Here is a 71,711-nt window from a genome sequence, read left to right as displayed (position 1 = left end):
AAATATGTAATTTGTGTTTTGGTATGGCTTTCTAGGAGAGGGGGAAAATGATATGATGGGAGATATTTTGGTGATATAAAAAAGAAAAAAACTAATAAAATGTTTAATTTAAAATTTTGAAATAGTATTCAAAAGTTTCAGCAAGTAGTATGTGTGTTTCACATATGGCCTATGAAAAACAGAATGTGGTCCAGAACTGAATCAAGTAAAGCCCAACCCCGTAAAGTCTGGAGAGACAGATGGTATCTTAGAGATGATTCAGGCCAGCTCCCTGATGTTGCAGATGGAGAAAAGGAAGAGTGGATGATTTCTCACACACATCATGAATGGCAAGGCCAGAATGGACCCAGCACTATGCCCAGATTCATCCCATGGCAAAATGAAGAAGTGCAGAATAAGAAGGAATAATCAATAGGTCAACCTCTGCAAACATATATTGTATCTAGGATATACTGCAACATATCCAACATATAAAGGACTGCTTGCCATCTAGGGGAGGGGGTGGAGGGAGGGAGGGGAAAAAAATCGGAAAAGAAACGAGTGCAAGGGATAATGTTGTCAATATAAAGTAATCATTAAATAAAAAATAAAAATTAAAAAAAAAAATCAATAGGTCAACCAAAGCCTCCCTTATCCCCTTTCTCCAGGTTCAGGATGACCTCAGACCTGTGAAACTAGAGATCCTTCGATTTGGTGTCACTCGGGCCAATGGCATCACACAATCATTCACAGAGGGAAGCTGCCAAAGTAGAAACTGAGAGTTAGAAGGGACTTTTTGAAATCATCTAGTGATTTATAGTCCAACTTCTAGAAAAGGAAATGGAGTTCCAAAAAGAAGAAGTATCTTACTTAAAGTCACACTTTGAGTAGCAGGATTGGGATTTGAAGCTAAATCCTGTAGACTCCACAACTGACACTTTTTCTCCTGCTTCAAGTGACTGAGTAAAAGGGCCAAGATACTGAAAAGCCTTCTGTTGGAACCAGGGCCCTCCTGAGCGAGGCTAATTTAAAAATGGGAGTAGACATACTGGTGCTTCCCGACCCCTTCCCATAATCTTCTCCTACGTGGGGCTTCTCTGGTGCCAGCAATGAGATGCTGCCCAGAGATGTGAATATCTCCCCCTCTGGGAAGAGTTGGATTCCCAAGAGCTCTTGCTAACTTTTGTCGTTCCCCTAAACACTCCAAGACTGTTCAGTATAACTGGCAAGCACAAACTGTACACCATTGTCCTCAGGCCTAGACGCCAGCTGCCAGCTAGAAACTGTCCCATGGTAGCCATTGCATGCTTGGTTCATTCCTGGTTTACCAATGGCTCTCAAGTCCCCCAGGAACCTGGTGGATCTTTTCCCATAGTCAGCTCTAACATTCCTCCGAGACTCCTTCTGTGTGTGAACAAAAGCGAGGCTGCTTCTTTGTGCCCCGTAATGACTCAGTATTCAAATAACAGCTTCCATCTGTGAAAAGCAGGCAGGCAGGCAGGCAGGCAGGCAGGCAGGCAGGCAGGCAGTTATCAATCAATAAGTACTTATTAAGCACTTACTATGTACTGTGTTATGTACTGGACACTTTGCTGAGGCAGACAGGCAGGCAGATAATCTTGACCTCTTTGGACAAGAGCTCATTTGTTAATTACTTCTTGGGCCTGAACTTGACAAGGGAAATAACTGCTGAACTAAGAAACAAGGAACTGAAACTTCATTCTAACTTTGTGGCTTGGAGCTCGAGTTGAAGCTAAACTACTCCTTGCCCTCGGTATTGCACATCAAGATTGGAGAAATCTTACTAAGCTCCTGAAAAACACCCAAGGGAGAAGAAGAGGGGAACAGGAGGCAAGGGCCAAAAGAGGAGCTGTGGATGTGAGATCCACAGGGTTTTTCCCTTCTTCATCAATCATGAAACATAATGTAAGCCTATAAGCCAAGACCCTAACCCTCGTGCTTCTGTGAAGTCAAGCCCCGTTTGAGTCCTGAGATCCAAAGCAGTTGGTAGCAGCTCTCCAAAGGCCAAGAACAATTGCCTTTCTTCAGCATGGGCAGATTGGAACGAAGTTATAGGCAGAACCAGGAAAGCAACCTACCAACAAATAGGAGCAAGGGGCAATGACAATGGCAAGAAACATATTCCCATGCCCAAATGTGGCCTGGGAGAGGAAGGGAGACAATGCTTCTGCTGCTGTGTGGGAACCTCTAGCACAATTTATTGAGTCTGGACATAACCGGTTAGCTGGTGTTCTTTCCTCCTGTTTTTATTCTTTGTCACAAAACTTTCTGGGGAGAGCGGGAGGGTTGGATGGCTATACTCAGAAATGGAAGTGACAGAAAAAAACAGAAAGATATCACGAAGACATCTTTCAGGACTTGCCTTCTTCCTAATGCCTTCACATTTTCCCAGTCACTCAGGGTCACAGCCTCATTTTGACTCTACTTTTATTCTCGACCTCTCCCATGCTGCCCCCATCCCCATGCTTACTCAGTTCCCAAGCCTTCCAAAATGTCTTCTACAGTTATTCCCTCATGTGTATAGCCACTGTTATCACCCCTCATCTACAACTGGCATATCATTTTAAAGTTTGCAAAACACCTACTAGATTCTCATGTATAGAATTTTGTTATTTTACAGATGAAGAAACTGAGACACAGGGAAGTTAAATGATGTGCTCACAGCCACATGACAAGTTAAGCCTCAGAGTTTGTGTTGAACCCATATTGTTTTCACTTCAAGCACAGTCTTCCCTCAATTTCCCCACACTGCCTTCTCAGGGCTAGTCTCTCTGGTCTCCCTGCCACTCCCTTTCCCAATTCATCCTTCACACTTCTATTAAATCAATGTTCCAAATATAAAGGTCTGTGATCATCATTCCCCCGCCCCCTCAACTGTTTTACTCCAAGGAATAAAATGTAACCTCCTTAGCATTATTTTTGTGGGTTTTCCAGTTTCCTCCTCTATAAAGCAAGGCTTTACAATTCCTTCCAGCTCCAAACTCAAAACACCTGAAGGAAAAATGACAGTCAGCTGGGTGGTCTACACAGCTGAGAGTGGAATGGACAACAAGGATCAGAGAAGTGCTTTAAAAAACCTATTCATTTAAAATGTAAATACACAAAATAGAAAAACCACATTACCATGTGGCACCATTGTGGCACGGCACAATATCAGAGTATTCAAACTATAAAACAATCAATTTCCATTTCAAGAAAGCCTATATAATGAATACTACACATTGTCTTCAGAGCTGTCCATCTTTGCTTCCTTGGAGGTTTGCTTTTGTTCTCTGTCTGCACTTTTCTTCCCCCTTCCTGATTCCCTCCCCCCAAACGAGTACTCTGAAGCACTTTCCCCCAGAACTGAAGGATGGTCTTAGCTATGCTTGGACCCAACCTCTGTCCGCACCCACAGAATAGACAGAAAGACAGACAGGGTAAGGCCCAGAAAATTTTTGAAAGGGGAGAATTTGTCCTTGGAGCCTCGGTGCAAGTCCCCTCCCTACCTTTATCAAAATATCTTGATCACCTCTTCCTGCCCCATCCCCCTAAAATGGTAAATCATGCATTTCCCCAGAGGATATGAAGATCTGGGGATTTTACATTTTATAATAGAGGCAGAGCCAAGATGGCAGAACAGCATGAAGCAGAGAAGTCCCACACCCCTCCAAACAGATCTAGAAAACGCAAAACTGAAACTTGATGGGGAAATCTAAGAATGAGTCACTGTGTGTCATTTGTCCAACCAGTGGCAACATTGGGAGATAGGTGTGGATATCTGTAAACCCTGAGAATGGAGTATGGCCAAGAAAAGTACACCAGCAGAGTGCTCCAGCGTGCATGGGAAGGTGGTGCACCAGATCTATTGCTTGGTCACTCCCAGAGCCATACCTCAAGAGGAGCAGATGTCAATTGATAGCTCTGTTGGTCACTACCCAGTTCTGTGTCACAGATTCAGGGCTGGTTGAGTATGGGGCTTGCACCCAAGGGTGGTAGGCCAGGGTAAGGTATGTAGAAGACACTAAGAGTAAGAAGAGAGTAAGAGAATAAGAAGCTGAGCAGCCAATAGCAGCAGTGTGGCTTAGATCTCAGGAGTATAACTGGGTCTCAGTTCAATTTCTAGCCCAGTCTTCAGCCTGCAGAGGCAGGAATATCAAACTAAAAGGTAGCCTATGGTTCTGACACTGAACCAGCAGAGATTCCCAGCTTCCTGACAGGAATGAAGTCCAGAATCACTTGATGGTTGCACACACTCAGGTCAGGACCTTGCAGAGTTCAGACCAGGGAGGGGGGCAAACTTTGCATTGAATCAGACCTCTTTGGAAGCACTGAAAGCTTGCAGGTCCCCAGCCCAATCTGGCCCTCAATACGCCCAAGAAAGAAAGAACAAGACCAGCCTAGACATTTCCTCCAGAAGTACTACAGAGCCTAGCTTTAATATCAAGCCCAAAGTTAGGAAGTAAGCTGGAATAATAGGCAAACAACAACAACAAAAAAATAACTTGACCATATAGAGGTGGGAATGCTCAAAACACAGACCCAAAAGAAGAGAATGAATCCAAAACATTCACAAGGAAAGAGCTGGAGAAAAACACAGTATGGAAACAAACTCAACTAGAATTCTAGAAGAGTTGACAAAAAGAGTTTAAAAACTAATCTGAATGTATTCTGATGGAAGTGGACCTCTTCGATAAAGAGAGCCTTAATTGATCAAAGATGGACAGAAGCAGCTACACCCAGAGAAAGAACACTGGAAATGAATATAAACTGCTTGCATTTCTGTTTTGCCTCCCGGGTTATTTCTACCTTCTGAATTCAATTCTCCCTGTGCAACAAGAAAACTGTTTGGTTCTGCACACATATATTGTATCTAGGATATACTGCAACCCATTCAACATGTAAAGGACTCTTGCCATCTGGGGGAAGGGGTGGAGGGAGGGAGGGGAAAAATCGGAACAGAAATGAATGCAAGGGATAATGCTGTAAAAAATTACCCTGGCATGCGTTCTATCAATAAAAAATTATTAAAAAAAACTAATCTGAAAATATTATCAGTGAGATGAGAACTCATTTCAAAATATTATCAGTGAAATGAGAACAATAGAGGGAAAAAATGAGAAAATAAATGAGAACTATGGAAGAAAGAATTGGAAAGGGAATTAATAGTTTGGCACAAGAGGTATAAAAATCCTATCCAGGAAACAAACTCCCTGAAAATTAGAATGGACTAAAAAGAAGTCAATAATTCCATGAAACAATAAGAAATATTAAAGCAAAAGCAAAAGACTGGAAGAAAAAAAACAGCAGAAAAAAGTCTATGGTATCTTATAGTAAAAAAAAATGGTAACCTTGAAGACAGATTGAAGAGAAAACATTTACAAATTTTTAAAAATTTATGTATTTTTTAAAATTTCAAAAATCGTAGAAGCCCTAACTAGAAAAAGAGCATAGACATCATATTTCAAGAAATGTTAACAGAAAAGTGGTCAGATCCATTAGAACCATAGAACAAAGTAGTAATTAAATCTACTGGTCACCTCCTGAAAGAAACCCCCAAATGAAAACTCCCTGGAACACTACAATAAAATTCCAGGGGGGGAAAGTGCTGCAAGCAGCCATAAAGAAATAATTCAAGTACAGGATCCACAGTAAAGATCACCAATGATTTGGCAGATGCCACTACAGTGGAGTGGAGAATTTGGAATATGATATTCCAGAAGGCAAAAGATATGAGCTAACAGCCTAGAATAACTTATAGAGCAAAGCTAAGTATAATCCTAGAAGGAGAGGACACTAGATCTTTAGTGAAACAGATGACTTCCAAACATTCCTGATGAAAAGTTCAGAACTGTGTAGAAACGCTGAAGTTCCAATGCGGAGTGAAGAGAAGCATGAAAAAGTCAACACGAATGAACAATGATAAAAGACCAAACAAGGATAAACTGCTTACACTCAAACATGGACAGAGGTTACAAAGGTCCTCACTGTTATTGTCAGAGGTCATAGAGGGAACTTAATTACATAAGGTCTGACATGTCTTGATGAACTTAAAAGACGAGGGGAGGCAGAATACATTGGGAGAGAGAAGGGAAAGGAAGATTAGTAAAAACTAATCCTCACAATTAAGATCCACAAATTGAAATTCATACAAATAAAGTGGAAGGGAGGTAGGGAGAAGAGGTTGACACCTGAAGTCACTCTCATCTGAACAAGTCAAAGTCTGCTTTCTCTCTGTCTCTGTCTGTCTATCTCTGTCTCTCTCTCCTCTCTCTTTCTGTCTTTCATACTCTTTCATTCTCTGTCTTTCTGTCTCTTTCTCTGTCTCTTTAGTTGTCTATCTCTCTGTCTCTGTCACACACACACACACATACACACACACAGATTTGGGTACAGAAATACATTTCATTCCATACAGAAATGGGGGAAGGAAATAAAGGGAAAAGGGGGAATTAGAGGGAGAGCTTATTTCTAATCAAAACAAGTCTGTAAACCAACCTGCATAGCAGCTTTTTGTAGAGGCAAAGAACAGGAATCTGAGGGGGTATCTAAAATGGCTGAACAAGGTATGGTAAAAGAATGTGATAAAATACTATTGTTCTGTAAGAAATGATGAAGGGAATGATTTCAGAAAAACCTGGGTTGGTCGCTTGTTGTCCTTTGCTGTCAAGAGAACCAAGATAACATCACTATGCCAGGGCCAAATTACAATGTGTCCAACTGCAGCCGATCAGACCAATAGAAGTTCAGAAGGCTCATAGGTCAAGTACACACAGTCCCTGTGAATATCTGTAGGGGAGATGGCTCCAGATTCGCCCATCTCATGTTTCTTTTGAACTCTCGCAATTATGCTTTGCTCATAGAGCATAGCGTCTTCTTTGATGTAGGTATGCCATCCTGGGCTTGGCTTTGCCAGTTTTGATTTCAAAATTCTTCAGAAAGACCCTGAGGTTGTCCTTATATTGCTTCTTCTAACCTTCATGTAAATGCTTGCCTTATATGAGCTCTCTATAAAAATAGTCTTTTTAGACAAGTGTACATTTGACATTCTAACAAAGTGGCTGGCCCATCAAAGTTACGTGCTCTGCAATAGAGTTTAAATGCTTGGGGCACTTCAGTTCAAGAAAGGACCTCGGTGTCCTGTACCTCATTTTACCAAGTGATATTCAATCTGAATGGAAATGATTTCCTGGAATGGCGCTGGTATACTGTCCAGATTTCATAGGCATACAATAATGACGGCAGCACTTTGAGTCTGGTAGGCAGTCTAATATTTCTTCTCTCAAACTCATTTCTTCAGGGCTTCCCAAACAGTGAGCCAGTTCTGACAATGTGTACATCAACCTCATCACCTATTTCAACAATCCTGGAAAGCACATTGCCAAGGTAACTGAATTTATCCACAATATTCACAATTCTCTATTTGCTGTAACTAATGAGTCTACAAATAGATGGTGTGGTGTTAGCTGGTGGAGAGCCTCTGTTTTCTTGGAGTTAATTGTCAGGCCAAAATTAGCACAAGCAGCAGAGAACCATCCATATTCTGTTGCATTTCAGCCTCAGAGACTGTACTGAATACACAATAATCTGCAAATCAAAAATCACACATGTAAAAAATTCATGCACCAACTCTCCCTCTACTTTCTCCACAGTAGTGTTGGCTTTAGCCTATTCAAGTTAAATAATTTACCATCAGTGTTGTAGTTGACCTTGGTGCTTTATTTGTCCTCATTGAAGATTCTGGGCAACATTGCTGAATACATCATGCTAAAAGACATGGGAATAAGCACACAGCCCTGGTTCACTCCATTAGTGACTGGAAAATCAAGATTGGGAAAAGTCCATTATCCAGAAACTGCGCAAGCATACCATCATAGAATTCTATGACGTACAATACTGATGAACTTCTCTGAGCAACTAAATTTTGCCATGATCTTCCACAAGCCCTCACAACTGACAGAATCTAAGGCCTTGGTCAGATTGATGTTGTGTAGAGAGACCTCTGTTCTGCTCCTGGCATTTCTCCTGGAATTGTCAGACAGCAGATCCCATAACCATTCCTTGGTCCTTTCTGAAGCCACACTGACTCTCAGGTAGATGACCATCTTCCAGGGAAAAAAAGCAACCTATTGAGGAAGACTGGCAAAAAAAAATTCTTTCCAACAATGACTAAGAGGGAAACCCCTCTGTGATTTTCACAGGACAATGATTTCCTTTTCTTTTACAGAGGGATAATCTCCTCTTGCCATGTAACCCATTTTCAGTTAGCTTTTTTATGAGTAGTAGAATCCCGGCTTTGTAAATGTCAGCTGAATAGAGTCAGCACCAAACAATTTGCCACCAGAGAGGAACCTAATGGCATTCAAAACCTTTTCTTCAGTTGGAAGTTCAGCTAGAAAGGAACTGACTTTAACCTGAGGTATATGGTCAATAGCTTCAGCATTCGTTGATGACGATCTATTGGAAACACTATGGGAGTGTTTAGCCCACCTCTCCAGGATCATGTCCTTATCACTAATCGATGTGACTCCATCAACACTGAGTAGCTGAGATACACCATAGGTCTTTGGCCCATAAATATCCTTTAAGGCATCAAAAAAGTGCTTTGGATTGTTACTATCAACATAAAATTTAATTCCATCTGCCTTCTTACTGAGCCAAGAATCCTGCATCTCTCTCTGAATTTTGCTTGCACTTTACTTTGGGAGTTAAATACTGCCTTCTTAGAGATGGATGAACTATCCTGCTGGTATACTCTGTGGAGTTCTCATTTTTCATTTAGCAGTCTCTAAATTTCCCCATAACTTTCATTAAATCAGTCTTGATGTTTGTGAGAATTCTGATCCACATAAACCAAATCTCTGAAAACTGCCCATTCCCTTTTCTTCTCCATTGTTGTGTTGGCTCAGTTTATCCTCTGAGTTAACACAAATTGTTACCTCTCAGAGGAACACTCTAATCTGTTGACATTAATTCTTATGGTAGTTTTTTTTTGCCTTTGGGCCACCATTTTTGTTGAATGTGAATATTCATCTTGGAAAGGATAAGTCTATGATTAGTCCAGCACTCTGCACCATACATTGCCTTAGTCACTCTCACATCCTGCATGTCTCTTCTTCTTACAATTCCATAGTTTATTAAACGCCAATGTTTGCTGTGAGTGTGCCTCCATGAAAATTCCACTTTAGAAAAGTGGAAGACAGTGCTGGTGATGAGGTTATGAGATGCACAAGTCTTCAATAGTAAATGACCATTGCTATTGCTGTTTCCAACTCCATTCCTCCCAAGGACTCCCTGCCTTGTCTGGTAGTCTGAGCCTACTCTAGCATTAAAGTCACCCAGAACTGTAAGCTTGTCATCTTTTCGCATATTAATGATAAGGGTCTTCAGGTCTTCATAAAATTTTGCTTTGACCTCATCAGGGTTCATCATCTGGGAACATAGGCACTGATGTGATGATAGTTTTTCTGCAAGTGGCAATCACATTGTCATGAGCCTGTCTTTCATTCCTTTTGGAAGGCATGGGAGCTTGTTTACTAGATTAGTCTTGATTGAAAAATCTATACCAGCTTCATGGTGTTTCTCCTTACTGGCCACACCAGAAAAAGGTGTATCCATCTCTGATTTCAGTAAGATGGCCTTCCCTTGCCAGCCTTGTTTCACTCAGGGTTGCTATTTGTACATGATATCTGATGAATTCTCTTGCAACAAAAACTGTTCATCTTTCAGATCTACTGGATTTTTTGTTGTCTACAAGTGTGCACGTTTTTGTGCATTTGTTTTTGTGTTTCAATCTCAAGGTAGGATCCCTGACTACCATGGTTAGCAGGCCAGGCAAGGGTTAGGTTAGGTGAAACTGACAACTTTTTAGGGCACCATTTTTCCTTTTTTTTGCTAAGTCTTAACTTCATTCAGTATTCATTATTTTAAAATGACAGAATAATTCTCATATTTGAATTGAAAGATCACTCTTTTTGATTCAGGTTTCCACCTATATGAGCTCTAACATGATGTGAACCTCTTTAACATCATTTGTTTTGACTTCTCCTTTTTTCTTTAAAATGTTTCTCAATAGTATTTTATTTTTCCAAATTCATATAACAATAGTTTTCAACATTAACTTTTGCAAATCTTTAAGTTCCAAATTTTTCTCTTTTCCTTCCCCCTCCTCAAGATAGCAAGCAATTGAATATAGGTTAAATATGTGCAAATTTTAAAAACATATTTCTATATTTGTCATGTTGTGCAAGAAAAAATAGACCAAAAGAGAAAAAAATGAGAAATAAAAAACAAGCAAACAAACAAAAAGTTGAAAATACTATGCTTTGATCCACATTCAGCCCTTATAGTTCTCACTGTGGATGTGTATGGCATTTTCCATTCAGGAACTTTTTTAGCCCCTTTCTCACAACAGGAGTGAACAGTGCTGTCCTTTAAAAAGGATGCTCAAACACTCAGGGAACTGCAGAATCCTAGTGCTCTTTTAGTCTGATGAGATCACCCTATGGTCTGGGCTATCAGCATTTAGGGTTGTGGCTATATCTCCCAGTGTATCTCTACCTAATACTTTGTCATTTTCCTGTTGCCACAGGATTTTGAAGTACATAAAATTTGTAAAATGGTATAGATGACATCTTTTTATTTGTGCACAAATTGATTTTAAGGCAGTCAGCGTTGCACAAAGTCATCAGACTAATTCTCTCTTCCAGAGTATTATAGACCGATGGCAGGACAAAGTCAAAATGACTGGTGATGTGAGAAAACTATGGAAATTGAATGTGGATCAAAGCATAGTATTTCTCCTTTGTTTTTGTTTGTTTGCTTGTTTTTTCTTTCTTATGTTTTATTCCCTTTTGATCTGATTTTTCTTGTGCAGTATTATAAATATGGAAATATGTTTAAAAGAATTGCATATTTAATTTATGTCAGATTGCTTACTGTCTAGGGAGGAGGGAAGGAGAAAAATTTGGTACACAAGGATTCACAAAGAGGAATGTGCAAAACTATCTTTGCACATATTTGGAAAAATAAAAAGCTACTAAAAATGATTGGCAATGGCCCGGGATGCAGTGGGTAACCTTGGCATATTTGGTGTCTGACCAAGCTCTAAGCACTCCCCAGAGCCTGCTTCAGCTGCCTGCATGGTCATTGCAACAAAGTGTTCACATTTGCCCATTGCACTGGGGAAGCCTTTACATGTTTGCAGTAGATACCCCCTTAACTCACTGATGATTTTGAGTTCCCCTAGATTGATTTCAACTTGGTTTACCCCATCTGCCAAAATGATTTGTTTACTGGAGTGTGTCTACTGCACATTTTATAGCTTCTTAGAGACACAGTTAGGAAGTGGATGAACACCAAAGATGTAAAGCAGCCCTCACACTGTTTTCTGTGAATATCCATATACCCCAATATTTTGAGGCACATTAAGAGAAGTCTTATTTCTTTTTAAAAATTAATTAATTTTTAAATACACATTGCTTTATGAATCATGTTGGGAGAAAAAAATCAGAACAAAAGGGAAAAATGGGAAAGAGAAAAAAAACAGAAAAAAGTAAACATAGCATGTGTTGATTTACATTCAGTCTCCATATTTCTTCGGGATGCAGATGGCATTTTCTGTCTAAAGTCTATTGGGATTGCTTGGAGCACTGAATCACTGAGAAGACTCAAGTCTTTCCTAGTTGATCATCACACATTCCTGCTGTTTTTGTATATAACGTATTCCTGGTTCCACTTGTTCCACTCAACATCAATTCATGTAAATCTTTGCAGGCTTTTATAAAATCAGCTTGTGCATCATTTTTTCTAAAACAATAACATTCCATTACCTTCAGCCATTCCCCAACTCATGGACATCCACTCATTTCCCATTTCTTTGCCACAACAAAAAGAGCTGCTACAAACATTTTTGCACACGTGGGTCCTTTTCCCTCCTTTAGAGAAGGCTTATTTCTAAGGAAAACCAACTCCAAGGATATACAAAAATATTTATAGCTATTCTATTTGCAATAGCATATAAAGGCATATATCAACTGGGGAATTATTCGGCTGATCAAATTATGGTATCTGAATGTGATGGAATACTATTATACTGTAGGAAGTCATGAAGGGGATGGTTTCAGAAAAACCTGGGAACACTTGCATGAATTGATAAGTGAGCAGAACCAGGAGAAAAAAATCATATCACTATAATAAGACAGACAACTTTGAAAGACTTGGAAACTCTAATTAGCCTAATCCCCAATCATATGTCTGGAAGATTGATGATGAAACATGCTACCCACCTCCTGCTAGAGAAATGAAGAACTGGGGGTGGAAAATGGGACTTTTTTTGCACATGGACAATGTAGAAATGTGTTTTGTTTCACTAAACACTTTTGTAATTAGAGTTTAGCTTTCATTTTCATTTGGGATGGGAAAGTTGGGGAGAAAGAAGAGGATTTTTGTTGATTAAAAACACACATACACACACACACACATACACACACACATGCACACGAGAAAAAGGAAGACAATGTGGATACATCCGAGCTGCTGATTGCTTTTAACATGCAAGGGTTTCAGACACTGGGAATTTGGCTTCATGCTGCAGAGAAAAGAGTAAATGGCAGGCATCTGGGCTTCAAAAAGGAAGTGGTCATGGAATCATTCCCAGCCTTAGAGATGAAAAAGATTCTCTAATCTAAGTACTTAGTAAACCTTAAATGCATATTTGTGTGCATGCATATGTATACAGACACACATATACATATAGAGAGATCCACTGTTTTACATACTTTTGGTCCCCACACAAGATTCTTGAGAGCAGTCATTGTCTAGCACATAGCTGTGTGATCCTGGGCAAGTCACCTCAAGCTGTTGGAATCTTTACAAAACTGCTAACTCATTAGAGTTGATAGATTATTGATCTGATCTTACAAGAAGATGTTTTGGGCCAGAACCTGAAATAAGGTACTAAGTAGAACTAATTAGTGCAATGCTTGTGTTTACACCTTTACTCATCGGAGTTCACAAGTATGGGAGTTCACAAAGTTAACTGTGTAACTTTGTGAATTCACACCTCCCTGGAAGCTCTTGGGGCCAGAGTGCACTATGGGAGAAAACCCACAATCCCTCTCTCTAGTATCCCACAATTCCTCCCTCTTGTATAAAAGAAACAGACAGAGGCTCTCGGGGAGATTTCAGCGGAATTACGCCAGAAGCCCTCTCTCCGAGGCAAGAAGGAATATTTTCCACTTGGCTGCTGGTGGCGGAAGAAGAGTTTTCAGAGGAAGAAGCTACGAGTCGAGAGTTCAGCGGACAACCAGATTCATCTTCATCTCACACCACTGTGGTTGGTGGCTGGGCTCCTGCACTCCCCCCACTGAGACCAAGCTGGTCTGAAAGACTCACCAGAAAGCTAGCCGAGCCCCAAGTGAAGGAGACAAGAGATTCATTCCATCTCTGTGCTGGCTGGAGGCTGAAGAAAGCAGAGGCAGAGGCTGAAGGACAAAATCTTTGGATTTGGAGACATTTGGAGGGCTCTAAGCTAACCAGGCTATATTAGAGACAATAAAAGATTTGAACTTTTATCACCTGGCTGTGTTTTGAGAAGAACAGGAACTCCAACATTTTGGCGCCCAACGTGGGGCTGATTCAGATCCTGATCCAGTGGAAAAGCTTCTGATCCTGATCCGGTAGAAAAGACTCCTCAACCCAGAAATTAGGGTGAGTGCAACAAAGAAATTTTGTTAAGAGTTAAAATAGAATTTCAGCTAAGATGGGACAGATGTTTAGAAAACAGCCTTCTGTTTCTGTTCAAGGAAAATGTTTAGAGAGCATTGTCAAAGTTATGGAAAGCCAAGGTTTAAATATAAGTTTACAGCAAATCACTGAACTTTTACAAACTGTAAAGGACATATGTCCTTGTTTCTCTCTGGAAAAGGAATTAGATCTAAATGAATGGAAATTGGTAGGAGAGGATCTTTGTCAATTCTATAATAAAAATGGGCCTAACTCAATTTCCAAAGACATACTTAATACATATAATTTAATACAACTAGCTTTAGGAAATTTTATAAGTATTAAAATAAGGAAAAAGAAGAAACAGCAGCAGGGAGAGGTGTCAACTATACCAGGTGAAAAGAAGCAAGAATCAGATAAGAATGGAGTTTACAATTCTGAGTATGATGCTTCACAGCAGGAGGAATTAGGTGATTCCACATCTCATGATCCTCCCCCCTCAATTAACCCTTCATGGGTGGAACAAGGGGGAGGGAGAGAGACAGAAACACTAACCGGGCTATATAGGAGGCAGTAAAACAGCTGAACTTTTATCACCTGGCTGCGTTTTGAAGTGATTATTACTTTCAACTGATACTAAAGCTGCCTCCAAGAAAACCTCCCCGAGAAACCTGCACCTCTCCCACAGAGAGAACTATTCTACTTATTTTAAAGAAGAACAAGAACTCTCACATCAAGCAATTTGCATCAGTTTCTCTCATCTGTCAAAAGGGAATCATAGCACCCAACTCCCAGAGTTGTAAAGTGCTTAGCGTAGTGTTTGGAACATAGTAGGTGCTTTATAAATGTTGAGGTGCTTCATAACTGTTAGCTACTAACTAGTATTTTCACAGTGGTTTAAGGTTTGCCGAGTGTTTGACATACTTTATTCTGGTTTAATCCTCACCTTTGCTCTGGGGGATTGGTACTATTATCCCTATTTTACAGATGAAGAAGGCAGTTAGCAGTGAAGTGACTGGCTTAGGGATACAGAACTAGCAGCTGTTGAAGGCAAGATTTCCACCTCTGTCTTCCTGATTTCAAGTCAAACACTCTACCTCCGGGGTATCTGCTGCCTCCATTCTAAACATATGGTTCAGTGACTTGTTGGGAGGCTAAGATTTGAATGGATGTTGTCTAACTCCAACTTGAGGACACTCATCCAGTCTCTGATTCCTTTTCTCAGTATCCCCTGAACTTATTCGAATCTCTGCTTTCCCTTCTCTAGTTTTTTTAGCTCAGTCAAGCCTGGGAACTTCATCTGGGTCAGTGTTGCCCACCACACCTTCCACTGCCAATGAGTTGAAATCTGACTGGCTCAGTCAGTTGGCAAGCATCAGGAGAGAAGTGAAATTTGCAAGCAGGCTGGGAAATGACCCTTCCCATCTCTGTTCCCTGCCCCACTTCTTTTCCCTATCGGCCAACGAGGAGAGCCCCCAAGGACAGACATTGCTATGTGTGTGCTATGTGTTGAAATGGTGGGGTGGAGAAGGGGACAGGGAAATTGGAGAAAGGACATAGTTTTTTCCTCTTTGGGATGGGACAATTCGGTAAATGACCTTCCTTCCTGACTGAGAAAATCCAGGGCTCTGGTGGCCTGTTTCCTGTAAGAGCTTTTGGATGATGTCAGGTTATAGGAACAGATAGGAGAGGTCCTTTTCTGGGCTTGGAGCCCAGACCTCAGAGGGAGGTTTCAGGATAGCATTTGGCCCACTTGACAGATAAAAGCAAATCTGTAGGGGTGTGCTGAATCTGTTCATGTGTGTGTGGTGTGTGTGTGTGTGTGTGTGTGTGTGTGTGTGTTCTGTGTGATGCTGAGTCATGGCTCTGAGACCTCTCTGGTTAGCAACAACCACTCCCTTCCACCATACACGCCCCCTTTTGCCCCTCCTTGATTGAAAACTTTAAAGTCAACAGGAAGAAGGAAAATGAATTCAAGAACTTCCCCTAAGTGTTTCAAGTTTAGTCACCCCATATCTTGATAAAAAGGGTCTGCCCCTAGTCCTAGCCCTTCCCAGCCAGAGTCTACTGAGAGAAGACTGACTGCTTCCTGGGCACCAGACAGCCTTCTGTGCTTTGGTGGGGAGTGGTCTGCTCACAGCTGGCAGTGCAGAAAGCAAGATAAGATGGCAGACTTGGGGTCCAACATCAAACAGGAGCCCGAGATCGAGCTTTTTGTCAAGGTGAGTTTGCCTGCTGGCCGGCTTTCAGAGGGAGGGTGGCGTGAACTGGGGGTGGTGGTAGAAGGGAGAGGTGGCAGAAGGAAGGAGGATTAGTAGGGGGCATCGAGAGGCCATCTTTTTTTTGCTGGAAAGATGAACAGTTCTCAAAGTATCATTCCTTGGCATTCCAGAAAGAAGTCTTGATAGTTTGTCTTGGACTCCGAGTTAGCAAGAATAAACAAATGTTAGGTTTACAGTGAGGAAGAACAAGGTTCTGATTCTACTTCTCGTCATCATTATCTATGTGACCGGGCAAGTTATTTCCTGTCTGATTGTCCATTTCCCAGTCTATAAAATTAGGAAGGAAGGAAATCCACATTTATATAGCAGCTGACTATGTGCCGAGGCACTTGCTAAGTGCTTTAAAAAATATCTCATTTGGAACTTACAACAACTCTGGGAGGTAGGGATTGTCATTATATCCATTTTACAGATGGGGAAACCAACAGGCAGCTGTTAAGTGACTTGCCCAGGGTCACACAGTCATTGTCTGAGGCTACATCTGAATTCAGGTCTTCCGACACCAGGCTCAGAGCTCTGTGCACTGTGGGTCCCCCCTTAGCCTCACTGGGATCCTGGGGATAAAGAGTTTAAAATGCCACATCTTCTTTGGGGGCAGTCGTGGGATGGGATAATCACACCTTGCAGACTTTCTGTGGTTCTAGATCTCTCAGGTGTCGTTATTATCGAGTGAGCTGAGCCCCTCTCGTCCCCTGTAGGCAGGGAAAGAGCACTGATGGTAGAGCTGAGAAGCCAGACAGATCAGGAGTAGAGGGGCTGAGGGTGAAGAAGATGGCTCAGGGAGAGGTTAATTCCACTTTGGGCTCGATCTTGAAGTTTCCTTTGGAAAGTCCCTACAGCTCTGGTTTTGTACCAGGCAGTGAACAAGGAAGCGAGCAAGAAAAGCCCTCCCTTTCTTCCCTTGCTTATTTCCAGCATTCTACTTGGCGTGACCCTTAATGCCGGACACTTTCTATATGTGTCATAAAAGAATTGGCCACTGGAGCCATCGGAGAACCGGCAAAAGTTCCACCCCTGCCATTTGCTAGCTGGGGATTGGGACAAATCCCTTCCATTCTGCAGCCTCTGGTTTCTTCCTCTGGCGTATGGGGACCCTAATCGTAGCTGATGTTGACTGGCTCAGAAGACCACCTGGCTAGGGCTTTTTTGCCTCCGTCGTGATTCATGTCTTCCTGCCTCCAAATGGACATTTATTTCTTTTCTGTCTCTCATTTTCAAGCTCTCCCTTTCCACTGGCCTCCTTCCCTTCTTCCTGCAAACACTCAACTCTCCGGGCAGAAGGGTGCGAGGGCCACTTCCACAGGTTCCCAATAATGGTAGTCTGATTTTTAGGGTCTGAGTACTTGATGTAGTGGTGCCTTAAGGTTTACATATATTAGCTTATCTGACCCCCACGGGGTCATCCCTGTGTTATAGAAGGAAAAAAAAACAAGATTCAGAGCTGAAGTGACATCTCCAGAGTCACACAGCAAAGGTGGATCTAAATTCAGCAGAATTCCACCCCCTCAGCCAGCATTCTATCCATATATCTATATGCCACGTTGCGTGACCTACCAATCCCACGGTTCCATAACTCGCCGTCCCGAGGGAAAGTACTCCAGAACAACAGCGACAGTTCTCGGGTCCTCGGGCTTAGTAGCCAAAGTCTGACCTCTGCAGTTCTTTCTGCTGCTATTAACACCCCACTGCTTAGCACAAGTAGCTCTAGGCCATGAAGTAGTTGCCAGGGGTCAGATACAGGTCGCCATCAAGGTGGTATCCAGTTAGCTATGTGAAGAACTCTTGAAGTAAGCACCTAAGTAATCCTCGACCTAGAAGACAGAGGGGGGCCTATAGCAACACAGCTAAGATGAGCAAAAGAATGAGCCAGATGGGTCTCCCGACGGCCTGGAAGTTTCCCCCTGCTTTTGGTCGTAGCTCAGATAAACCGAGAGTCCCTGAGATAGCCCATGTCCCCACCAGGCACTTAAGAAAGGCCTGCTGATCAGTGGGTTTGTCACCCTTGGAATTTTTCATGTTCTGTACTGCATTCTAAGGAGAGGCGAGCTGAGAGATTTCCTCCTGGCTCAAGAAGCTAACATATTTGCTTTTGGAAGGACTGGTGATTTGTTTGTTGAAAACAGCTGGTGCTGGCCCAGGCAGACTATTGGGAAACTTTCAAACACAAGGCGTTCACTACCAAACCATTCCATTCCATTGTGAGAAAGCTCTAGTAATCAAGTATCTCTCCCTTAAATCAAACTGAAATCAGCTTCCCTTCAACTACATCTTGGTGGTAGTGTTGCTCAGTCATTTCCATGCTGTCTCACTCTTCACGACCCCACTTGGGGTTTTCTTGACACAGATGCTGGAGCAGTTGACCATTTCCTTCTCCGGCTCATCTTAAAAAGGAGGAGACTGAGACAAACTGGTTAAGTGACTCGTCCCGGGTCTCCCAGCTAGGAAGTGTCTGAGGCTGGATTTGAACTCAGATCCTCATGACTCCAGGTCCAGGGCTCTAGGCACTGCAGCACCATGTAGCTAGAACATTTTTGTGTTACTTTCCCTCTGATGATATTAGGAGTCAACCAAAACAAGGCAAGTCTCCCATCATCCCCTCACACTCCTCCAAGCTTAACAGTTTCAGTTTCTTCATCAGCTTCCTCCAGCTCTCTCTCTCCTTGGCTCCAGCAGAAGACCTGGCTAACGCTCTTTTTGCTCCATCATGATTCATGTCTTCCATCTATTCCTTTTCTGTCTCTCATTTTCAACCTCTCTCTTTCCACTGGCTCCTTCCCTTCTACTTGCAGACACTCAACTCTCCCAGCAGAGGGGTGCTAGAAGCTGCTTGCACAGGTTCCCAATAATCATAGTCTGATTAGGGTCTGAGTGCTTGATGTGGTGATTGTCTAGACTTTAGAATATATTTTTAATGTAGATGAAAATTCCATGTCCTATTTTGTTCGATATTTACTAGTACCCCCTTCCCTTTAGCCATTTAAAAAAATCCTTCTCTTTACCTTCAAATTGCAAGTCATGTAACTGGAAAATGGGCAGATAAAAGCTGCCATTTCTGGAGCCCAAGCAGCAGTAGGTTTTGGCTATATTATCTTAATTGCCCCTTTCAACAGCCTGCAGAAGCTGGTGCTCATAGGGTCATCTTCATTGTCAAGATGGGGATGTAGAGTGATTTTGCCTGAGGCTCCCAGTTATGAGTCTCAAGGATCAAGGGTTTGGAACCTTTGTTTTCTAGTCGCCTTTTCCTGCCCATCTTCTTGTTTGAACTTGAGCAGTTCACTGTAACTCCCAGGCACCCAAAGACCAAGACTTTGCTGTTTATACACTTCCACTGAGGACTCTGTGGCCAGAAGGGCAGCTGCCTCTATGTCCTGGCTATTGTGTGATGCCCTCATTGGGTCTGAGGAGTAGCCATATTGGGGAAATAGCACAAAACAGCCCCTTTGACTTGCTATCCATCCCCAGCAACGAGCTCACACAGTAGGTGTTTCCTAATACTTTTTCCGAATGAATCCACTTTAGCCGCCCATCGAGGGAGTAGCTAGGCTGGTAGCCTCTTCTGTCTTCGTGCCTTTTTCCATTTTGAGACATCTGAGGCTTTTTATAGCAACATCATTTCCAAAGAAGACCAGTTGCAGGTTCCTGGCTTTCAGGGCTCAGGCACTTGCTTCTTACTAGATTTGGTATGGTAGAACAGACCATTCTTTTCGGGCACATGGAATAAAAACTACCTTCAGTACATGGTAGTTTAAGTTTCTTTTCTCTTCTTCCCTTCCTGCCAATTTTTAGGGGACATTTGGGAGGTGTCTCACGAATCAGGTTGGGATTTATGCCATGGTCCTTTAAATCAGCACATCACTGAAAGAAAAAATTAAAATGGGGATTCCCCCGAAAACTTGGCTACGTTCTCCTTTCCCCTCACCCCCCCCCACAGTATTCTCTTGTGTCCAGAGTGCCCTCCCTTCCTGTTATGTCCAATGTCAAATTCCATTCCCTCCCCACTTCCCACGTTAGGGCTCTGTTCACTCCCCCCAGTTCAGGATGCACCCACTTTCCCCATATAGAAAGCCTGATGTCAAAGACAGATGAGGTTCCCTCTGTTCCCCTTCCCCCCCCACCACAGAGGCAACCAAAACTGAGAGGACACTGCTCTGTTCCATCTAGAGAGAAAAAGACACAGAGCAAAATCCCACAAGAAATCCAGGAGTTTTCCAGAGCATTTGGAACGAGTCCCGATTCAGAGAGTGTTAAAGGACAAAGGCTTAGTCTGTCCTCTTCCATAGAGAGGACATGGGAGCTGAGAGATCTGGGAATCCCAGAGGTTATTTAGAATCTCAAGACTGTATAAAAAAGCTATAGGCAGGAGCAATGGCAGATCATTTCAGGGCATTCATTGAGTTGGGGAGTTGAGGGGAGCAAGAAAGGCTTTGTACAGAAAGGCCTCTAGTGGGTCTCTTTTGCCTCCAGGATCAAATAGAAAATCGTCTGTGTATCATTCGAAGTCCCTCATAAAGCAGCCCTGTCCTTCTTTCCAGCCTTCTTACACCTTATTCTCCAATATGTACTCTCTGATCCAGTAACACTGACCTCCCGGTTGCCTCACGAGCAAGCCACTTCAATCTCTTGGCTCTGGGCTTTCTCAAACTGAGACAGACGGGATGGAGTGACTTGCCTGGGATCACTCAGCTGGTAAATGTCTAAGGTCAGCTTTGAACTCGTGAAGATGAGTCTTCCTGAGTCTAAGCTCAGTGCTCTATCCACTTTGCTACTTAGTTGTCCCTTGGAGATGAGATGACAAGTGAAATGATACACAGAAAGAAGAGTCTTCCAAGACAGACCCTTGGGAAAGACCCCGGGTTTTGTGGGTATTGCCTGGAGGAAAATCCAGCAAAAGAGATCGAGTATTGATGAGTAAGCCAGGTAGGAGTAAAGAAAAGAGAAAGCAGTGTGACAACAACTAGAGAAGGGAGAATGCAGGAGAAAAGTAGACGCACGGCGTCAGAGGCTGCAGAGAGGTCGAGGAACTGGTCCTCAACAGAGTAGAGCCCTTCTGTAACTTAACAAGCCTTCTTCAAGAGTTGTTGGGGCCTAATGCTTCATCACTTGTGACCAACCGAGTTGGAAAGAGGCCAGAGATCGGAAAGTCATTGGATTTGGTCATGAAGAGGTCATTGGTAACTTTGGAGAGAGCAGCTCCAGTTAAATGAGAACAGAAACCAGAGAGAAAAGAAGCGAAGGCAGCAAATGAGGAAGGCTTTCTAAAGGAGACCAAAGGGAGGAGAAATGGCTCATAGTGGGGATCAAGTGAGGGATTTTTAAGGCTAGGGGGATTGGGGTGGGGTTGGAGGAAACAAGGAAGGGGCCAGTAGATATGAAGTGTCTAAGATTAGTAAAAGAGAGGAGGTGATAGGGGGCAGTCTGCTGGAGAGGGCTCGGATTTTGTCAGTTTCTGATGTTCAGTTATCCCAGTTTTCCATCGGCAATATGAAGAGGTTGAAATGGATGATCTCTTGGTCCTCTTTTAGTTTGAACATTCTATAGGTTACTAAGGTTTACGTAAGGATTCTGACACCCAAAGTGGTGGCTAGTTGGAGGTCAAAGTTCTTTTTGTCTTCAGGGAGCTTCTGGACTCTCCCACAAAGAACTGGTCCTCAACAAACAGAGTAGAGCCCTTCCCTAACTTAACAAGCATTCTTCAAGAGTTGTTGGGGCCTAATACTTCCTCACTTGTGACCAACCGAGTTGGAAAGAGGCCAGGGATCGGAAAAAATGAAGGAAGCATTTCCCAGCAAGGAGAACCAAATTTCCCCACGGAAGATGAGCAGAGTGGGAGAAGTTTGGGGAAAGCTTGAGGCAGCCTTTAAAGCTTTGGAGCAGAGGAAGGACAGGAAGAACTGGCTGTGACTCAAAGAAACAGAGAAGTGAGGCTATCATTTCCTTAGACCGTTACAGAGATTGGGAGAGTTGGTGGGTCTAAGGAGCAAGTGCTCCTTGGAGGGTCAGAGGGGACGCAGCAACGCTACCCATTTTCTAGGGCTGCCTCCATAAAGAGGGGGAAGTTGGCCATCTCTGGGAAAGTGGGAGGAGACCATGGCCCTGAGGCAGTGTGGGAATTCTCTTGATTAGGAGCCCAAAATTGGTAGTGTTGTGGAGCCCCTTTCCCAATTCTTTCCCTACCCCAAGTTCCTCTCTAGCCCTCATCTGAACCTCAGACCCTGAGTTGGGCTGCACTGTGAAAAGGAGCCTTGGGTTTGGTATTGGCCCGGGGAGGGGGAAAGGGAAATGGCACTGACTCTGAGGCCGACCGCTACCTCAGCAGAAACAACCAACTGGATGCGTAGGAACGTGGGAAAAGAGATGGGCACCTGGGATGCCAGTGTTTCCACCCCAATTTAGACCAAATAGCCAAGTTCTATACACCAGAGGGCTGCAAACTGGTGGGAGAACTCTCAGAGGGACACTCCTCTCTCCCCAAACCTCATCAGGGCAGCACAGAAAAAGTGGGAAGATTAGGAACTTTGTTTAGGAGTGTTCGATCGGTAGAAAGCCCAATTAAAAATGTGCCTAAGGGGGCAGCCAGGTGACACAGTGGCTAGAGCACCAGCCCTCAAGTCAGGAGGACCTGAGTTCAAATGTGGCCTCAGACACTTAACGCTTCCTAGCTGTGTGACCCTGGGCGAGTCATTGAACCCCCATTGCCTCAGCAAAATATATACACACATATACATGTGTATATAGAGATACCTAAGAATTGCACTCCAATCTTAAGAAAGCAGAGATGTCTCCTTCTCTAACTCCCTCAAGAGATTCTGCCCAATTCCAGAGCTGCTCTAAGTGGGCTATTGTTTCCCTTAGTTCCTTTTTGGTTCTAAATTCTTTCCGGGTTAAGATGCGGTAGGGATTTCCCACTCATTTTTCTATTCAGAAATGAGAGTGGGGAAAGGGACAGGTCTTAGCCACGTGACTACTGGGACTGGAGCTGCTGCTGGGCGAAAGCGGCATCTAGTGGCCGGCCACGGTCCCATTTTATCCGCTGCTCGGTGTCGACATCTGCACTGCAGTGCTTGGGATCTTTTCCTTTTCGCTGCCTTTGGGAAAGCCCCCCCAGAGGAGCAGAATTCTAGAAGTGGCTGGGCTGGCCCTTCTCTTTCAGCTCCCCTCATTTTAGCCGTCGTCCCAGCTGAAGTGAGGGTGCGCCTGGGATGCCCTGATTCTGCCAGCCTCCCCAGGCCACCAGGAAAAGCAGTAAGTTACTGCCAGGGTGCCAGGATCCCAACATCCCCTAGGAGAGTCTCCTTCCCCAACAGACAACTCGGGTGACGTGGGCTCACCGCCCCCGATCCGCGGCCAAAGCTGGGCCAGGCCGTGGCTGCACCCCAGACTCCCCAGATTCCCGGCTCTTTGCCTCGGTGCAAGGCCAACACAGGCAGGCATTCCCTAGCTTCAGTGTGGCGGAAGCCAAAGAGGAAGGAGGGATCAGTGAAGGAAGCAGCTCAGGGCTCTGACTGCAGACCAGGTTACCCCAGAGTCCCACCCAAACTAGCCCTTGGAGCACTCAGATCCCCGAGTTCTACAGCACAGGGGGCCGGGCCCTACAGCCTGGCACCATCAAGGTATCAGGGGCACAGATCGGAGGCCGAGGAGAAGGGAGGATGAGGTCACAGGGGACAACAGTTGGTCAGGGAGATCACAGGGAAGGGACCCACAGGGAGATCAGAGACAGAAGTCTGGAACCCAGGGGGCCAGAGGAGTTGGTAATGGGGAAGCAGGGAGCGGGCTAGTTACAGAAAGACACCAGCCATGAAGATCGGAGCCTCAGATTCACAGGGAAATCACTGATAGAGATCTACAGTCCAAGGGACACAAAGATGAAGTGGTAAGGGACAGTAGCTTGCAGGGAGATCAGGGTCAGAGACCCACCTCCCATGGAGATCAAAGGCAGAGATTTTTACCGCAAAAGAAGGGAAAAGAAACTGACAGGGCAGCAGAGGTACAAGGATATCGAGGGCTCAGCAGCAAGATCAGATGGAAGAGATCAGGGGTTAATGGGAAGGGAAGAGAAAGTTGAAAAGCAGATCAAGTAGCAGGGAGATCAGGGGCACAGACCTGCCATGGATATTGAGGAAGAAACCAGTGTTGGAAATCAGGGGAAGAGATCCACCCAGTGGTGATCAGTAGCACAGATGCCCCATGAAGATGAGGAGAGAGGTCCACCAGAAGATCAAGGACAGAGATCTGATGTCCAAAGGAGAGGAAGACGAAGGGGTAGGAGGCAGAAGGTTGCAGGGAGAAGAGGGCAGAGATGATTACCACAGAAAAGGGGGGAGATGAGTTGAAGAGATCCCCATGGAGATCAGAAGCAAAGACCCCCATAAAGATCGGAGGCAGAGATTCCCCCCATGGAGGTCAGAGGTAGAGACCCCCCCATGGAAATCAAGAATAGAGACCACCCATAGAGATCAAGGTCAGAAACCCACCCATGGGAATCAGAGGTGGAGCTGTTAGGGGCCACAACTCTGTACTTAAAACAGGGATTCTTACAAGGTGCTAACTCAGTAGAATTGCTAAAGACAATGGTGAGCTAGTGTAGCATGGTGATTAATAGTTCTCTAATTCAGTGCATGTACTTAGTCCTTAATATAGTTTCACAAGATTTACACCTTTGATACTGTAATTATAATAGAGGATATAACAGCCAGCAGGGACCCAGAGCCAGATTCATTCCCTCATCCCCCTTTGTGGTGGCTGGAGGCTGAGTTAACACCTTGTTAGAATCCTTGTTTCAAATACAAGAGTTCTGGCCCATAACAGACCCTCCACCATGGAGATCCAGGTCAAAGATCCCTATGGTAGAGACCACCCATGGAGAATGGGGAAGAGACCACCCCCCATGGAGAGGCAGGGCAAATAGCCCTGGGGTAGAGACCACCCATGGAGAATGGGGAAGAGATTTCCTCATGGGGATCATGGGGAGACAAGCCATGGAGATCACGGTCAGAGAACTCCATGAAGACCAGGGGCAAGTACCCCTCATCAAATCGAAGGTGGACCCCCCCCTAGGAGATCAGGGTCAGAGACTCCCTATGGAGAACAGGGCAGACCCACATGGAGAGCATGCTCATGGGGCGAAATTGACAGAGATGAAGGACAGAAAGAGAAGGTGGACGCAAATGTGTGTGGAGGTGAGAGCAAAGATTCACAGGGAAATCGGGGGGAAAGGATCAGGTCACCAGGAAGACAAGAGAAACATGGAAGGAGGAGAAGGTGGAAGAATTATTGTGGCAGAAACCCCACCAAGGATATCAGGGGCAGAGACTGCACATGGATATTGGAGGCCTAGAGCCCCCATGGAATCAGCAACAGAGACCCCCATGGGGATGGGAGGCAGAGAGACCTCCATGGAATTCAGGGGCAGAGACTCCCCATGGAGATCAGGGGCAGAGATGCCCTATGGGAGAGCAAGATCAGAGACTCCCGATGGAGTTCAGTGGGCGACACCCCATTGAGATTAGGGTCAGAGACCCCCTAGAGTCAGACCCCCTATGGAGACAGGGACAGAGACTGCCCATGGAGAGCAGTATTGGAGACCCCCATAAAGATTAAAGGCAGTGACCCCCCTCAGTAGAGATCTGGGTTAAAAATCCCTATGCTACAGGCCAGCTATGGAGATCAGGGGCTAAGACCTTCAATGGAAATCAGAGTCAAACCCCCCCATGGAGATTAGGTGCAGGGACCCCCCCCCATGGAGAACAGAGAGATAACACCTAGGGAGCTCAGGGATAAAGAGCCTCCGGAGACAGAGCCCTCCTATGAAGACAAGGAGCAGAGACCCTGCCATGGGGTCCCCCATAAAGATTGGGGTCAGAGATGCCCCAAGGAGATCCGGGTCAAACATCCCTATGACAGAGACCACCTGTGGAGAATGGGGAAGAGGCCCCCCATGGAGATCAAGGTCATAGATTTTCCCCATGGAGATCAGGAACAAAAACCCCCTATGGAGATCAGGGGCAGAGACCTTCCATGGAGATCAAGGTCAGTGACTCACCATGGAGATTAAGGGCAGAGACACCCCTCCAAGGACATCAGGCATACAGACTCCCCCCATGAAGCTCAGGAGGAGACCTCCCATGGAGAGTACAGGTAAACCCACCAGGGAGATCAAAGGCAACCCCCCCAAGGAGATTGGGATCAGAGACCCAACATGGGAATCTGGGAGGGCCCCCCTATGGATATCAGGGGGAGACACCCTGTGGAGGTCAGAGGTAGACCTCCCCATGGAGACCAGGGTCAGAGATGCCCCATGGAGATCAAGTAAAAAATTCCTAGGGGTAGAGACCCCCCCCCACCATAGAGTTCAAAGGAACGCCATGGAGATCAGAGTCAGAGACTCCCAATCGTCATTAAGGTTCAATACTACCCTAGTAAAGAGACCCATTATGTAGACTAAGGGCAGAGACCGCCCATGGAGACCCATCGGAAATATCCCTAGAAGAAGAGACCCTCAATGAAGATCAGGGTCAGAGATTCCCTATAGAGATAAGAGGTCGACCCCACCATGGAGAACAGGAGACTCCCTAAGAAATCATGGTCAGAGATGTCTCATGGAAATTAATGAGAGATCCCGCTGGGAGGCTGGCAAGACTGCTAGGGAGAGCAGGAGATGCCTCATGGAGACCAGAGGTAGACTCCCCACCTTGGATATCACTGACAGTCCCTCCATGAAGATTGGGGTGAGAGACCCCTCCATAGAGATGCAGGGTCTACACCACCCATATAGATCAGAAGTAGAGATCCCATACAGAGATCCTGGTAAAGACCGCCCATGGAGTTCAAGGGAAGCCCCCATGGAGATCACAGGAGACCCCTCCATGGAAATCAAGTTTACAGATTCCCTATTGAGATCCAGGTCAGAATCACCACATGAATAGCAGAGGGAGACAATGGACATCAGAGGTAGACTTCCCCATGGAAATCAAGGGAGACTCCTATGGAGATTTAGAGGAAGACTCCTCCATGGAGATCAGGGGGAGACCCTCCTGGAAATCAGGGTTAGAGATCCCTCATGGCAGTTAGTGGCAGACGCCCCCCCATGGAGGTCACTGGCAGTTCGCTAAAGAGAAATAGGGGGTGAGAGAATCATCTGCGTCAAAGGCCTTGCCATGGAGATCGGGAGAATGCCCGCATGAGATCACAAACAGAGTTCCCATGGAGATAAGAGCAGACCTCCCCCTCCCCCTATGGCGATCACATGTAGACCGCACTGAGGATGGCAGGTCAAATACATGCCATGGAAATCAGGGAATCCCCACCATGGAGAACAAACATAGACCCCGCCACGGAAATCAAATTTAGGAAAAAACCCCCATAGAAATCAAAGACAGAGACACTCACATGGAGATCAGGCAGAGACCCCAATGGAGATCAGGGATGACCCACCCTCCATGGAAAACACAAGCAGTTACCCCCCAGCTGAGATTACAGGCAAAGATCTTTCTTTGTCTTTGGTCAAGGAGATCAAGATCAAAGATCCCCCATAGATATCAGAGGCAAAGGCCTTCCATGCAGATCAGAGGTAGCCTCCCTTGGAGGTCCTAAGCAAACTTTCTGTCCAGATCACGGTCAGAGACCCTCCATGTAGCTCAGGTGGAGACCTATCATGGAGAGCAGTCTCAGCCATCCCCCACGGAGATCAGGGACAAAAGGCCTCCAAAGTCAGAGACCCCCTATGAAGACAAGGAGCCTCTCTCATGGAGATCAGTGTTGATTAGAGGAAGACTCCCTCCCATGAAGAGCAGGGTCAGAGACGACCCAGATCTCTATGGAGTCCCTATGGTAGAGACCACCCATGGAGATCAAGGGCAGAGACTCTCCATAGGGATCAGGGGGAGACCCTACATGGAGATCAGAGGGACACCCCCCATGGATATTGGGATCAGGGTCAAAGTTCACTAGAGATCAGGGTCAGAAACCCCCCAGAATCAGAGGCCCTCATGGAAAACAGAAAAGAGACACTACATTGAGACCAAGGACAGAGACATCACGTGGAGATCAGGGGGAGACTCCCCATGAAGTTTACAGAGAGACTCACCTATGGAGATCAGGGGTAAATACCCCCCATGCAAATGACAGTCAGAGACCTCCCAAGGAGATCAGGGCAGAGATCCCCCCCCATGAAGATAAGAGGCGGACTCCCCATGACATTGAGAAAGACATGAGGGATAGAGAGCTGTAGAGCCAGGGAAGAAAAGAGAAAGTGGAAAGGGGCAGCAGTATGTGAGGAGATGCGGGCCAAAGATGTTCAGGGAAATGTGAGGGAAAAGATAAGGAGGTCACCAGGAGGGGAAGAGAAATGTGAAAGGAAGAAAAGTTGGCAAGGTTATTGGGGCAGAGTCCTCCATAGAAATGTGGGGCATAGACCTTCGATGATGATCAGGGACAGATCCCCTCCCCCCAGGGAGATCCGGATCAAAGAACTTCCATGGAGATCAGGGATAGACCCCAAGGAGATCAGAGGGAGATCCCCCATGGAGATCAGAGGTGGATCTCACATGGAGATCACAGCAGAAACCCATGGAGATCAAGGTCAAAGACCCCCCCATGGAGATCAGGGTCCTATACCACCCAGGGGAAGCAACCCATTATGTAGACCAGGGTCAAATGTCCTTAGGGTTGGAGACCCCTATGTAGATCAGGTTTAGAGCTACCTCTACCCCATGGAGGTCAAGGTCAGTGACCAGCCATGGAGGTTAAGGACAGAGACTGTCATAAAGATCGGGCATAGAGACCCCATGGACATCAGGGGAGACATCCCATAGAGATGAGAAATAGACCCCCACAGAGATTACACTCAGATCCCACATGGACATCAGGACACATGAAGGATAGAGAGCAGTGGGCCCAGGGAAGAGAAGCGAAGAGGAACGAAGGAAGCAGAATGTGTGGAGATGTGGGGCAAAGATGGGGGGAAAGAAAGATCAGGCCATTCAAGGAAGTGAAGAGAAATGTGTGAGGAAAAAAAGTCAGTCAGATTATCTGATGAGACACCTCCATGAAAATGAGGGTCATAGACCCCCACGGAGATCACTGAGGAGAGAAGCTCTTGTTCAGGGACCCCCATGGACATCATCAGTCCACCCCATGGAGATCAGTGGGAGATGCCACATGGACATTAGAGGTAGACTCCCATGGACATCAGGGTTGGAGATTCCCCATATATATAAGAGGCCAACCCCACCATGGAGAACAGGAGGAGACTCGCTGAGAAATCGTGGTCAGGGACGCTTCATGGAAATTAGTGGGAGATGCCCATGGCAGACTGGGAAGACCCCTATGGAGATCAGGAGGAGATGCCTCATGGAGGTCAGAGGTAGACTCCCCTCCATGGATATCACTGGCAGTCCCCCCATGAAGATTGGGGTGAGAGACTCCTCCATAGAAATGCAAGGCATAGACCACCCATAAAGATGAGAAGTAGAGAATCCCCCCCATGGAGATCCTGGTAAAGACCATCCATGAAGATCAGGGGAAAACGCCATGAAAATCAGTCAGAACCCTTCATAGAAATCAAGTTTATAGACCCCCCGGTAGAGATCTGGGTCAGAACCATCACATGAAGAGTAGAGGGAGATCCTTAATGGATATCATAAGGAGACCCCCCCATGAAAATCAAGGGAGACCCTTTTGTAAGTCAAGTTCAGAGCTATTCCACGGGGATTAGAGGCAGAGGAGGGGGAGATTCCCCTGGAAATCAGGGTCAGAAATCCCTGATGGCATTTAGTGGCAGACCCCCACATGGAGTAAACTGGCAGTCCCCCAAGGGAGATAGGAGGTGAGAGACCCCCATAGAGATCCGGGTCAAAGACCCTCATGGAAATCAGGGTCAGAGCCTCCCTATGGAGGTCAGAAAGAGACCCTCAATGGAGATCAGAGGTAGACCCACCATGAATATCACTGCAGTCCACCCATGAAGATTGGGGTGAGAGACCCCTCCATAGTGATGCAGTGTATTGACTACCCACAAAGATCAACTGTAGAGAACCCCCATGTGGACCTTGGTAAAGACCACCTATGGAGATGGAGATCAAAGGAGAGACCCCGATGAAGATCAGGGTAAGAGGCCCCCTACGGAAATGGGGGGGAGAAACCCCAAATGGAGACCAGAGACAAAACCTTCAGGGAAACCAGAGATCAACCACTTGTGGAGATCACAAGCAGAAGCCAATGGAGTTCAGGGTCACAGACCCCCGCCATGGATATCAGGGGCTAAGAACTTCAATGGAAATCAGAGGCAGAGATCCCCATGGAGATGAGAGGAAGGCCCCCTCCCATAAAGATCAGAAGATATGTATCAAAGATCCCTATGGTAGAGACCACCCATGGAGATTGGGGAAGAGACCACCCCCCATGGAGATGCAAGGCAAAGATCCCTATGGTAGAGACCACCCATGGAGAATGGGGAAGAGATTTCCTCATGGGGATCATGGGGAGACAAGCCATGGAGATCACGGCCAGAGAACTCCATGAAGACCAGGGGCAAGTACCCCTCATGCAAATCGAAGGTGGACCCCCCTAGGAGATCAGGGTCAGAGATTCCCTATGGAGAACAGGGCAGACTCACATGGAGAGCATGCTCATGGGGCGAAATTGACAGAGATGAAGGACAGAGAGCTGAAGTCCAAGGGGAAAGAAGAGAAGGTGGAAGCAAATGTGTGTGGAGGTGAGGGCAAAGATTCACAGAAAAATAGGGGGGAAAAGATCAGGTCACCAGGAAGACAAGAGAAACATGGAAGGAGGAGAAGGTGGCAGAATTTTTGTGGCAGAAACCCCACCAAGGACATCAGGGGCAGAGACTGCACATGGACATCGGAGGCACAGAGCCCCCATGGAATCAGCAACAGAGACCCCCATGGGGATGGGAGGCAGAGAGACCTCCATGGAATTCAGGGGCAGAGACTCCCCATGGAATTCAGTGGGCAACACCCCATTGAGATCAGTCAGAAATGCCCCTTGCAGATCAAAGAATGCATTGAAATCAGGGTCAGAGACCCCCTAGAGTCAGACCCCCTATGGAGACAGGGACAGAGATTGCCCATGGAGGGCTGTGTTGGAGACCCCCATGAAGATTAAAGGCAGTGACCCCCCTCAGTGGAGATCTGGGTTAAAGATCCCTATGCTACAGACCAGCCATGGACATTAGGGTCCTAGATCACTCTGAGAAAGAGACCTGTTCTGTAGACCAGGGTAGAGACACCACATGGAGAGCTGTGTCAGAGGTATTTTAAGGAGATTGGGGCAGAAACCCCACATGGACACAAGGGTCAAATATCCTTAGGGTTTGAGACCCCCTATGTAGATCAGGTTTAGAGACCCCCCCACCATGGAGATCAAGGTTAGTGACCAGCCATGAAGATTAAGAGTGGAGACCATTATAAAGGTCAGGTATAGAGAAATCCCCTGGACATCAGGGTTAGAGACTCCCCATGAGACTCAGAGGCGACTACCCCCCATGAAAATCAAATGCTGACCACGTATAAAAATCAGGGTCAGAGACGCCCCACAGAGATCAGGGCAGACACACCCCATGTAGATAAGAGGCAGACTCCTCATGGAGATCATGGGATGAGATTGAAGGAGACCTGAGAGATAGAGAGCTGCAGACCCAGAGAAGACAAAAGAAGGTGAAAAGCGGAAGCAGGATATGTGGAGATGTGGGGCAAAGATGTTCAGGAAAATATAGGGGAAAAGATCAAAAGATTCAAGAAGGGAAGAGAAATGTGTAAAAAAAAAAGTGGGCAAGCTTATTTGAACAGATACCTCCATGGAGATGAGGGGAATAGACCCTCCCCAGAGATGACCGGGAGAGAGCCCCCATGGACACCTGGGTCAGGGACCCCCCAGGGACATCATCACTAGAACCCCAAGGAGATCAGGGGGTGATGCCCCATGGGCATCAGAGGTAGACCCCATGGAGATCAGAATCAGAGACACCCCATGGAGATAAGAGGCAGTCCCCACCATGGAGAACAGGAGATACTCCCCAAGAAATCATGGTCACAGATGCCTCATGGGAATTAGTGGGAGATCCTCCTGGGAGGCTAGGAAGACCTCTATAGAAATCAGGAGAACATGCCCCATGGAGATCCCGGTAAAGACCACCCATAGAGATCAGTGTAGACCCCAATGGAGATCACAGGCAGACCCCTCCATGGAAATCAAGTTTATAGACCTCCTATTGAGACCTGGGTCAGAATCACCACATGAATAACAGAGGGAGATACTCAATGGCATGAGAGGTAGACGTTTCCATCGAAATCGAGGGAGACCCCTATGGAGGTCGACCTCAGAGCCACCCCATGGAGATTAGAGGCAGAATTCCCCATGGAGATCAGAAACAGACCTCTGTGGAATTCCTGGGGTGAGATCCAGGAAGACATGAATGATAGACAGCGATAGACCCAGGGAAGAAAAGAGAAGGTGCAAGGAGGCAGTAGGGAGTATGGAGATGTGGGGCAAAAGTTGTCAAGAAAATATGGGGGGAAAGTTGGAGTTCTCGAGGAAGGGAAGGGAAATGTGGAAAAAAGAAAAATTGGCAGTTATTTGGGCAGAGAGCCTTCCATGGAGATGCAGGTCAAAGACCTCCCCTGGAGATGAGGAGAATACCCCCATGAGATCACAAGCAGAGCCGCCATGGTGATAAGTCCACACCCGTCCCCTTAGAGACCACATGCAGAACACGTTATGGATGTCAGGGTCAAAGACATGCCATGGAGATCAGAGAAGACCCACTCTGGAGATCAAACACAGACCCCTCCCCACGGAAATCATGTTAAGAAAACCCCCATTGACATCAGGGACAGAGGCACTCACATGGAGTTCAGGGGGAGACTCCCATGGAGATCAGAGTCAAAGAACTCCATGAGAGGAGGTAGACCCTTTATATAGATCAGGGGGAGATCCCCCTAAAAATCAGGGTCTGTGACTCCCCATGGAAAAGAGATCCCATGGAGATCCAGGTCAAAGACCCCTCCCCCATGGAGATCAGGGAAGTCCCCACCATCGGGAATACCATCAGTCCTCCCCATGGAGATCAGGGTCAGAGACACCTCATGAAAATTACTTGGAGATCCCCCTGGGAGACTTGGAAGAACCCCCATTGGAGATCAGGAGGAGATGCCCCATGAAGAACAGAGGTAGACCCCCATACAGATCACAGGCAGATCTCTCCATGGAAATCATGTTTATAGTCCCCCTAATTGAAATACAGAAACATCACATGAAGAGCAGAGGGAGATGCTCAGTGGACATCCGAATTAAACCCCCCACCATGGAAATCGAGGAAGACCCATCTGGAGGTCAAGGTCAGAGCCACCTCATGGGAATTAGAGGCAGAGTCCCCCATAGAGATCAGGGGGAGACCCCCTTGGAAATCAGGGTCAGAGATCCTTCATGGTGTTTAGTGGCAGACCCCCCATGGAGTTCACTGGCACTTTCCCCCCCAGGGAAATAGGGGGATGAGAGACCCCCAATAGAGATCTAGGTCAAAGACCCCCACCATGCAGATCAAGATCAGTGCCCCCTTATGGAAATCAGGTGAAGACCCCCAAAAATGATCAGAGATAGATCCCCTATGGAGATCACAAGAAGAACCCCAAGAAGACCGGGTCAAATATCCCATGGGGTTGAGTCCCTCGATGACGATCAGGGCAGAGAATCCTCATGGAGATGAAGGTCAGAGGCCCCCTTCAAAGAGATCAGGGTCCATTACAACCCAGGGAAAGAGCTTCTTCATGCACAGTGGGGCAGAGATTCCCCACGTAGAGCAGTGTGGGAGATACCGCATGTGCATCAGACCTGCCATGGACATCCCAGTCACATATACGTAGGGGTAGAGACCTTCAATGAAAGTCAAGGAAGAGACTCCCCAGTGGAGATCAAGGTCAGAGATCATGGAGATCAGGGGCAGACCCTTATGTGGAGAACAGAGAGAGACTCTCCAAAAAATCACGGTCAGAAACCCCTCGTGTAGATTAGTGGGAGATCCCCCGGGAGACTGGGAAGATCCCTATGGAGATCAGGAGGAGATGTCCCATGGAGATCAGAGATAGATCACCCATGGATATCACTGACAATCCATCCATGAAGATTAGGATGAGAGACTCCTCCATAGAGATATAGGGTATAGACTACCCATGGAGATCAAGGGGTACAGACTCCTCCATGGAGAGCCTGGTAAAGACCAGCCACGGAGATCAAAGGCTGACCACTCCGTGGAAATCAAGTTTAGAGACCCCTAATTGAGATCCAGCTCAGAAACACTAAATGTAGACCAGAGGGAGAACTTGAATGGAAATCAGAGTTAGACACCCCAAAGGGAACTCAAGGGAGACCCTTATGGAGGTCAGAGTAAGAACTAACCCATGGAGATTAGAGGCAGACTCCCCCATGTAGATCAGGGGAAGACACCCCTGAAGAACAGGATCCCTCATGGCAGTTAGCAGCAGATCCCCCATGGAGATAGGTTTCAGAGACCCCCCGTAGAGATCTGGCTCAAAGACACCCCATGGAGATCAAGGAGAGATGCCTCCATGGAGACCAGGGAAGACCCCAAGATTGATCAGAGTCAAACCCTGTATGGAGATCATGGGATGAGATCGAGGGCCAAATGAAGGATACTGAGAAATAGAGCCAGGGAAGATAAGAGAAGGTAGAAGGGAGCAGCAGAGTGTGGGGAGATGTGGGGCAAAGCTGTTCGGGGAAATATGGGGGGAAAGATCAGGCGATCATGAGGAAAGGAACAGAAATGTGTAAGGAAGAAAAGTTGGCAAGAGTATTTGAGAAGAGAGACATCCATGGAGATGAGTAGCATAGACTCTCCACGGACTTCATTGGGGACCCCCCATGAACATGAGTTAGAACCCCCATGGTGATCAGGGTCAGAGACACCTCATGGATGGATATGCCCCGTGGAGAACACAGGCAGTCTCCCCATGGAGATCAAAGGTAGAGACCCCCAGGGAGATCATATGCAGACCCTCCATAGAGATCAGGTGCAGAGACATCCCGTGGACATCAGCGGCAGACCCTACATGGAGATCACAGGATGAGATTGAGGAACACATGAGGGATAAAGAGGTGAGACTTTGGGAAGAAGAGAAGGTGCAAGGGGGCACCCATGTGTGGGGAGATGTGGGACAAAAATGTTCTGAGAAATATGGGGGGGAAATCAGAAGGTCTGAGGAAGGGAAGAGAAATGTGTAAAGAAAAACAGGTGGCAAGGTTATTTGAGGAGAGCCATCTCCATGGAGATAATGCCCCATGGAGATCATTGGGAGATACCTCCATGGAGATCCAGGTCAGAGATCCTCATGGACAGCAGAAGTAGACACCCTTAAAGATCAGTGGAGTCCCCCTATGGAGATCGGGGGAAGACCCCACCCCCATAGGGATCAGGGAGAGCTGCCCCATGGACATCAAAGGTAGACACTCTGGAGATGTCAGGGCTATCCCATGGAAATAAGAGGTAGACTCCTCTATGGAGAACAGGAAGAGATTCCCTGAGAAATCATAGTCAGAGATGCCTCATGGAAATTAGTGGAAGATCCCCCTGGGAGACTGGGAAGACCCCTATGGAGATCAGATGTCCCATGGAGATCAGAGGTACAACCCCAGTGGATATCACTGACAGTCCACCTATGAAGACTGGGATGAGAGTCCCCTCCATAGAGATGTGGGGCATACAATCCCCAATGAGATCAAGGGTAGAGCCTTCCCATGGAGATTCTGATAAAGACCACCAATGGAGACTACGGGTGACTCATTGGTGGAAATCAAGTTTAGAGACCCCTATTGAGATCTGAGTTAGAAACACCTCATCAAGCTCAGAGGGAGATCCTCCATGGACATCAGAGGAATACCACCCAATGGAAATCAAGGGAGACCACCATGAAGGTCAATGTAAGAGACACCCCATGCAGATTAGAGGCAGACTCCCCCATGGAGATCAGGGGGAGATACCTCTGGAAATCAAAGTCAGAGAGCATGAATGGAGACTAGTGCCAGAGCCCCTACAGAGGTCACTGGGTGTCCCTCCCAGAGATAAAGGTGAGATGCCCCTCATTGATATAGGGCAAGAAACTTATGGAGATCAGAGGCAGATATCTACCCCATGGAAATAAGGGGATGACCACTCATAGAGATCTGGGTCAAAGACCACCCATGGAGATTAGGGGGGAGAGATCCCCATAGAGATCACAATCAGAGAAGCACCCATGGAGTCTGAGTGAAAGATCCCTAGGGGTAGAGAGCTCCCATAGAGATCACAGGAACACCATGTAGATCAGGGTCCAAGAACCTTCATGGAGATCAGAGGGTGACCTCCTATGGAGATCAGGGTCAGAGGCCCCCAATGAAGACCACAAGTAGATCCCTCCATGAAAATCAAGTTTAGAGACCCCCTGTGGAGATCCAGGTCAAAAACCCTTATAAGAAGATCAGAGGGAGACCCTCTATGGACATCAGAAGTAGACCCCACCAATGGAAATCAGGAGAGAGAACCTCATGGAGGTCAGAGTCAGAGCCATCCCATGGAGATTCGAGGCAGATACCCCAATGGAGATCAAGGAAAGACACTCTGGAAATCAGGGTTAGAGACCCCCCATGGAGAACACTAGCAGTCCCACCGATGGAGATAAGGGTGAAAGACGCCCCCCATTGAGATCAGGGAAGAACCCCATGGAGATCAGAAACAGCTAGTCCATGGAGATAAGGGGCAACTCCCAAAGAGATCAAAGGTAAACCCCACATAGAGATCCAAGGCAAAAAACCCCCATGGAAATCAGGGACAAAGACCCCTCCCCCATGGAGATCTAGAGGACCCCCAATAAAGATCAGAGGCACACTCCCCCGTGGAGATCACAGGTAGAACCACCATGAAGACCTGGCAAATATCCCAATGGGTACAGTCCCTCAATAAAGATCCCGGCAGAGAATCCCCATGGAGATGGAGATCAGAGAACTCCATGGATGCCAGGGGCAAATACCCATAATGAAAATCAAAGGCAGACCCCTCATGGAGATCAGAGTCAGAAACTCCCCATGGAGATCAGAGGTAGACCCCCGTGGAAATCCTGGGGTGAGATCGAGGAAGATATGAGTGATAGAGGTAGACCCGGGAGAGAGAAGAGAAGGTGCAAGGGGGCAGTAGGATGAATGGAGATGTGGGCCAAAAGTTTGCAAGGAAATATGGGGGAACAGATGAGGAGGTCACAAGGAAGGGAAGAGAAAAGTGTAAGGAAGAAAAGTTGGCAAGGGTATTTGAGGAGAGACAAATCCATGGAGATGAGAGGAATAGAACTCCCACAGAGATGATTAGCAGAGATTCCCCCATGGAGATCCAGATCACTGACATCCCCCTCCATTCCCCCACCATGGACATCACAGGTAGACCTCCATGGAGATAAGGGGCAGACCCTTAATGGAGATCTGGGGGAGGTGCCAAAAGGACATCAGAGGTAGACCCCCATGGAGATCAGCATGACAGACTCCCCATGGAGATAAGAGGCAGACCCCTCCATGGAGAACTGGAGGAGACTCCCCTAGAAATCATGGTCAGAGATCCATCATGGAGATTAGGTGGAGATCCCCCTGGGAGACTAGGAAGGCCCCTATGGAGATTAGAAGGAGATGCCCCATGGAGATCAGAGGTAGACCCCACCCATAGATATCACTGGCAGTCTACCCATGAAGATTGGGGCAAGAGACCCCTCCATAGAGATGTGGAGCACAGACCCCCCACAGAGATCACAAGTAGAGACACACCATGGAGATCCAGATAAAGAATGCCCATGGACATCAGAAGAAACCCCCATGGGGATCACAGGCAGACCCCTCCATGGAAATCAAGTTGAGAGATCCCCTATTGAGATCTGGGTCAGAAACACCATATTAAAATCACAGGGAGACACTCCATGGACATCAGAAGTAGATACCCTCCAATGGAAATCAAGGGAGACCCCTGTGGAGGTCAAGATCAGAGCCATCCCATGGCATTTAGTGGCAGACCCCCCAACAAGATCCTTGGCAGTCCCCCCATGGAGATAGGAGTGAGAAAACTCCCACAGAGATCTGGGTCAAAGCCTTCCCATGGAGATTAGGGTCAGAGACCTACATGGAGATGAGGTGGAGACTCCCAATGGAGATCAGAGACAGAACCCAGTGGAGATCAAAGGCAAACCCTACAGGAAGACAGGGTCCAAGATCCCAAGGGGTAGAGTCCTTCAGTGAAGATCAGGGCCGAGAGTCCACATGGAAATGAAGATCAGATACCTCCAAGGAGATCAGGTTCCATGACAACCAAGGGAAAGAAATTCTTTATGTAGACAGGGGCAGAGTTTCCTCACATAGAGCTAGCTGTGTGGGAGATAGCCCATGGACATCAGGGGCAGAGCCCCCCGCCCCCCTGCCCCCCCATGGAGATCCAGGTAAAATATCCCTAGGGGAGAGGCCTTCAATGAAGATTGGAGAAGAGACTTCCCACAGAGATCAAGGTCAGAGAACTCCATGGAAATCAGGGGCAAATACCCCCATACAAATCAAAGGTGGAGTCCCCCCCATAGAGATCAGGGTCAGAGAACCCCTATGGAGGTCAGGGCAGAGACTCCCACCCATTGAGATCTCCCCTGTGGAGATCCCGGGGTGAGCTTGAGGAAGACATGAGTGATAGATAGAGGTAGACCCAAGGAAGAGAAGAGAAAGTGGCAGTAGGGTATATGGAGATATGGGGCAAAAGTTTGCAGGGAAATATGGAGGAAAGATCAGGAGGTCATCAGGAAGGGAAGAGAAATGTGCAAGGAAGAAAAGTTGGCAAGGTTATTTGGGCAGAGATCACTCCATGGAGATCAGGGGCAGAAACTCCCCATGGAGATCGGGGTCAAATATCCCTAGGGGCAGAGATCCCTCATGGACAACAGGGTTAGTGATACCCCGCGGAGATCTGCATCAAAAGCCCCCGTGCAGATCAGGAGAACCACCTTAGAGAGCACAGGCACCCCCCATGGAGATAAGGGTCAGATACTCTCCATGGAGCTCACAGGGCGGCCCTCCATGGAGATCACAGAGTGGCACCCCATGGAGATAACAGGCAGATCCTCTATGGAAATTAGAGTCAGAGACCTCTCATGGAATTCAGGCAGAGACCCTCCCCCATGGGGATAACAGGCAGACCCCCCATGGAGATGATGGGGTGAGATCCAGGAATAGATGAGGCATAGAGAGTTGTATAGCCAGGGAAGAGAAGAGGAGGTAGATGTGGGCAGCAGGTTGTGTGGAGATGTGGGGCAGATTTTCAGGAAAATATGGGGGGGGAATCAGGACGTCATGATAAAGGGAACAGAAATCTGTAAGGAAGAAAATTTAGCAAGCTTATTAGGGCAGAGACCTCCTCCTGGAGATCCGAGGAAGATTTCCATGGAGATCAGTGTCAGAGATGCCTCCTGGAGATCCGAGGAAGATTTCCATGGAGATCAGTGTCAGAGATGCCTCCTGGAGATCCGAGGAAGATTTCCATGGAGATCAGTGTCAGAGATGCCTCCGGAGATCACCGCAAAATTTCCTAGGGTAGAGAACCCCTATGGAGATCAAGGGAATGCCATGGAGAGCAGTGTCAGAGACCCCCTGAGTCAGAGACTTCCACGGAGATCCGAGGCAGAGACCCCCATGGAGACTGCAGAGGTTCCCCCCATGGACATCTGGGGCAAAGAACTTCCACGGAGATTATAGGGAGAACCCCCATGGAGATCAAGAGTAGAAAGCTCAGTGAGAGAGACCAGAGATCAGGCTCAGAGACCCCAATATCAGTATTAGAGAGCCATTATGGAGATCAGGATGAGAGATGTACCATGGATATCAGGGTAAAAGACCCCCAGGGAAAGGGAGCCTTTTTGGAGATCGGGGGAAGAGACTCCCATGGGGATCAGTGTCAGAAACCCTCCATGGATATCAGGGGTGAGACACCCCATGGAGATAACAGGCAGATCTCACATGGAGATCAACTTCAGGTATCACTCATGGAGTTCAGGGGGAGACCCCTCATGGAGTTCAGGAGGAGCCCCCCATGGAGATCCAGGTCAAAGAACCCTAGGCAGATCGGTAGGAGTCAAGAAATGCCATGGAGATCATAATCAGAGACCCCCAAGAGTCAGCAACCCACATGGACACTAGAGGTAGAGACCCCCCCCGTGAAGATTAGGGCAGAGAAGCCCCATGGAGAACTGAGTCAAAGATCCCTAGGGAAAAGATTGCCCATAGATCACAGAGACCCCCCCCCATGGAGATCTGGGTCAAAGATTCCCTAGGGGTAGAGATCCCCCATACAGAACAGAGCATAGACTCACCTAATGGAAATCAAGATCAGAGATTCCCCCCAAGTATAGCAAAGACCTTCCATGGAGATCAAAGGGAGACCCCCCCCACAGAAATCAATGACAGAGACCAGAGATCAGAGTGAGAGACCCCACATGGCAATCAGGATCAGAGAACCATTATGAGGGTCAGAGTGAGAGATCCCCCCTGGAAATTTCCCCCAGGGAAAGAGACCCTCTATGGCAGAGACTTCTCCCGTGGAGATTCAGAACAAATAACTCTAGGGGTAGAGACCCTCCAGGAGATCACAGTTAGGGATTCCCCATGGAGCTAAAGGTCAGAGACCTTTCATGAAGATCAGGATCAGAGATGGAAATCAATGGGAGACCCCCCCCCCATGGATATCAGGGCCTCTGACACCCAACAGTCAGAAACACCCAGGGAGGCCAGAGGCAGAGACCCCTGATAGCAATCAAGGACACAGGACCCCCCCCCCATGGAGATCAAGATCAAAGAAAGCCATGAAGATAAGGTTCAGAGACGCCCCAGGGACAGAGACTCATTATGGAGACTTGAGGCAGAAACCACACATGGAGATTTGGGTAAAACATCCCTTGGGGCTGAGACCCCCAGTGAAGAACGGGGCAGATACCCCTCACAGTGATCCGGGCAAAGACCCTCCATGGAGATGCAGGAACAGATGAGGAATAGAGAGCTGTATTCCCAGGGAAGAGAAGAGAAGGTGGAAGGGGGCTGCAGGATGTGCGGAGATGTGGGGCAAAGATTCTCGGGGAAATGTGGGCGCAAAGATCAGGAGGGAGGGAGGGAGGGAACAGAAGTATGCAAGGAAGAAAAGGGGGCAAGAGACCTCTCCATGGAGATAGGGTCAGAGACTCCCCATGGAGGTCAGGATCAGAGATCCTCCATGGAGATCAGGGTCAGAGCCCACCCCCCCTATGGAGATCAGGGTTAGAGGCCCCCCCCCATGGAGGTCAGTGACAGAGGTCCCCCATGGAGGTCAGGGTCAGAGGCCCCCCATGGAGATCAGGATCAAACACCCCCATGGAGGTCAGGGTCAGAGGGCCCCCCCATGGAGGTCAGGGTCAGAGGCCCCCCATGGAGATCAGGGTCAGAGGTGCGGAGCCCCCCCATGGAGGTCAGGGCAGAGACTCCCCATGGAGATCAGGGCAGAGGCCCCCCATGGAGAACAGGATCAAACACCCCCATGGAGGTCAGGGTCAGAGGGCCCCCCCCATGGAGGTCAGGGTCAGAGGCCCCCCATGGAGATCAGGGTCAGAGGTGGGGAGCCCCCCCATGGAGGTCAGGGCAGAGACTCCCCATGGAGGTCAAGGGAATAGCCCCCCCCCCCCAGATGGAGATCTATTGCAGAAGTCCACAAGAGAGACCTGGAGTCCAATGAAAAGGAATAAGAGGTGGTAGAGCTGGTTGGCTTCAGAGGGATAAGGGGCAAAGAGCCACGGGGAGTTCGGAGGAAGAAACCTGGAGCTCAGGGGAAGGGAAGGGAAGGCTGAGGAGAGGCGGTGGGGAGATCGGGGGAAGAAACAACTCCCCTGTCTGGGGAGATCGGGGACAAACACACAGGCAGAGCATGGAGAGAGATCTGGAGTCCCAGAGAAAGAAAAAAAGTGGCAGGAGGCAGTTAGCTGCAGGAAGATGAGGGTGAAAAATCCCCAGAGATCAGGGAGAAGAGAAATGGAAGGGACAGTAAGAGGCAGGGAGATCTGGAGCCCAGGGAAAGGGAGCAGGAGGGGGCAGGAGCAGCTAAGAACAGGGAGATCAGGGGCAGATGTGAAGCCTCTGGAAAGAGACTCTGAGTTTATATGGAGCAGCAGGAAGCAGGGAGATCAGAGGCAGAAACCCCCCAGGGAGACTAGGGGGAGAGATCCAGATCCCAGGGGAAGGAGGAGGTGGCAGGGTTAGCCAAGGGGTGAGGAGATCAGGGGTAAGAGGGCCACCCATAGTGATCAGAGGCAGAGACACCCCCCCCCAGGGATAGCAGGTAACAGATTTTGGGAACCCAAGAGAAAGGAAGAGAAGATGATAAGGGCTGCAAGGAGATCAGGGACAGACCCCACATAGATCAGGGGCAGAGATAGAAAGTCCAAGGGAAGGGAGTAAGAGGTGGCAGGGGCAGGGAGATCAGGGGCAAGGGGGCGCCCCCGTGGTGATCAGGGGCAGAGACCCCCCCAGGGATCCCAGGTGACGTGTCGGGAGCCCAAGGGAAAGAGGATGAGAGGGGGCTGCAGGGGGCAGGAAGGTCAGGGGCAGAGACCCCCCAGGGATCCCAGGTGACATGTCGGGAGCCCAAGGGAAAGAGGATGAGAGGGGGCTGCAGGGGGCAGGAAGGTCAGGGGCAGAGACCCCCCAGGGATCCCAGGTGACATGTCGGGAGCCCAAGGGAAAGAGGATGAGAGGGGGCTGCAGGGGGCAGGAAGGTCAGGGGCAGAGACCCCCCAGGGATACCAGGTGACATGTCGGGAGCCCAAGGGAAAGAGGATGAGAGGGGGCTGCAGGGGGCAGGAAGGTCGGGGGCAGAGACCCCCCAGGGAGATTAAGGGTAGCGGGGATAGGGAAATCAGGCTGCAGTGACCTGGAGCCCAGGGGAAGGGAGGAGTTGGTGGAAAGGGGCAGAGAGATGAGGGACAGACTCTCCCCAGAGAGATCAGGGGCAGGGAGAACCCCATGGTGAGCGGGGGCAGAGATGTAGAGCCCAGGAAAGGGAGTAAGAGGTGGCAGGGGCCAGGGAGATCAAGGGCAGAGACCACCACCCAGGGACAGCAAGTGACAGAGACTGGAAGCCCAGGGGAAAGGAGGGGGTGGTGGCAGGGGGCTGCAGAGGGCAGGGAGATCAAGTGACAGAAAGCCAGGGCCCAGGGCACGCAAGGAGCCGGGGGCTGGGGACAGGCCGAGGAGGGTGAGATGGCAATAATAATCCGAGCAACCTTTCCCCCCCTTTTTTGTTGGGGTAGAACTTTTTATTTTTAGTTATTAAAGTAATATTTATTTTATAAAACTATGCCCTCCCCATTTGAAAGTGACCTTTCAGATGCTCCAGCCCTCCCCTGCTGGACTCTGCACTGGAGGCCGTTAAAGTAAGCCTCGAGGCCACCCACTAAAGAGTAAGGGGATAAGGGCAGGGGGTCTCCAAGACCCCAATCACAGTGACCCCGGGGGCACATCGGAGGGCTGATCCTCTCAAGCCGCTCCATGGCCCAGGCCCCGGGCGCCGCCCCGGGCACCGCCCCGGGGGCCCCGGCTCTGGGGCAGGATCCGAGCTGGTCTGGCTTGCGACAGCAGGGCGGCTCCCTCGTCTTCCCTACTCAGAGCGGCCAGGAGGCTCTCGGGGAGGGTGTGAGGCCTCCTGGGGTGGGCCACAGCGCCAGATCTTCCTTCGGCAACCCTGACCAAAGCCGCCAGCAGATTCTCCGGGATGGTCCGGGGCCTTCGGGGGTGACTCACGGGGTGATCTCTATGGAGACCGTGTGCGAGGCCGTGGGACCGTCGTGGATGGGCAAAAACTTCAGGTCTTCCATCTCCTGCACCCAGTAAAGGTCCATGAAGCCGATCGGGGAGAATCCGGGATCTCCTCAAATGTGTCGCCATTCTATCTCCTCCGTCTCCAGCCCCGATCATGGCATTGTGGTCCTCCTCGAAGCCCTGGGGCCACCTGGGATAGACCATGGGAGGGGGCATTGCCTCAGCCACCTCTTCCCCTCCACCAACCAAGCCTGCAAGGAAAAGGTTCTGGAGACCCGGAGGCCCCCCAGCCTGTTCCCCCGGGGGGAGCATCATGCCCCCTCCATCCCCTCCACCGCCTAGAGCACCCCGAACAGCATCCGGTTGGACCAGAGGTATCCTAGCGCGGGCGGCGGGTAATGGGGGCAGTCTAGCTAGTCCTTCTCTTCTCCTCACTATGGGCTGAGCAGATGCCATACCAGAGGGCCTCATGCCCCCTCTAAAACATGATGGAAGAGGGCAGCAAACCTATCCTTCCTTCCCCCCCCTGGAGACTTCACACCTATGTCTGAAGGATGGTTTCTGGACTACAGGTCCCGGGAGACGGTCAGTTGTGGCTACCCTATCCCATGGTAACCCTGGAACCCCATGACATTCTGAATAATTAAGCAGTTTGCTCTTAAACCTGCAGTCCTAGGCAAGGCGTTCTGTGTCCACAGGTGCCCGGATGGCAAAATTACAAATCTGCCTCCGGGGAATGCCGAGCAGGGGAGGGGGGCGGGGATGACAGGGAAGAAGGGCTCTGGATGTGGGCAGTTAAAGGGTCCCACTGTGGACAATGACGTGCCCGGACTCGGGGAGGCTCCCCTTTCTCGGTTCAAATCTATCTCAGACTAGCTGTGCGTCCCTGACTCGGTCCCTTTCCCCTGTTTGCCTCAGTTTTCTCATCTGTTCAATGGCGATGGAAATATTAAACCGCTCCGGTATCTTTGTGAAGAAAGCCCCAAAAGGGCTGGGGTCAGTCTGGCGAGCAACAGTTTGTGTGGGGCTTTAAGATCTGCATAGTTCTACGCCTTTTGTTCTACATAACAATCCGAGGAGGCAGATGCTAGGGTTTCCCCCATTTTCCAGGGGAGCAAACTGAGGTTAAGGGACTTGCCTACGTAGCTGGAAGGAAGGGAGGGAGGCAGGGAAGGGAAGAGGAGGGAGGAAGGAAAGGGAAAGAAGGGAGGAGAGGAGCGAGGAGCAGAGGAAGGGAGGGAGGAAACAGGCATTTTGGACAGTACCTACTATGTGCCAAGCAGCGAGCGCTTTACGGCTCTTTTCTCCCCGATCCTGGGAGGGGGGGGACCCTCATTCTCCCCCGTTTCACGCTCGAGGAAAATGAGGCAGGCGGTGGCCGGGTGACGTGGCCCGGCTCACCCGGCGGGCCAGAGGCTGGGTTCGGGTCTCGGGCGCGGGCCTCGGGAGGCTGCACCCCGCCCCCCCATCCCGATCATCGTTGAGTCGGGGAATCGATCCGGGCGCCCCAGAACCCTGAGTCCCCGGGGCCGCCGGCGGAGCTCGGCGGGTGAGCGCGAAAGCGCGCGCTCGGGTCCGAGCCCCCTCCGCCCGCTGCAGACAAAGAAATGGCCGAATCTCTCGGCGGTTCTCTTCTCCCCCCGCCCCCGTATCACCCCTCGAGCCCCCCGCTCCCGCAGCCCCTCCTTCACGGTCCTCCTCTCCTAAGAATCCATCTCGAGGAGGCGGGGAAGGGGAAGGGGAAGGGGAGCGGGGCTCGGCCGGCCCGCCAGGACCGCCACCACCTCCCCGCTCCCGGGCTCGGCGCGCGCCCCTGGCCCGTCACCGCCCCCTCGCTCTCTCCCTCCCTCGGCCGCCGCCCCCTCCCTCGGCCGCCGCCGCGCCGCCGCCGTGGAGCGGTTTTCGATTCCCGGAGATTTTTGTCCCTCCGCGCTCGCCCTCTCTCCCCTCCCTCCCCCTGGCCTCCCCCGCCCAACCCCCACCCCGGCTCCAGACTGCGGGGCCCCCCAGCCGTTCCTTCCCTCTTGCCGGAGACCTCGCGGCGGCGGCGGCGGCGGCGGCGGCGGCGGCGGCAGCGGCGGTGGCAACGGCGGCAGCGGCGGCGGCAGCGGCAGTAGCAGCCTGTGGCCCTCCTCCCCCTCTTCCTTCTCGTCTTCCTTCTGCTCTCGCTGCAGCTCCTGCTTTTCCTCCTCCTCCCCCTCCTCTTTCTCCTCCTCCTCCTCCTCCTCGGGCGGCGGCGGCGGGCGGCGAGATGCACCCCAGCGCCCCCAGCTACCCCACGGCCTCGCTGTACGTGGGGGACCTGCACCCCGAGGTGAGCGAGGCGATGCTGTACGAGAAGTTCAGCCCGGCCGGGCCCATCCTCTCCATCCGCGTCTGCAGGGACATGATCACCAGGCGCTCCCTGGGCTACGCCTATGTCAACTTCCAGCAGCCGGCGGATGCCGAGAGAGCCCTGGAGACCATGAATTTCGATGTCATCAAGGGCAAGCCGGTGCGCATCATGTGGTCCCAGAGGGACCCCTCCCTCCGCAAAAGCGGCGTGGGCAACATCTTCATCAAAAACCTGGACAAGTCCATCGACAACAAGGCTCTGTTCGATACCTTCTCCGCCTTCGGCAACATCCTGTCCTGCAAGGTGGTGTGTGACGAGAACGGGTCCAAGGGCTACGGGTTCGTGCACTTCGAGACCCGGGAGGCGGCCGAGAGGGCCATCGACAAGATGAACGGCATGCTCCTGAACGACCGCAAGGTCTTCGTGGGCCGCTTCAAGTCCCGCAAGGAGAGGGAGGCCGAGCTGGGGGCCAGGGCCAAAGAGTTCACCAACGTTTACATCAAGAACTTCGGGGAGAACATGGACGACCTGAGGCTCAAGAGGCTCTTCGGTAAGTTCGGGCCCTCTCTCAGCGTCAAAGTCATGACGGACGACAGCGGCACGTCCAAAGGCTTCGGCTTCGTGAACTTCGAGAGGCACGAGGACGCGCAGAAGGCCGTGGAGGAGATGAACGGCAAGGAGCTGAACGGGAAGAAGATCTATGTGGGCCGGGCTCAGAAAAAGGTCGAGCGCCAGACGGAGCTCAAGCGCAAGTTTGAGCAGATGAAGCAGGACCGGATCACCAGGTACCAGGGAGTGAACCTGTACGTGAAGAATCTGGACGACGGCATCGACGACGAGCGCCTGCGCAAAGAGTTCTCCCCCTTCGGGACCATCACCAGCGCCAAGGTGATGATGGAAGGGGGCCGCAGCAAAGGCTTCGGCTTCGTGTGCTTCTCCTCCCCCGAGGAGGCCACCAAAGCCGTCACGGAGATGAACGGCCGGATCGTGGCCACCAAGCCCCTGTACATCGCCTTGGCCCAGCGCAAAGAGGAGCGGCAGGCCCACCTCACGAACCAGTACATGCAGAGGATGGCCAGCGTCCGCGCCGTGCCCAACCGGTGATCAACCCTTACCAGCCTCCCTCGGGCTACTTCATGGCGGCCATCCCCCAGGCGCAGAACCGCCCCGCCTACTACCCCCCCGGCCAGATCGCCCCTCTCAGACCCAGTCCCCGGTGGACGGCCCAGGGCGCCAGGCCTCATCCGTTCCAAAACATGCCCGGGGCCATCCGGCCGGCGGCCCCCAGGCCCCCGTTCGGCACCATGAGGCCATCTTCCTCGCAGGTGCCAAGGGCGGTGTCCTCCCGGGTCTCCAACGCGGCCTCGCAGAGCATGGGCCCCCGTGCGGCCGCCGGGGCCGCCGCGGCGGGGACTCCGCCCGTGCGTTCCGCGCCCCAGTACAAGTACTCCGCTGGCGTGCGCAATCCCCAACAGCACCTGAACGCGCCGCCTCAGGTGACTCTGCAGCAGCCCGCCGTCCACGTGCAAGGTCAGGAGCCTCTCACGGCGTCCATGCTGGCCGCCGCCCCTCCACAGGAGCAGAAGCAGATGCTGGGAGAGCGGCTGTTCCCGCTCATCCAGGCCATGCACCCGACCCTGGCGGGCAAGATCACTGGCATGTTGCTAGAGATCGACAACTCGGAGCTTCTCCACATGCTCGAGTCCCCGGAGTCTCTGCGTTCTAAGGTCGACGAAGCGGTGGCGGTGCTGCAAGCTCACCAGGCGAAAGAGGCCGCCCAGAAAGCGGTCAACAGTGCTCCCGACGTGCCTGCTGTCTAAAAGAAAAGATGAGGGACCGTCTGCTTCTTTGAAGAAAAATGGCTGTTGTGTAAACAAAAACATTGCAAACTAAGGGAAAAAAATGGAAAGGAAACTTTGAACTTGATGTACCAACAAATGCCAGGCCTAGCAAACTTAATGCTAGTCCTAGATTACTTATTGATTTAAAAGCCAAAAAAAAAAAGAAAAAAGAAAAGAAAGGAAAGGAAAAGGAAAGAAAAGAAACCCAAAAAAGAGTAAAATACAAAAACAAATTAATGTTGAATAGATGGGGTGGGGGGGTGGGGGTGGGGAATTTTCAGCACAGTTGTTGTTGTTCCGTCGTATCAGTCGTGTCCGACTCTTTGTGACCCCGTTTGGGGTTTTCTTGGCAAAGATACTTGGAGGGGTTTGTCCTTTCCTCCTCCAGCTCATATGACAGCTGAGGAACTGAAGCATTCCTGTCTTTAACTTTGTAAATCTTTATTGTAGAAAAGCTCAGAATATCACCACTGTTTTAAATAACAGAATTGAGAGCTGAGCAAGGAGACGTAATTTGAATTATAAAATTCTTGCTGTAATAAAAAATACCTTAAACAGTAAAAAAAAAAAAAAAAACCAAGTGCCAATTAGTCCCCCCCCTACCCCACATATAATTCCATAGCAAAAAGGGGACTAGAGCATCAAGTGCAGAATTTATTGTGGGTTGGTGCTTTTTTTTTTTTTTTTTTTTTTTTGGTTTGGGTTTTTTGTTTTGTCCTGTTTTTCCAGTGGAGGAGAGATTTGAATGTTTTTAGCTGGAAGGGAATAAGGTAGAGAAGAAAGGTAAACTGAAGATATGACAGGAAGAGTAGAATGTGTAAGGTCCAAGTTCCTGAGAACCTCTCAGTAAAGCCTGAGTCTAGATGGCAGAGGAAGGATGAGAGGGTGAAGACATTAGGGACTCAGAGAAGAGAGGGTTGGCAATCGTCCAGTAACCACTAGGGTAGTGTGCCAGGCAATCAATGAAAGATTAAAAGAAGAATTGGCAAGTAGTGACAAGGGACCAGGGTTTGGGAAGGAGTTCCGTTGAAGGTTGCTGATATAGCCCAGGCTCTCTTCAAATGTGGGCCCCTGAAAGTGAAACTGAGGTTTGAGGTGTACCTCAGCTCTGTGTCTGTTGGAAAATGTGGTCTGGGAGGCCCCACCAGTGCTTATTTTCCACCATAACAAACTGGGGAGGAGGGGTGCTGCACGGGAAGACAAACTCAAAACAAAGATGCTTCATGAAACAGAATAGTATGGAACTATTGTCTACACTGTGATTCTCCAAAACACCGATCGATAGATAAACGTGGGTTTGGCCTGAATATCAGCAGGGATGGGAGAAATATCTGATGCTTCCTGGACCTATACTGCTTTCTCTTTAAAGGGACAGGTCATTTTACAGATGAGGTTGGTCCTGAGGCAGAAAAAGCACAGCTTGTATGGGGTTGGTGTTCCTGAGATTTGGCATTGTTCCCACTGCTCTGCAGGATTTCCTTCTGACCAAACATTGCTGTCCTGGCAAATAACAGCGTGTGTTTTTATTAAATTGTTTCCTTTTAATAACACTGAGTAAATTTATTTTGATCGCAGTTCTAGAGTGGAGACTAATGCCCCCATTAGCAATTCCCTGGGCTGAGCCTTCTGCTTAGGCCTCAGGGCACCAATGTGGTTAGGAGGGCACTAGCTTGCCCAGTCTCAATGGGGGCGGGGGAGGGAGGGGATCTCCTCGGGGATGGTGTGGTATCTGTGGAGACTCCACTTTTCTCAGCAGCCATCTCCTTCGTTAGAACGGATCCTGGTTGGGAAGTGACAAATGGCCAAAATTCTCCCACGCTTTGGTCGCTGTAGAAGTGTTCTGCTTTGTTGGTTTAGGTCTGCCTCTGAATGCCGGGTGAGATGGTCCGATACCACAAAGATGTTGCTTGGTTTTTTCCTATCTTTTCCCAGAGATTAAAAAAAAAAAACGGGGCTCACCTTCCAGCTTCAGAAGCTTACTGATATCTCGGCTCTCCGGAGAAGCAATATGGGACAGGGGTTTTCCTTTGAACGTACCAAGCACATCTCACACGTCGTCCACTTTTCTGCTGCCATCTTGGGCTGGAGTAGAATCGTATCCAGATCAGCTAGAGAGGCCTACCTTGGCCCAAGTACCCAGAGTCACCCTGTAGCGTTTGCATGGCTGTATGCTTTTAGTGTCACCAGCTGCTTTTGTGTCCTTTGTGTCTGATGTCTTCCCATTTGCTGCTCCTTCCTGGTGTAGCCCCAAACCTGCCATTCTCTTTAACAGTAGGTGTTAAGCTCTGGGAAATGAGATTTGAGGCAATTTTTTTCTCCTTATAATTTTCTCTTCTTACAGACCAAGAAAGGGGATGCCATTTTCATAAGGTGAAAGAATAGAACCATAGCAAGAGGGGGAAGTGGCATTAAGTGCAGGGCTTGGTGTGGTGTTGTTGCTGCTATTGTTGTGGTTGCTGTTGCTGTTGCTGTTGCTGTTGCTATTGGTGTTGTTGTTGTTGTTGTTGTTGTTGTTGTTTTTAAGAAAAGGTTCCTCCTAGTGTAGGTAGAAGGGAATAAGGATGTGAAAAATGAGGGGGAAACTAAAGACCCCTAGGTCCTGGGAACTGTGTGAGCTCAAGATCTCTGGGAATCTGTCGGTAAAGCTCAAGGCCGGCAGACATCAATGGAGATGGGGAAGTGATTAGGTGATTCAGCAGAGAAGTTTGGCGACAGCTCAGTAGCTACGACTGGATGATGTGCCAGGCAGTCAACGAGAGATTTCAGAAGGACTAGCCAACGATTACAAAGACCAAATTAAAGTTGGCCCCCTGACTGGAAAGGCGACTCTGTGCTATGTTTTCAACCAAGTGTGGTATTTGGAGGGAGGAGGAACGAAGACATTTGGGTATGTGGAGGGGTGGGCCAGAGACTGAGGGAAGAGTATGTATTAATGCATGGAAATAGAATCACCTTAGAAGAAGAATATGGGAAGAAGGTTTGGGGTTCAAGGTACTAATTTTAGAGATGGGAAAGGTAACTGGTCTCCCCTATTTGCTTCCCACTATTTCATAGCAAAAGATTTCTGGGTGAATGGCTCTATGATCTATGAGGGAAATAAGAAGAAAAGCCTACCGGGTCACATATTCCAGTGCTGTTTATTGAAAGATATAGTTACACATTGGAAGATAGCTTGATGCAATAGAAAAAGACCTGCCTTTATAGCCAGAGGACCTGAATTCGGATCCTAGCTCTGCTACTTCCCACCTGCACATTCTCGGGAGAGCCACTTTGGTGCTCTGGGCCCCAGGTCCCTGACCTACACAGCAGGGGGTTGGGGTCACTACTTAGGTCTTTCGGCCCTAAATTGACGATGCTATGGTATGCAAGGAAAAGCTGTTTAACTACTCAATGATCAATCAATCGAGACGCATTTATCCAAGAAAGTCCCTTTTCTCAAAGAGCTTACATCCTGTCAGGGAAGACAACATGAGGGTCACCTGCAGAGTGGTTGAGAGTGAGCTTGTCCTTCTGGCTTCCAGCTTCAAGATGGGTCCCATGTACTTCCACATGTACTCTGCAGAGACGGGCATCTGGAGGAAAAGAAGCTGGGCCTCAATCACGTTCCTATTCCCAGCACTAACGGGGTATATTAGTGACCAGCCAGGGAATCTCCCTGGGATGAACTCTAATTCTCAATGGGAATCATTCTTTCCGTTTACCGTCTGGTTTATTCTAATTAGTATGACCTTTCCGAATACTGGGTTGGAGAAGTGTATTTATTTGTTCTTTGCTCCATGTAATGGTCTTTGTGTGACTAGCATCGTTGGGAAGGCGGGGGGGGGGGGGGTCAAGTGTTCAGATATAACTTAGGACACTCAAATAGAAATGGAGGGCACTAATTTGGTTTTTAAAAAGATCCCTGTGGGCCACATAGCGACTTAGTTTTAAAATGTAATGTTATTTATGTTTTATTATATTTTTATTTTTAAAACTAGTTCCCAAGTTCATTTGAATCTGGTTAAGGCTGTACTGGGGAGTGGTGCAGGCTACATTTGGCCCATGGACCTTGTGTCTGACACCTCTGATTTAGGACACTTCTTCTCATTAAGGGATAACAGCCAGGAACATACTTCACATCCAAAAAATTCTCCCCTATACTAGCAACATAACGGAAGTAGGGGAGAGAGACCATTTTACTCTGGCATTCTCTCTCTGGGGAGAGCAGAGCTGTCGACCTGATGGCCCCGATGTCCTGCCCCCTGCTTGGCAGCTCGCAAAACTCCCTTGGAGAAGGGAGAGTCCAGAAATATCCATTAGTGATTCCTTTTGAATCACATCTAGATGAATTTGTGTGGACACACATACCCTACATGTGTAAGAGAATGGCTGGCTGGCAGAGCCTACGTAGGTTTGTGGAACTGGAGGTCATGCCATCCATCCCACGTCCCCCCTTCCCAGTGAAGCATTCGGCTCCTCCGTGACATATAAAATGCAGCAGAATATTTAGCCAAGCACGAATTCCTTTCCAACAGGACTGTCCCAGTAGGGCCTACCAAATATTTGTATTGTATTGTGACAAATGTTGTCACCCCATCAATCAAGTCCAGCTGACAAATGACTAGGTAATAAGCCTCCCCAAAGCTAGGCAAGATGCAAAGTGGTCTAAACCCTGGGCATTTGGCATCCCATACCATTCAACCCAAACTGCTCTCTTCAGTTACTAATCAGCTCAGTTGCTAATGTGCTAATGACCTTTTCTCAGTTTTCCCTTTTGACTTCTCTGCAGCTTTTCACACTATTGATCCCCTTCTGCTGGATACTCGAGCTTCCATCTAACCTTTCTCTCTCTCTCTCTCTCTCTCTCTCTCTCTCTCTCTCTCTCTCTCTCTCTCTCTCTCCCTCTCTCCCTCTCTCCCTCTCTCCCTCTCTCTCTCTGTCTGTCTCTGTCTCTCTCTCTGTCTCTGTCCCCTGATTCTCCTCCTACTTGGCAGACTGCTCCTTCTCTGTCTCTTTTACTGAATCTTCAGCTAGGTCGTGTCCAGTAACCGTGAGTATCTCCCCCAAATCTGGTCTGGCCCTCTTCCTCTAGATTACCTTACTTGGTGATCTCAATTCCCCCCATTTCTATAAAAATGACTCCCTTCCTTTATAAGTTCCACCATCTTTCCTGATCTCCAGAATCACTTCTCTAAAGGCCTTTCAAACATCTTAAACTGTATCCTGTAGCCATCTTAAACTCAGCCTATCTAGAATGGAATTCCAGCCTCCATTCTTTGAACCTTTTTATTACTGCCAAGACTACTGTCAGACTTCCACACCCAGGCTGGCCACTTTACAAATGGCCTCTATTTCTCAGTTGCACTCATCCCACATAGCCAATCACTTGTCATTTCTACCTTTACATTCACTCTCATCTAGGTGCCCATCTCTCCCCACACACTGTCACTGCTCTGGGTCATGCCCTTGTTTCTGCCCAAACCTTCGGCGGCTGCTGGGCTCCCCTGCCTCGAGCCTTCCTCTGTTCCGGCCCATCTTCCTCAGTTGTCCGTGTTCTCCTCAATAAGTTCCAGTGGTTCTTCTTATCTCTAGGACCAAATATACAATCCTGTTTGGCTTTGGAATCCCTAATCTGACTCTCTCCTATGTCTCCTGTCACAAGTGGTGTTCCATTCCCTTGTCTTTATAGCTCTCTACTGACTATCTCCTATTCTCCCGCCATGTTTCTCCCCCCACCTTGACCTCCCAACTTCACCAGCTTCCACTCAGCTCAGATCCTCTCTTCTTCCCTCCCTTCCTTTCCCCAAGTGTCTTCTCTTGCCTCTCAGATTATCTTTCATTTATTCTGTCTCTCTCTTATTTTTTGTCTCTATCTTATTTGGATGTAGTTGTTTGCACGTTGTTTCCCCAAGAAGACTATGAGCTCCTCCAAGTCGGGAGCCATTTTTGTTCTTCTTTGTATCCCCAGTGATTGGCACAGGATGCTAAACAGTAAACCACTTAATAAGTGCTTCTTGATAACTAATCATTTGGGATTAACTTGCCAACATTCTCTATTTGAAATATAAAAACAAACCGTGGAGTTTATTTTTTTTTTCTCCATTTTCAGTTAAAGATGTCTTATGTTTCCTTTTTCATCCCTTGACAGGCTGGTTTTGATGGGGAGAGCATTGGAAATTGTCCCTTTTGCCAACGCCTCTTCATGGTCCTCTGGTTGAAAGGAGTCAAGTTCAATGTGACAACTGTTGACATGACCAGGTGAGAAAAAGCAGGTCCTGTTTGATAAGGGGGCCTAAGATTGAACAAGACAGCTGGGAAAGTCTGCCTTGACACCGTGCTGGTCCCAGTTCTGGCAAGACTGGGAGAATACTATCATATCATCCCATCGTAAGGTTTCCCAGGGTCAACAGGTGATAATCTAGCATGTGATGTGACCTTCACTTTTGGGGGGACTGATATTCCCCCCAAAGAGCATCACTTGACTGAAATTCAATCATTAAAAAATAAAAAAAATAAAATAAAAAAGGTCTTCTTTACTGCAATATACAGATGTTGAAAGGGAACATGCAGTGCTTGATAAAGGACTTGACTAGAGTCAATTTTTCAGTCATGTCCAACTTTTCGTGACCCCATGGACCTACGACCAAAAGTTTCTTGGCAAAGATGCTGGAATGGTTTGCCATTTCCTTCTTGAATGACAAACGCAGGTTAAGTGGCTTGCCCAAGTGGCTGGGATGCCTGCCCATGCATGATGCCACAGTTCAGTTTTCACTTTCTTTTTTACCCTCTCCCCGGGAAGTTTCTGGGTCTGGATTTGAACTCAGGTTTTCTTGCCTCTAAGCCCAGTGCTCTAGCTGATGAGGTCTAGATTTGGGGTACCTAAATGAAATTAGGCTTTAATTGAGGTTTAGTGACAGGTTCGGGGTACAGAGTCAAATAGAGCTCCCCTGCAACTCTTTTGGATTCGGCGCAAGGATACGGAGTTGAATGAGGTCTAGTGGCGGCTCGAGTCCCCTGTAAAGGAGTTTACAGGTCTGAAAACCTAGATTGATAAAAGAGGTTTATTATGGAGTTTGGAAGTGAGGTTAAAGTCTGGTTAGTAAAAGGTGAAGGTAGAGCTAAGAAGGGCACCGGAAACAGGTTCCAGTGGACAGAGATCCCTGGCTTTGGAACCTCTGCAAAGAGAAGATTTTAGTTTGGCTCTTTTATAATGAGAGATTTAGCTAAAGGGGCCTGTGGGTGGAGTCCCAAGTTGGCTCCTCGATGGATTTCAGTGGGGGCTTGAGTTTGCTTGGTGGGGCTTGGGAACCTGAGCAGATCATTAGAATGGGGGCTGGGACAGCCCAAGTTGGCTCAGATCCAGGTGGGGGCTGGGACAGGCCCTATTGCAATTCAAAGGGGTGCTTTTGACCAGGATTTGGGAATCAAAGATCCTGGCTTCCTGAGTTGATAATGTGGCAGGCAGCCAGGAGGGGTTGGGAATCAGAAAGAAAGAAATCAATCTGAAAGGGACCGCAACCCGCATCATAGCCACTTCACCACCCAGCTGCGTGGAGCCAGGAATACCTGGGTTAAAATCTTTTCTCTACCCACACACCCTGAGCTAATCACTTCAGCCCAAAGGGCTCCGGGGAACCTCTAAAACAAGCTGCATCTACCACTACATTAAGGGAGATCCCTATACCAGCGAATCACAGGTCTGCCCTCACCCCCCCCCCCAGGAGTCACTAGAAAATTAGTACGCAACATGAAGCATATGAAAAAATATGTAAGGGCAGCCAGATGGTACAGTGGATAGAGCACCAGCCCTGAAGTCAGGAGGACCTGAATTCAACTCCAGCCTCAGTCACTTAATACTTCTTAACTGTGTGACCCTGGGCAAGTCACTTAACCCCAATTGTCTCACAAAAAAAAGACAAAAAAAAAAAAAAAGCATGTTCAGTTATTGAAATACCCCCACCCCATGCCAGTGTCACCGGTTTCCCAGATGCAATTAAGCCCAGAGAACTGGCAAACAAGATCCATCTCCCTAGGCAGTGTGGCATTGGAAACAAAGAACTGCTAGTTAGTCAGGAAGATCTGAGTGCAAATCCAGCCTCTAACACTTACTAGACCCTGAGCATGTCACCTAAAGTCTGTCCTAACTTCCTTATCTGAGGGACAGCTCAACAGGTCTAAAAGTGAACTCTAGTTTTCCCCCTAAACATCTTCTCTGCCTAAGTTCCCCGTTGCTGTAGAAGGAACAACCATGTGGAAACATGGCCCTGTTCTCAGCTTCCGATTCTCCCTCACCACCCACATTTGATCAGTTGCCATTTCTACCATGGCGACACACCTTTTGCATCCACTCCCTTCTCCCCACTCACGCAGGTACAGCCTTAGTTTAGATGCTCATTGCCTCTCACCTCAGTGGTCACCATGGCTTCCTATCGAGGCCTTTTCTGTCATCTGGGCCCATCCTACTTTCTGCTGCCAAAGGCAGTTTTCTGAAGTGCAGATCTGATCGTGTGACTCCTCTGCTTAAGCAATTCCAAAGGTTCTCTCGCCTCTAGGATCAAATAGAAATGCCTCTGTATTTAAAAGCCCTCCATCTGACCCCAGCCTTCCTTTCCCACCATCTGCAATGGAGACATTTTGTTTCTCACTCACGTGTGACCCCTCCCCCTCCAAGCCCCTACCTTGGTCCTGGCTATCCACCATGCTCAGCATCCCCTGCCTCCTACTCTCGCCTCAGAGGGCCCTTCTTCCTTCACGACGGCTCTCGAGCACTATCTTCCTCGAGAAGGTTTTCTTGATGCCCCCGACTGTAAGTGCCCTCCCTCCCGAGCTCCCTTGTACTTAACTAACATGTGTGGATGTGTGGATGTAACATATCCATTTCCTTTCTATTTCTGCTGTATCCATGTGTGTCTGTCCTTGTCTCCTCCAGACTATAAGCTTCTTGGGAAGAGTGTAAGCGTGGGAATCGTGCCTCTCTCCCTAGCACTTACTTAGCCCAGGGCCCAGTTCCTAGCGGATCGATTGCTTAATCGATCTGAAAATGGAGATAATGACACATCTATTCGTGTGCCATTTTATGAGGATGACATGAAATCATGCAGGGAAAGCACTTTGATTTAAAGGGCCCTGTAAATTGCAATTCTTGTCATTATTCATTCCTCATTAGAATCTGGAGGCCAGTCAGTTTCTGCCTTCTAAATCCTCTCCCAAATTTCCAGAATTGGGAAGGACACAGTGACCATCTCTGACCATGAACCTACAGCAAGTGGCTAGCAGCTCCTGCTCCAGGCTCTGTTCAGTGAGTCCCTCCTCCTCTGATGTCCACGAGCACTCACGTTTACTCTCTAAGGACAGTTGGAATATCTTTTAAGGACGATTTCACCTAATGTGCCCAAAGTAAGGGTTTTGGGCCTTTTGCCTCCTACACCAAGGGTATGGGTTTCATAGTACTCTGACCTATCATGTTATCCATTTCTATACATGGCTTCCCAAGGCTCCCCAAGACCCCCTTTGAGGGGGAAGGTGTGCCAGGATCATCACCTACTACTTTGGCCGGTTCTCTCTTCAAATCTACTCTGGCCCTCGCCAAGAGGAAACTAGGCATTTGAAAAGGTAGCCCAGCATTGGGAGGGGAAATAAAAGGAAAGAAAAAAAGAAAAAATAGAACAAATTGCACATGTATCCTATCCTTTGGCAATCATGGCCACTTCTATGGAATAAGCGCCTTATTTTACAGATGAGACAACTGAGGTTCAAAGAAGATCCTCCCTCTGCTCAGGATGATCTACCCGTCCAGGTGTCTGGTTCACGATTCAGACTCGGCTCTTCCTGAAAGCCACCACATCAAGTTGTTTGGCTAGATACTAAGTAATATCTTCCCATCTCCTTCCGCAACTTAGTTGCACTTTCTGATTTGTATTCCGGTTATCCCTACGCATGTCACATTCCCCTAATAGATTCCTTGAGGAGTTTTAAAATAATTGTTTTTCATCTTGCTATTTCCCGTGCCTGGGACATAATAGGCACTTAAGAAATATTTATTTGAATTTCAGTTAAATCCCAGAGAAAAGAAGATGGATCCCAAATTCTGTTTCCTAAGATCCACTACAAATTTGTGTTATCTAATCTTGACCGGGCATTCATTGCAGCAAGGCAATCCACCCAAATCAATTCACTAGCCTATGATGATCCTGGCCTATGTGACAGGATGACTGTTCTTCAGCCCCCACAGGGAGTCTTGGGAAGCCTGTGGTTGCAAAGACACCCACAGCAACTACTCCAAACCTTCTTTCCTTTCCTCAAGCCCCCCGTTGCACCCCATTCTTTCATCTGAAGACTTAGGAACAAAACACATTGAGGTCAATCAATGGGCTCTCCATTTTCTCCCCTTCATCATCTCCCATAACTCTCACGTCTTCCCGCATCATCTCCTCCTTCATTCTGACCTCAGGTCTCTGGCCCGTCTTCTTGCCAAGGCCATTTCTTTTAAGTACAATTATGATCCCACCCCCTCTTATCCTTTCCAGCAGATTGCCTTCCCTAGCATTCCCAACTTTTCTTTTTTTTTTTACCTCCACCTTTTCTCCCCATTAGACTGAGCTCCATGCGGGGAGAGACTGATTCTGGCTTTCTTTGTATCTCCAGTACTGGCACATAGTAAGTGATTAATAGGTACTTATTTACTGATTAGCTGATTATCTGCCTTCTGCTGAAGTCCACAAAGAGTAAAATTGACCAAAAGGAAAGGGAAAGAGACAGGATAATTTATGAACAGGATAAAAGTATAAAGCAGCCATGAGTTGTCTTTGACTTAAATCCTTGGCCTTCTATTAGCCCCAAGTAGATAGGCTTCATCATTTGCTGCTCTCACAGGATATTCTGTGATCTCCTTGGGTAATATGTGGGTGGCTTATCTGCTAGGTGTCTAAATCCAACTCAAATAGAAATGGATCCCTACAGGTCTTATATTGATGTAAAAAAAATCACAAATTAACATGATCTATTGGTGGCCCAGTAGATACAGCACTGGGCCTGGAGTCAGAAAAGCCTGAGTTCAAATCTGACCTCAGACACTTCCTAACTGTTGTGATCCTGGGTAAGCCACTTCATCCTGTTTGCCTCAGTTTTTTTATCTGTCAAATGAGCTAGTAAAGGAAATAGCAAACCACTCCAATATCTTTGCCAAGAAAATCCCAAATGGTGTCATGGAGAGTTGGATACAACTGACTAACAACAGTGTTTTGTAGCATTTTTATTTATTTTGTTAAACGTTTCCCAATTACATTTTCATCTCGTTCCCACCGCAAGAAGAATTTTGCTGCAGCATGCACCTGGGTGAGTCTGAGCCTTTGTAAATAACCCTTTCTTTCCAATCCCTCTAGGAAACCTATAGAGCTGAAAGAGCTAGCCCCAGGAACCAGTCCTCCTTTTTTGTTGTTTAACAAGGAACTGAAGACAGACTTCATTAAAATCGAGGAGTTTCTAGAGCAGGTCCTGGCTCCTCCAAGGTACAGAATTTTTCCCGTTGAATTTCCTCTTCCATTTGTTTACCCTCCAAACTTTTGACTCACTCACTTTTAGGCCGGTGGAGTTTGGGGGCCAGACCTCTCTTTCATTCTTGAGGAGAATCTTGTAAATAACCACTTGCTCATTTCCCCAAAGAGAAGGAAATGATACTCATTGTGCTGATTTGGCTTATCTGGGGAAGATTCTATATTTAATCTTGGAAGTAATAACGGGGTAATAGCGAGTATTTCTAATGAGCCCAGCAATCACAGTGAGATGGGGCAGACCTACTTTAACCAGAAAGTCATGTTGGGTTTTTGTTGTTGTTAGTGGTGGTGGTGGTTTTAGATTTGTTTGTTTGTTTGTTTGTTTTAAATAAAAGAGTTAGAGTTAAGTGACTTGCCGAGAGTTACACGGCTAGGAAATATTAAGTGTCTAGGGCCGTATTTAAATTCAGGTCTCCTAACTTCAGAGCCAGTGCCCACTGATCCCTGCTGATCTTAATGAGGTCTAGATTTGGGTACCCAAATGAGATCTAGTGGCAGGTTCGGGTACAGGGAGTCAAATAGAGCTTCCCTGCAACCCCTTTGGATTCAGCACAAGGGTAAAAAGTTAAATGAGGTCTAATAAAAGCATGAGTCCCCTGTAAAGGAATTTAGAGACCTTGTAAGTGGCTGAGGCCAGGTTTGAAGTCAAGTCCTCCTGACTTCAAGGCTGGTGCTCTATCCACTGCGCCACCTAGCTGCTGCACTACATCTCCCACTTTCTTTTGTTTTAGAACACAGGTGGTCATGCCATCCCTGACTCCTCAGGGAGATCAGAGCCCCCAAGGGGAGGTGATCACACCCTCCCTGACTTCTCAGGAAAGGAGGTGAAAGCACCGAAAAGGAGGTGATCATGACCCCCCCCCCAACTTCTCAGGAAGGGAGGTGAAAGCACTAAAAAGGAGATAATCACACCCTCCCTGACATCTCAGGAAGGGAGATGAAAGGCACCAAAGGGAAGTGGGGATTGCTAGCGGGTTTCTGGGATGAAGGGTCTTATTATGCACAAACCCATCGGCATGGGAGGTATCACACAAGCACAGAGCAATAACGCACAGGCTATTAGTGATGACTCTCCCCACAGGCAGTGCAGGCTTGATGTGGTGTAACAAGCATGAATTATACACCCAAGTAACAGTATAACAAACAATATACATCAATGTGGTGTTGTAAAAGATTGCCAGAAGTCCTAGAAGGAGAATATGTAAACAGTAGTCACACATACACCTTCTTCAGCAGCCAAGAGATAGTCCCAAACCAATCTATTGTCCATTGCTTCACATATCAGGGAATCCAATGATTCCCCCCAAGTTTTTGAAGTCCAGCAAAAGTCTTTTTATGTGTTAGGGAATCCAATGATTCCAGCAGATTTTGAAGTCCTATAGCAGTCTTATTATTTCCAGGAAAATCCAATGATCCCTGAGGGCTTTCAAGTCTTATGTCTCAGAAAATCCAATGATTCCTGAGGGTTTTCAGGTCCTACAACAATCTTATCATGTCTCAGAGAATCCAATGATTCCTGAGGGTTTTCAGGTCCTACAACAATCTTATCATGTCTCAGAGAATCCAATGATTCCTGAGGGTTTTCAGGTCCTACAACAATCTTATCATGTCTCAGAGAATCCAATGATTCCTGAGGGTTTTCAGGTCCTACAACAATCTTATCATGTCTCAGAGAATCCAATGATTCCTGAGGGTTTTGAAGTCCAACAATTTTCTATGTCCATGAGTCAAACGCCATAAGACCTGAAAACCTAGATGGATAAAAGAGGTTTATTATGGGGTTTGGAAGTAAGGTTAAAGTCTAATTGGTAGTAAACGGTGTTAGGTAAAGAGAAGAGGGCACTGGAAATATTATTCCAGTGGGCAGAGAGTCCTTAGTGTCAGGCATGGTGCTGGCATGTTTTGGCCCTCTGCAAAGAAAGGGTTCCAGCTTGGCGCTTTTATAATGAGAGATTTAGCTAGAGGGGCCTGTGGGCGGAGTCCCAAGTTGGCTCAGATCCTGGTCGGGGCTGGGACAGGCCGGGATCTTCTATTGGAATTCAAAGGGGTGCTTTTGACCAGGATTTGTGAATCCTGAGTTGATAATGCATCAGCCAGGAGGAGTTGGGAATCAGAAAGGAATAAATCAATCTGAAAGGACTAGTTTCTTAAAGGTACCACAACCAGCTTCAATCTGACTCTTGTCTTTCCGCAATCACCTTCACAGCTTTGGTCTACTTCCTGTTAACATTACCTTCCAAATGGACTGCCTCAGATTCCCTTCCTCGGAGGTGAACACCCAAACTGGTTTTAACTTTTAGTTTCTCTAGCCTCTGGGAAAGTCTCCTTCCCATCAGGCTTATGACCCAGCTTCCCCAATCTCTAATTCCTCACCTCCCATTACGTGAAGGCGTTCAGTTCCTCTAGCTCAGGGGTTCATAACTTTTTTCTGGATCATGGATCCCTTTGGCAGGCAGTCTAGCAAGTCTGTGGATGCCTTCTCACAAACGTATTTTTAAATGCCTAAAATAAAATCATTGGTATTAAAAGGGAAACCAATTATAATTGGCAAAATTATAGTTATCAAAATATAAATTTTAAAAACTCCCAAATTTACAGCCCTGTGCCCTAGATGGATTCTACCTTAACTACCTACAGGACAGACAAATCACACCTAAGACCCAAGTCACCACCTGAAACTGCTCCATCTTGATACTTCTGAACTCTCAGATACCCATCTCTGATCCTAAGCTCCCATCCTCCCAGCTGTCCCACCTCCCAACTCCTTAGGAGCCTGCCCAATGCCTTCCATCTTGAACTTCTTTTCCCAGTCCAACATCCTTCTTTAGCTTCACCGCCCTCCTGGCAGTTTGGCCCTTATAAATCTGCCATTCCAACAAGGTGTCCTCCTCCCCCCCCCCATGTTCTTCTATTATGGGTTCCCATGCTGGAAAGCCATGATACTGGTTCTTTCTCACTGCATACCTTCTCTGCTTCTTCCGAGATCTTGAGCATACTAGAGAAAACCAAGAAATTGTTCACCATGACACTTCAATAATTGCTGACTGATGCTTTTATTCATCTTGGACTCATTCCCTATCACACTGTCTCCCAATTGGGGATTCTGAACTTTCTCCTCTCTTAGCCCCAATCCTACTTGTGTCTTTTATGTTTTTTAAAAGATTTTTTCTACCTATATCTTTTATGTTTTTTTTTAAATTCTTTTCTACCTATGGCTTTTAGCTAATGTGTCTCTTTACTCTGCTGAGATCATGGCCATCCAGTAGGAGCTCTCTCATTCCCCTTCCTGTGGACCTCAAGATCTCTCTATCTTGATTTCCCCTCATTTTCTTCTTTCTAGTTTCAGAGAATGAGGCGGGTTGCCTTGGGGACTTAGCTCCCATGTTTAATGTCAATTCTATGGGTAAAATGCCTTCTTCAGGTCTGGAGAAGCAGAATGAATTGGAAGTCAAACCGTTGTAGAAATCACTAAGTGAAGATCTAGATGAGTGGCTTCTATTTCCAAAGTCCCTTTGCCTCCTGACACAAGGAATAGGAAAAAACGTTCCTTGGTTATTTCTTCACCTGTCCCAGTAGAACACGGCTTCTGGGAGTTGTCATTAACAACGCATAGACATGTTGATGTTTTGGGTTCAGTGTTATCCCAAAACCCAAGTGGACAAAGTTGATGCTCTGGCTAAAATCTGTTTGAGGGTCTATCTTTTTCTTCTCCTAAGGTATCCACGTCTGAGTCCCAAGTATATGGAGTCATTTGATGTGGGGTGTGACATCTTTGCCAAGTTTTCAGCATATATTAAGAACGCACAAAAGGATACCAATAAACGTAAGACACGACTTTGTATCTGCCCTTTTAGATCCTAGGGGGTTTTGTTGTTGTTAAGTTGTTTTTTCAGTCATGTCTGACTCTGCGTGATCCCATTTGGGGTATTTTGGAGCAAAGACACCAAAGTGCTTTGCCATTTCCTTCTTCAGCTCATTTTGCTGATGAGGAAACTGAGGCAAACGGGATGACGTGACCTGCCCGGGATTACATGGCTAATAAATGTCTGACTCTTGATTTGAACTCAGGCCTTCCTGACTCCAGGCTGTGCCACCTAACTGCCTGTCAGAGTCTTTTTTTGGGGAGGATCATTAAAGTGACTTGCTCAGAGTCACACAGCTAGTAAGGGCTAAGTGTCTGAGGCTGGATTGGAATTCAGGACCTCTTGATTCCTTGCTTAATTTCTTTAACTCTTCCCACCTTCCCCAAATTTTCATCTTACCCATACAACAAGAAAAAAAAAAGGTATGAGTCAATCAATGAATCCAATCCAATTCATTCCATTGGGAGAAGGCAAACTAATGTGTCAGCATATGGTATTCCACTCTTTACTAATAAATAATGATAATAAGAATAGTTAACTTTATATAACTAAGTTCTTTACAACTACAGTCTCATTTGAACCTAACGACAACATTGCAGGATAGGTGCTATTGGTATCCCCACTTTAAAGTTGAAGAAACTGGAGCAGGCAGAAATGAAGGGACTTGACCAGAGACAGACAGCTAGTAGTCTGAAGCTAGACTGGAATTTAGATCTTCCTGACTGGCCCTAAGCCTGCCGTTCTATCCATCCTGCCCCTACTGGCCCTACTAGCTAACATATCATCAAATACAAGGCCCGGCCCATCATAAGCAGGCACCCAATGAAGATCTGATGTTTGAATGAATAAAGGAATTGGTTGCTTGATTGTTGTCCTCGGGTCTGGAAGAGAACCAAAATAACATCATGATGTTGGGGCAAAGTAGAACGTGTCCGATCGTGGCTGATCAGACCCATAAGAGCTCGGAAGACTCTTCCACGAGTTGACATGCATTTGGGGCAGAGATGGCTCTAGATAGGCACATCTATTTCCTTTGAGCTACTGCAATTGTGCTTTGCTCATAGACTGCAGAGCCTTCTTTGATATGGTGGGTGGTCCTTTGCCAGTGTCTCCCATGTCTCACAATTGATTTGAAAGTTCTATGACTTTTTGTTTTTCTTCCCGGGTTATTTCTACCTTCTGAATCCAATTCTCCCTACGCAACAAGAGAACTGTTCGGTTCTGCAAACATATATTGTATCTAGGATATACTGCAACATATCCAACATATAAAGGACTGCTTGCCATCTAGGGGAGGGGGTGGAGGGAGGGAGGGAAAAAAAATTGGAACAGAAACGAGTGTCAATATAAAGTAATTATTAAATAAAAATTAAAAAAAAAAAAAAAAGAAAGTTCTATGACTGAGTGAACCAAAGAGCCACCAATAAAGTCTTGCATATGGGACACGTAGGTCTAAAAACATGGGCAAATAAGCACACTGGGAGACATTTGACGATGGCAGTTGAGCATCTAAAAATAAACCTGTGACTTCATTAAATGATTCAGATCTGGAGAAAGCTTTGCTGAAGGAATTTAAGCGTCTAGACATCTATCTGAATACCCCTCTTCCCGAGGAAATTGATCATGACGCCGTCGAAGAAATCGTGGTCTCCAGAAGGATGTTCCTGGATGGAGATCAGCTGACCCTGGCAGACTGCAACCTACTCCCAAAGCTGCATATCATCAAGGTGAGAAAGAAACAGTGAGAACAACAGGTATAGTATACCATGCTTTGGGTGGCCATTTCTACTGAAGAACGCCCATGATGGTCGCTTTTTACCAGTGTTGATATGTATATGGCTTCACAGATCAACGACTTTTCCCTCTCTTTTACTTGGTCTTCTAGGTGGTTGCCAAGAAATATCGGGGCTTTGACATCCCCGATGAATTCTCTGGAGTCTGGCGCTATCTGAGAAATGCTTACGCCCGAGAGGAGTTCAGCCACACATGCCCTGCAGATAAGGAGATTGAAAACACTTACGCATCCGTGGCTAAAAAATGAAAAATTCAGGCTGCGTGTTCCAAAGCGAACGATAGCCGTGCAGGCTACCTTTTGTATCACATCCTTACTTCTGCTAGAAATGTCGGTAAAACATTTAGTTTGAAAGAGTATTCTCTGCTTTCTGTCTAGCCAGCCATACCCAGAATGCACCTGCAATTTCTGTGTGGCCTCAGGCTTTCCCAAGCTTCCAGCATCCTGATGGCAAATCCATTTGATTCCCGAATCCCTAAAATGTGTGAGGTAAATCTCAACAGAATCAGAGTCTAAATTGTCTGGTGAACTCGATACCCCAGCCCAAGATCCTGGATGAAATCATTTAAGCGGTTGTAGCGTCTCTTAACGCCACCCTGACTTTGGAGCTCCCCTTACAAAGTGGGACTTTGTCAGGTCGATGTGTTTTACAGGCGAGACATCGGCAGGCCAAGATTCTGAACCCAAAAACAAACTATATTCCTGCCCCCCCCCCTCTAAGCGTCCATTCCACTTGAGTCAGGGGAAGAGAATAAGCATTTGTATGGCACCTACTATGTGCCAGATACTGTGATAAATATTCCAAAGATGACCGATAAGATAATGAAAGCCAACCCTCCAGTCTTAGAAACGTTAATACGCCTCATGATTAGACTATACCTGTCACTATATTGAAATGCTACCAAACTGATAACTGATTATTAGCCCTCTAGCAATGACAAACCAAAGTAAAATGACAAAAATCCGAGCTGCAGACATATTCTGTCAGAAAATGGACTCGGCGGTTGAAGTCACTAGCTTAAAATTTTCGATCCCCAGTACAGCATAGTTACTATTTTTCTTGCTTTTAGTAGAACAGCATATGATGCTCCCCTCCCCCATAATTTAGGTAAATTATAGAAAAAGGGAGATATGGAGGGAAATCTCTAGCTCCCATGTGATTTTGATTTTCCCTCAAAGAGGGACAAACTCCCAAATCTAAAAGACACACCAGTAGATATAGGGCTAAATTGCTCTGTGTGTGCGTATAAATCAAATGTGGTATTTCTCTATCCATAGATTTGAGGAAAACTTGGCAGCATATATTAAGCCCCTACTATGTGCTAAGTGTCAGGGATACAAAGGAAGGCAAAAATACAGTTCCTGCTTTCAAGGAGCCCACCCTTTATGGAGAGCCATAGCAGAGGGAAGGTTCTAGAATTAAGAGGGAGCGGGAAAGAAGTAAGTCTTCGGCTGAGACTCAAAGGGAGCCAAGGGAGATGAGAAGAGAAAACATTCTAGGCATGAGGAACAGCCAATGAAAACATTCAGAAATTGGGAGATGGAGTGTGTTGTTTGAAGAACAACAAGGGGGTTATAGTGTCACATTGGATCAAAGAACATGTTGGGATGGGGTGGAATAAGACTAGAAAGGAAGGAGGGGGCTTGATTATGAAGAATTATGAAGAGGGTTTTGTATTTGATCCTGGAGGCAATAGGGAGCCGCGGGAGTTCATTAAATAAGGAGGGGACGTGATCCAACCTGCAATTCAGAAAGATCCTTTCGGTGGCTGGATTGAAGATGGACTGGAGTGGGGAGAGACCTGAGGCGGGTAGACCCTCCCAGAAGCTACTGCAATCACCAGGCGGGAGGTGATGAGGGTCTGCACCAGGGTGAGGGCAGTACCAGAGAATTTGAGAATTGGGGCATATTGGAGAGATAAACTCCAAGTTAGAAACAATAGGACTTAATGATTATCCAAGTGATTATTCAAATGAATCATCGGTGCTGTACACACGGGGCCATGTAAAATAGCAACCTTCAAGTACTGGATAAATATTAGTTATTTTCAAAAAATAAAATGTCACTGAGAGGCAGCCGTGGCCTGGTGAACAGAGAGCTGCCCTCGGAGCCAAGAGAGCTGGCTTCAAATCCAGCCTATTGTAGGTAACGAGAAAAGTTACTTCCATTCCTAATTTTGGCAGTCTAAAAAATCACAGAAAAGGCACTAAATGGATGGGCTTTCCTCTCCTTGGAGTTTCCTAAGCCGGTAGAAGCACCTCTGGTCTGGGTTTTAAGTCAAACACCAGCACATGCTCTTCACAGACAAATCAGTGAACAGAAGCTCTGGAATCCTGAGATTTTTTTTTTTTTTGGTATTAAAACATGTATTATTCTTCTTACATTATTATTAGTCACTTTTTCCTATTTTATAACCATGAATAAAAAACAAGTTTGTACTTTCTATTCTCAGAAGCTTGTTTCTAGCCCCTTTGGAGAAAGGCAGTTGTGCAGTTAAGGTAGGAGGCCGTAGGCCGTACGTGTGCCAAGGTCCCTGAGAACCCCTGTAGGGGCTTTCCCAGCCTGTTTTGGATAAGGGGAGAAAATGGCAGGGAACCCCTTGATGGGAAGACTTCTTCAATTGCCTCTGGTCATTCTAGACCTTGGGACTAATATTCACCACCATTCTCCTCCCCACCCCCAAACACATCCCACAACTTCAAAAGAACTGCCGTTGGTCAGGGAGGGGCCTCCATCGATGTGGATCCCAACATCTTATAGTCTTCATAAGTTCCTGTGGCCTCACCCCATCTTCAAATCATCACTTACCTCAACTTCTGCTAATGAGTCTCTCTGAACCTAGACTAGGACATGGATGATTTTCACTGGGCCGTCTCTAGCCCCAAGGAGGAGGACTGGGAGCTGGAGGCCCGTTCTCTTTCAGAGGAGGAAGTATCTGGATGCCTTCCTGATATGCGGAGCGGTGGGGAGGGCGCTGAGCGTGCCTCTGTTCCCTCTCCCTTCCAGGTTAATGAGACTCCTAACAGCTGGCCCCTGAATGGGCCAGACCTCCAGGCCCTGTTAAAGCCAGGAACAGGCAGGAGAAAAAGTTGCTCCCTCTCTGTCCCATTTGTTTCTTACCAAAGCTAGGCTCCAGCTCAGCCCAGGGAAGTGGGCAGGGTGCTATAGCAACAGCTTGCCTAGAAAATTCCTCTAATCATCCTCCCCATGTCTGCCCGACACCTTGGAGAGGAAACCACACTTTCCCTTCTGCAATGTGCGTTTGGGACCCGCGCCCAGCCCGGCCCGCCCTATTGGCCATTGGTTCCAGCACGCAAGCTTCTTGGGCCCCCTTTGACGAGAGGCACGCTCCCACTTGGGCAACGAGAAGGATGCTGAGGGCCTGTCGTGAAACCAATTAGCCTCTGGGAGGTCTGCTTGGCAGGCCCTATCGGCTGCCCTGGATGCAACCCAAGAGGACCGTGAATCTCTGCACATTGCACGTGTCCCAGAGAACTTCCAGACATTACTGCACTTGCTGCAGCGGGGGCCCAGCTGGCATGTCCTCACACACCTCAGCAATATGATTTATTCTGCCACTGTTCCTGATGCCAGCTGGCCCCAGTCTGCTTTCGTCTTTACCCGCCTCCCTGCGGGTTATTTGATTGCCCGTGGGTTGCGCAGACCACACTTAGAACTTTTTCATTGGTCCGTGGACCGAATGGTGGCGCCATATGGATCCAGTGCTTTATTCAAGAGGTTCCGACACCCCTGGGGTCCTATCTCACTGCCCATAGGTGGACGAGGAAAGACCTAGTGAAACTAGGACATGTTTAGACTATGGCTGGACTTGAGAAGGGCGAAACGTCCTTCCTGGCTCTCCCAGCCCCAGCCACTGTGAAGGAGGCCTAGTATTTGCTTGGCCTCTCTTAGCTCCAGAGGCAGCACATCCCACACCTCCCACTACTCCCATAATCTATCTCTATAGATGAGACACACAAAAATCTACCTTCCACTGGGGCCCCAAGCAGGATGCCATTCAGGGCATTCTCCCCTGCCACCTCCCGTGCCCTTCCCCTAGTGCCATAGACATTAAGTAACTTCCACCCATGCGTCATAGACTATGGACACTGCATCCTGGCCACTACTTCCCCAATGAAAGAAGGCCTGACCCTACAGCTTGCCTCTCTCCCCTTGACTACCAGCCGGTGGCTACCTAGCTGACACAATATTATGGAGACCAAGGCTAACTCCACCACCACCATCGCCCCCGATCATCTCTTTTCAGCCCCGTCAACCCTCATCAGCTCCCAGTTGGCCTGAGAACCGCTCCGGGACTGAAGCTAGGCAACCTCCAGCCACCTTGGCACGGACTAACTTCAGGACTGGCTGAAGCCGTGTGGTCCGGCTGCCCCAGCCCAAGGCGTCTGAGAGGCAATCGCTACCTCCTGTGCACTCGTGCCCATCCATGGAGGCATCTCCTGAAAGACCATATTGGCTCGACAACTGGCCACACGGCAATTGGCGGGTGCATTACGTCAGCCCTCTGCTCTCTGGTGCCATCACATTGGTACTTACTGCTCTAGATGCCTTTACCTGTTTATCAAGGTAATGCCCGGGCCTTGACCCGTACTGCCTTGCGGTCAGCCCTAGTTGTGCCATTCAGCTCTCTGGAGATTATCCGGAGTAACTGAAGATCACTCTGTGCTGGGTTGGCCCTTCGGCCGATCCGTGGACATCGCACTTGGCCTGTTGTCCGGAGGCCGCTGTTCTGATCAAGGGCCACAATGAGCTCCTGAAGAGCCTCTTGCTGAAATGACTTGACAGGGCATGGGACCCCATGTAGTCTAAACTTGTCCCCAAGGCCCTGATTCTGATAAACTCCTCCCCATATGGCTTATGTTTCTGCCGACTCTTTAGCCACTGGAGGGTCACACTTGACTGGAAGCCCTGGACCTGGACAGGCACGGTTGCTACCCCCCTTATTGTTGCTCCTTCGTCCAAGGGCCCAAGACACTCCTACCAGGATGGTCACCTTCAGCTACCGTTCATCCTGGTGACTGAGAAAGTCTATAGATACCCCTTCTCGTTAGTCCCCATGGACCAAGGGACGGGCATGCGGAACATAATCCAATATGATCTGCTTATCATCACCCGTCTACGGTCATCCGACCATAGGAAATGGCAGTCAGAAATATTGCCATTGCTTCCTCACTTTCTTATTACTGCTCCTAGTACCGTGGTTTCTACAGTAGACAACTGCCATTGTTCCCCAAGGGGCCCCGGATCTGGAACATCTCTGATGCATGATGCTGTGAATGACTGGGCACTCCCCCTGAACTGGAGCATGGAATGGGGCCCGCTTTCCAAGCGAGAGTATACATGAAGAGAAGGGGCAAGGTGATGGGCCATGACAATAGGACTTCCGACCCTGGGAAACATCATCCTGAAACTGTATTGTGGGACCACAAAACTGACTGCCACCCTGACCTTGTCAACCTCGATCGGCCTGGGGAAAGCCCAAATTTCTGACGCACCAGGTGATAACAGCAACCTCCACACCCGCCCCAAAACTCTTAGAGTCTCATGAGATGGGAGGCCCAGCCACTTCATGGCCAGGTCAAGATATACTATCAGAGTATATACAGCACATAGGATTTGTCTTTGGATTTAGCCGTCTCCCAGGTTGTAAAGGACAGAAACATATCCCTGGACTTGTTCCTTCGCACCTCGCTGCACTGGGTGATGGCATTAATGCCTTAATGTAGCTAAGGGGGAGTCTGGTTATTGACATAGTTCCCATGACCTTTGAGATAGCTCACATCCCTGTTCAAACAGATGGAGAGGATGAAGAAAATGGAGAGCTTTCTTTGACTGCTCTCCTGCCACTAACCATGATTCCTATCCTATCCAGCCTCAAAGGGATTCCCATAAACTTTCAGAGATCTATAACCTATTATCTACAACTACATAATCTGCAAGTCGGCAACAACCACCCCTAGTGCTCACACCAGGACTATCTGAGTGTAGTTAAAATCTCTGGCCAGTAGGAGGCAGAGTGGGTATAATAAACAAGATGAACCACTTGGGCCTTATAGCTCAAAGGGACTATCCAATACTTGGGAAATCCCCTCTTTACCCTCCCCAATGCTGTTTTTTTACACTAACCCTACTCTGACAGAAAAGGGACTTATTTTTTTAAAATTTTAATTATTATTTTTCTTTCATAGCTTTTTATATACAAAGCACACGCATGGGTGATTTTTCAACATTGACCCTTGCAAAAACTTCTGTTCCAACTTTTTCCCTCCTTCCCCCCACCCTGTCCCATAGATGGTAGGTAGTCCCATTCATATGTGTTAAATTCAATATACGTATACATATTTATACAGTTATCTTGTTGCATAAGAAAGATCAGATTTAGAAAAAGAGTAAAAATAACCTGAGGAAAAAAAAACAAAAATACAAGCAAACAATAACAGAAAGAGTGGAAATGCTATGTTGTGGGCCACACTCATTTCCTACAGTTCT

General features: G+C 47.7%; 2 protein-coding genes across 2 annotated transcripts; both read left to right on the top strand.

The window, feature by feature from the left end:
- The first annotated feature begins 15,601 nt into the window (after positions 1-15,601).
- CLIC2 (chloride intracellular channel 2) lies at positions 15,602-67,644 on the top strand. The gene is made up of 6 exons (XM_051968902.1): positions 15,602-15,926; positions 54,142-54,251; positions 59,375-59,500; positions 63,262-63,368; positions 64,954-65,135; positions 65,294-67,644. The coding sequence occupies exons 1-6, from the start codon at positions 15,870-15,872 to the stop codon at positions 65,447-65,449; spliced, it is 738 nt and encodes a 245-aa protein (XP_051824862.1). The 5' UTR covers positions 15,602-15,869; the 3' UTR covers positions 65,450-67,644.
- On the top strand, positions 45,921-49,564 carry LOC127542946 (polyadenylate-binding protein 1-like). The gene is given in 2 exon segments (XM_051968896.1): positions 45,921-47,266; positions 47,269-49,564. Coding segments are annotated over 2 exon segments (1,902 nt in total). The 5' UTR covers positions 45,921-46,089; the 3' UTR covers positions 47,994-49,564.
- Positions 67,645-71,711: the final 4,067 nt, after the last annotated feature.

The sequence above is a fragment of the Antechinus flavipes genome, chromosome X (genome assembly GCF_016432865.1).
Source record: "Antechinus flavipes isolate AdamAnt ecotype Samford, QLD, Australia chromosome X, AdamAnt_v2, whole genome shotgun sequence".
Classification (NCBI taxonomy): Eukaryota; Metazoa; Chordata; class Mammalia; order Dasyuromorphia; family Dasyuridae; genus Antechinus; species Antechinus flavipes.
This window is presented reverse-complemented; position numbering and strand designations above follow the sequence as displayed.

Bases quoted from the DNA above. Each gene is read 5' to 3' on its own strand.
- CLIC2 (XM_051968902.1), top strand. From the start codon at position 15,870: ATGGCAGACTTGGGGTCCAACATCAAACAGGAGCCCGAGATCGAGCTT. The intron at 15,927-54,141 runs GTGAGTTTGCCT...ATCCCTTGACAG, and splicing joins AGATCGAGCTTTTTGTCAAG to GCTGGTTTTGATGGGGAGAG. The intron at 54,252-59,374 runs GTGAGAAAAAGC...CAATCCCTCTAG, and splicing joins ACAACTGTTGACATGACCAG to GAAACCTATAGAGCTGAAAG.